This window comes from Rhinolophus ferrumequinum, chromosome 16 (assembly GCF_004115265.2).
Source record: "Rhinolophus ferrumequinum isolate MPI-CBG mRhiFer1 chromosome 16, mRhiFer1_v1.p, whole genome shotgun sequence".
Taxonomy (NCBI): Eukaryota; Metazoa; Chordata; class Mammalia; order Chiroptera; family Rhinolophidae; genus Rhinolophus; species Rhinolophus ferrumequinum.
Window position 1 is genome coordinate 37946849 of NC_046299.1, and position 72089 is coordinate 38018937.

Consider the following 72089-nt stretch of genomic DNA (forward strand, 5'->3'; position numbering starts at 1 on the left):
TACCTTTGTTCTTAGAGGTAAACCTCACAAGATCTGTCATAGAAGCTTGAAGTTTTATAGCCCAGATGATTTATCCTCAGAAAACTGGTGCACATGAATTAACTAAGGTGTCAAGTATTTCAATGTAGAGTCCACCACATCTAAAGCTAGTTGATATTAACAATTTAATGCGCAACTTACAATTTACCTCTTAAGGAAAGGAATATCAGCGATCTCTGTGTTCATATTTTCTAAGTGAAAAGGAAAATAAGAATTGGGGATTTGATTTCTAACACTCTTCCACATCTTGTCACCTCGGTTAAAAAATTTAAAGGATTTCCTGTATAAGGTTTCTATAATTTTATTTATTTTGTTTCATAAATAGATTTGTTAGTCAATTACCATATAGTAATGATTCTAATTATCATGGGTATTCTGAGAATATAAATCTCATTATTTGATCATCACAGCAAATCTCCATACCTTTCCATTAAGAAGAGTGTGTCAGTTCAGCTCCATATAGTTATATTTGGATATTATTAAATATTAAAACTCATATAAAAGTTTAATTTTAAAATAGAATTGCAAATTAACTCAGGCAGAAAAGTTAATATCTGCTAACTTCCCTCTGATCACTTCTCAAGTTCATTAATGGATGAGGGCATTGAATAGATGTATGTTTGCATAATAGCATTGTGCTCTTTTTATCTCTCACTGGCTATGTTAAAATGGGTCTGTTAAACCAAAATCTCTTCAGATGTGGAGTTTCTTTGTAGAACTTGGTATCTAACTAATCAGAAGGTTTGACAGTCTGTTACATTGGCACTCCCAATAAATCATATCTCTTAGCATTCATGACCTGTGTATCCCCTCCCCTTTAAGCCGAGCTGGGCCTGTGACTTGTTTGAACTTGTAGGGTACAGAGAAAGCAACAATGTTCAGGTTCTGGGCATAAAAGAAGACTTGGAAGCTTCTACCTTTTCACTTGGATACCCTATTGGAGATACAATTTATAGAGGGACTCCAGGGGGAAGGGAGGCCCTGAGATTGTAATGGAAAGAGGAAGAAGTTTAGCATCCAAGAGACCAGCAGAACTCAGTCTCTAATCAATCTCTCAGCTGAATGCAGCTTCATAAAACAAACAAACAAAAAAACCCCACAAACCACTGGTAAGGAGAGGTGAAGAAATAAAGTACAAACAAAATGGTTGTTAGTTGAAAATCAATGCTGTTTTAAGGGTGGGAGGAAGAATTGTGACTCAACAATAAATAATTAGAACAAACAGAAATGGCAAAAGCTGAAAATCCCCCACTCCCACCCCTCTCCCTATCCCCATCCATGTGGTGTATGGAATTACACCTTTGAGGTTTATTGTGGGCAACTAGAGAGTCTGGTGCTCACCTACTTAGGGTATAAAGTGATAGGACAATGTAATTGGACAAAACAGGATCAGGATTCTCACTGAATAAAGTGTGAGCATTAACTAAGAAATGAGTTTCTCCTAATAAAATCCCCTTTAACAGGCTCCCTCTACGTTTCATGAAGTAGCTACTATGTTGGCTTGGGAAGGGCATACATTATTGGCAGACAGGATATTATAAATGTTTAGTTCTTAAAATCTTTGTGAGAGTCAGTGTCTCTCTTTTTCTCCCCCTGTCCCACCTCCCATTTCTCTCTCTCTGAGTTAATCTTGAAAGGGACATCCTTAAAGACGCTCATAAAATTCTGCCTCCCAGTAGTATTTATTTTAATTGCTTTACCTCAGGTCCATACAGGGACAGTGATTATGTATGTGTGTGTGTGTGTGTGTGTGTGTGTGTGTGTGTGTGTGTAAAATTAGACACAATTTTCAAATATTATAATGACTTCACAAAATGCTTCTTGGCTACATATTGAATATAGCATATTACATGTTTTTTGTCCAAATTAATTCAGGCTAATTTCACTATTTTAATTCAAAATGAGTAAATTTTGCTGAGAATATTGAAGGCTCTTGCTATATTAATTGTAAAAAAACATTATTTATGCATACATCAAAAACACTTTGGTTCTCAATAAAAAGTATAAAAGTAACTTTTTATAAGACTAATGAATAAGATTAATGTTGTGCATGTGATGAGAGCTCATTATTTTAAAAATAACACAGCAAATACTTTAGTTTTTTAACGTATCAAATGAGAAATAAAACAATAATTCAGGGTTTTCCAAAGTTCAGTATATTAAAACCACCTGGGATAACTCTTGAAAATGCAGAGCACTAGGCTGTATGTACCTCTGGTGTCTGATAAGTAACATGTATCATTATAGAATCTTATCTGAACACGTTTCAAAGATTTTGCTAGTAACTTAGTAAGTTAATTAGTAAGGATAATTAAAATATCATATGAGTAAATATTATTTACTGTCTGATTAGAATTCTCATGGTACTAGCTCAGTAAGAATTCTGGTTGCTATAAAACGTTGTCAGACCTTTACTCGTGAGTATATTTGCAACCCCTATACTTTTGGCTTCAGGGCCTTGTTTTCATTGTACCATGAAAGTTCACTTGAGTTCATTTTAGTTTCAAATGCTATTTTCCTATTTAGAAAAATACAAATAACTGTCACATTATATTTATTTAACAAATTTCCATTGTTGTGGGTTCCTGTTTATTCCTACAGTGTGTAGAGATACATAGTTTCAGCAACAGAATTTTTAAGTTACACATTTCAACTATATCATCTCCCTACTATTAAAGTAGATATAGACAAAAATGTTTACAAATTCTTAAACAGTGAAATCTCATTAGTGATGTACTACCTATAAATCTGTGATGTCTTGAAAAGTTATACTATAAACTCAAAGCCACAATATTAAAATAATTTGGGTATTTTTTTTTTTTTTGCTTTACATGGGACTATTTAGTAATATAAGAGAATGTGTTAAGTTTATATCCCTTAATAAGTACTTATTAAATAATTAATGTTGGTGCAAAACTGTTACTATTAGTGTTTGTATTGTTATGAAATTATTTTATCATAGATATTGAAGACGTTTAAAGCAGCAATTTTCTGGAAGGAAATAGCACCCTCAATTTAGGCAGTTGTCATAGAATTCACTAAAAGCCTATTTAGGGAAACCAGATAAAGAGCAGGCCTAGTTCTAGCAATAGTGAAAGCATTTACAATAATTTGAGAAATTGACTAGGGGCAGTTATCAGAATCCAAAGAGGGCACCTCTATGGAAATGGCCTCCTACGAGAAGCAGAGGCTTGGTAGAGAAATAGCAAATCAGCAGGGAGAGACGAAGGAATAAATACCCCAACCTTACTCTCTGACAAGAGTCCATAATCAAAAATTGCTTCTCCCTATGCTAACCCAAGACAGAAGGCAATGGGGCCCACTCTGCAGTCCAAAGTTAGCATCCCAGGGAATAGAGAATTATAAAGAAGGGTGGAGGTTAGATCTGGAGAAACAAATGAAAGGATCCAGCATACTTGGGTACCTTAAAGATTTTGGAGAATCACAGTCCTAATAAATTGCATGTTCATATAACAAATGAAATATTATGCCATTAAGATGTTCATATGGTATATTGGATGTACATTGCAGGGTTGATTGCACTGGAAATTTTAACATTCATCTCTCTAAAAGCTGGGTATTTGTCCCATAGCTGCTTGGATACCTTCTCACTAAAGAAGTCTACTAAACCTTACTAGTATTTTTAAGCAGTTTCTCTCATTTTTCAAGGCTACTTTATATTGATTTTATATCGTGAAGGAATTAATAACTCTATATAATTAGTAGTTAAATGAAAATTTACCAAGGGGCAGCATTATTACTTTTTTGAATCAAATATGAAAGAATGACATTTAAAAAATCACATCTGTATAAACTTTCCGTAGGTATTCATTTACTCATGATACTAATGAAGCATGGATTTTATATAAAACTAAAAAAAAACCACAAAATAATGAGTGTGGTTGGCATACTCTGCCAATTTATTTTACAAAATAATAAATTTTCCTATAGCTATGGTACAGCAGTGCATAGGTTATATTTTGTGATCTATATTTGAGCAATATAAATATTGGTCCTGATCATAGTGACAACTGAACTTAAATCAAGTATGTCATAACTAATTTTATAAATAGTTTTAGAAGAGAAAGGTAATAAAAAATAGGAATTTCAAATTTTATGTAGGTGGATTAAAAAATGTATACAATTGACGGGAGTCTCAGCATTAGTCAGTAGACTCAGGTAAAACTACCTCAGATTATAATGGGTTGATAAACCATCTTATAGTCAAGTGAATACTGGAATAAGAGTAAAAAATGAAACTCAAATTTTATTTCTCTGTCGAGTCAAGTGATCTCATCAGGTAATATAGTATCTTCCTTTTTTTAATTTTTTTGTCTCCTTAAAAAATGGATTTTGTGATAATATTTCTTCAGCTTTAAAAGTTTAAAATATTAACATTATTATCCCAAATTAAATTCATGTTTCAATGTTGAAAAATAAACATATGCATTTGAAAAAATCCCAAATAGCATGTGTCCTCCTCAATCAATTATGGAAGAAATCATAAATTTAAATAGATTTTAGTGAAACTTGAATTCAGCTTACGGACTGCGAGGTGTACTTTCTTTCCTTTTGGTCCTGTTTTCTATTCCTTGGATTCTTTATGGTCTGCCTGTGCACTGGTTTTTTAAAAAATATTACATATTCACTGTTAACAACCCTTCCAGCTCACTGCAGTGACAATATTTTCTCCTTAAAACCCATGGTTCTCTCTGACCAGAAACATCAACATCACCTGGGAATGTGTTAGAAATGTAATTCTCAACCAACAACAATTGAATTAGAAATTCTGGAAACAGCATTCATGCTAGGTTTTTTTTGTTTGTTTGTTTTTGTTTTTCTTCATTATTTTTACTCTTTTAGGTATAATTCTTTCCCCTCTTGTCCACTTAACAAATTACCCTTTTTTTTTTTAATAATTTGGTTCAGATACAATCCATTTATACTTGTAGCTTCTTTGTCTGGAGGAGAATTTTTGTCCTAATGATCTTTTTATCCCCAGCGCCAAGCACATTTTCCCAAGCACAGGACAATTCATCAATAATCAGTAGGACTAAAACTTATTATGCTATTGCATTACCTGCAAAGACACAAAAATGTGGAAGAATGTAATACATTTAGGTAACTATATAATGTTTTAATCCCCAAAAGCTCATGGTCAATTAGGAAGGTAAACAGGAGGTAGGTCATAAAAAAATGGTAAGCCATGTTAAAGAGTTTGGACTTGGCATGAAAGCTCTAAGTAACTTTGAGGTAGAGCAGTGTGTTGATTGGTTATGTTAGGATCACATCACAGTGGTACTGAGGTTGGGAAGAAATAATGGCACTTCAGCCCTATGATGGTATGTGTATGTAAATACAGAGGAAAGGAATTTCCTAGGCAAATAAAAGAGTCCCTGGTCAAGGGTATGCTCTAATACTTCAATTTAGGAGAGGAAAATTTACCAAAGGAAGGCAGAAATGGTGAGAGATAATATATTTTTGAGAACATTGAGAAAGTCCAGGAAAACCAACATCAGCTGACAAGTCTAAAGAATTAGAGAAGACAAAAATATCAAGATCTCCAATATCAACAGAAACTACAGATCTACAGTAAGGAAGAAGCTGGGACATGACAGTGGTTTGTGAGTAAACTGAGGAAGTTCTAGATGATTTTATATTTATTATAGTCACCTCAGTTACAATATATGTGAATGGCCTGGCTGGCTTACTACAGGCACAGTAAATATATAAAAACTGGGTAAATATTTGAACACAGGCTCTGAATTACAAAAAAAAAAAAAAAAAAAAAAGGCATGCATGGAGAAGAGTAATACTTCAAAAGTCGACACATTCATGATGAACTATAAATGACAGAAACACATGGAAAACATTCTATGCTATGTTTAAAAAAAAAACTCAGAAGATAACACAATGTACATTCCTTTCAATATGACATATCAGAACAAAAAGGCCAAAATAGCAATTGCCTATTTAATTGCCTCGTTTATGAGAGAATGTTAAAATGCAAGCAGTTCTGTAACATTGGTTACATGTTTAATAAAGCATTTAAAGAGATTTGATGATGAAATGTTAACTCAGTTAAATGTGACAACAGAACTAATAGAGAATAATACCAACATATTTATTTTTCATTTTTATTTAGCAATAGAATGGAAAAAAAAACACCTTTTTTGACACTATATATATCACCAATCAGACCAGTGAGCCAATGTGTAATAGATGATGATGTTTTACATTTCATAGTGTCTTTCAAATGATTTTTCCATGGCAGCATCATTACCTTCAATTTATCGATTAAAGGGATCAGAGTGAACACAAAGATTTTGTGACTGGGTCTGAATAGCGACTGCCTCAGTGTTTGTGAAGCATAAATTCCTTGCAAGTGTATAGCTTACCTTCAAGCTTACTAAGGTTCATTTTCTTGCTCCTGGTAGGTTTCCCATTATTTACATACTGGAAGGGGCCATGAAACTCTCCTGGATCCCTCAGCATCTACATTGGAGTGACTATTGTAAATAAAGGAGAGTTTTTTCTTCTCTCTGTACTTTTACTAATCAGTATGAACACCTGTTATTGCTCATATTACTTTGAAATGACCTTTAATTTTAACTTTCTGGTCTTAGAAGTTGGATATAAATCTAGAAAAATAAAAATTTGGAATGATGATGACGGTAATAATTTATAATGAGCTAGAAGCTTTAAAAATGATTACCTTATTTGGATATTACAGCCACTTTAATGTGTAAGTATGATTTAGGGTTAATATAAGGAGACTCCATCTCAAAAAGATTAAGTAACTCGTCTAAGATCAAACAATAAGTGGCAGAGCCAATATTTGAACTAAAGTCAAGTGCTAAAAATCCTCTCTCACTATATCAAAAATTGACTACATAATGTAATGATTCACTTTACCAAATTTATTTGTCAAATCTTTCACTCAGTGTAATAACTTATGACTTCATTTATTATAGTGTCCATGTCTTATCCACTTGATCTCCTAGTGTTTGGTTTGAATAATCACTTTTTCTTTTCTTGGATATGCTTCATGCTATGAGGAATACCTCACTTTATTTAAACTTGATTTCCAAAAACGAAGGAGGAGGAGGAGGAGAAGGAAGAGGATGGGGAGAAGAAGAAGAGTTTCTCAGAGAAAAGAATTGAGCAAAGAAAAGTGAAATGAGGCACTGAGCAGATGTGAAGGAACGTTTCTTGTAAAGCTTTGAGGGGTTAAGTAGAGATTAATGAATTATGGAAAATCAGTCTTCATATATCTAAGGCACCTATTTAAATTTCCAGGGAGCATAAAGGGTATATGTTAATGGCTATCATCACAGTATTATTATGATGTTGTTATGGCATCTCCATGGAATTATCATGATGCACTCTCATTAACCCTTTAAAAATGTATACGTTCTAGTATGTTCCTTAGTATCATTACCTTTGTGTCTATAAAATACTATACTTTGGCCAATCCTCTGGCTTGGATTTTCTGTACCCTGTCTTACTCTCTCTTCCTGAAACATTTGGGTTATAATTTTTTCCTACTACAATTTTTTTCCTATTTTTTGATTTCCCTACTTAAATTTTTTTTTCCTTTCTCTCTTTCCTTTCTTTCTCTCCTCTATCTATGTATCTATCTATCTATCTATCTATCTATCTATCTATCTATCTATCTATCTATCTATCTATCTATCTATCTATCTATCTATCATCTATCTGCATCATCTATCTATCTTGCTCTCTCCCACTCTCTCATTGTTATGAACACAGAGAGGTTATTACAGCTCAGAATGTGGTCATTTTTGATAAATAGAATCATAGCAGAATGTATAGACAGCATATTCAGTTCAAGAATAAAATAATGTCTTTGCTCAATTGTGTTGAGTTTTGTGTCATAGTATGTGATTAATTTTGGATTTAAATAATACTAAAAGTCAGAGAGAACTTTTTATCAAGAGGAAGTAGGGTTTTAAGTGGTTGAGAACACTTGCCCTTCTGAATGTCATGATTAAGAGAAACAAGAGAGGGTTTCCCTGTGCAGTCTGAGAACCAGAGAGACGAGTGATATTTCAGCACCTTAGTCTCATCAGTGTGTCTATCACACATATTTAATTTTCCTTAAGGCCTTTCTACTGATGGGAAATCAAAACAACTCTAGTGACATTGGATGATGAAAACTGAATTTTCATTTTTCCTTCAAATGTTTCAACATTTGTTCTACAATATAAACTTGAAAAGAAGTACAATAAACAAATCATCGTGATTTCCCTCAATGGATTGTAACAGAGTCCTAAGTGATTTATGTTCTCATAGCATTTCCCTCAAGGAAGGGAAACAACTTTTGAAAAGTATCACACATTCTTTTTAATCTCTAAGTGGAATCTTTAAGTATTTTATTATTATTATTATTTTTAAATTTGAACTGAAGAGATAGAAGTTTGAGATAGAAAATATTGTACCATTATACTTACTGGTGGTTTATTGAATACACACACACACACACACACACACACACACACACTTGCTGGTTTGTCCAATTGAGAATTAAATATCTTAAATTTGATCACCTTATCCATATCTTTTATATAATTCAATTTCATTATATCCAATATCCCACAAGACACAAACATGCTTTGGCCATAGGTGACAAGTCTGAGGATATATCTTTGAATAGGCACAACACATGGAGAGACTTATAGCTAATCTTTCATGTCCTTAAAATTTAGTAAGTCTAAGCATTTATAGAGGATGCCCTAGAGATCTACTTATGCAAAGCTCATACGAAGCAATTTTTCTTTATAGAAGATAAAATACGTTAGGTAGATCAAATGCTAATGAGTCCACGTAATAAAGAAGCAACAATTTAAAATATAATAGCACAGGTTACACTGATTGTCTTACTACTAAGGAACTTGTACAGAGAGGCCCAAGGAGAAGAAATTATAACCTGAGATGATCTGTATAATTCAAATCTCTGAAATACTTGAAGCATATAGTAGTACATTTTATAACTTAGACATCAGAGTGGAACCTGAAAGATTTTTCTCATTTTAGGGAGGGGGTTTCTGGAGTCCACTGACAAGAAAGGACAAGGAGTCATGGGGAAAAAGGACAGTATTGAGCGAGAGGCCAGTCTAACCTAACACAGTGTCCCTGCCATGTCACATGGGTACCCGCAGAGGGAACATCAGGAACAGAAGAACACAATAGCAGTCTGAGAGTCAGACTCCTACATCATACGCGTGGATGGAGGAGTGGTAGAACATGTCACAGATTAAGAGTAATAGATAATGACCTCACTGATGTACACATGGAACTGAGGAGACCACAAGCAGTGTCAGAGGCAGGAAGAAGAGAATGAGAATAGACTCACAGTGGTCCTAAACTATAGTGGCCATTCAAGAATTTTACTGTGAAGAGGAGCATAGAAAGTGGGCAGTAGATGGACTGGCATTCAAGCTACTTTTTTTTTTTTTTAAATGGGAATTTTTATTTATTTATTTATTTTTAAGATGGGAAAATTTTTAACAAATTATGTTAATGGGGAGATTAGTAAAGAGAGGAAACACAATGAGGAAGGAGAGAGGCCGAAGAGTTGCAAACTAGCACACAAATTCAGGATTATCTTTGGGATTAGGCATGATTCATTGGTCATAACAGGAAAGAAGACTGAGCATAAGACTCAGATATGAGAGGACTCTCTGAAACAAAGTGGGAAGATTCTCATTCATTCCAGGAAGAAAGTGCTAGGCACTGTACCAAGATTTAGGCATACAGTAGTGAAAAAGTTTGATAAAACTAGCATTGACTGAGAAAAAGATTTCACAGAATATCATGCTGTTTAATCGAAACACTAGTTGTGAATCTTTTACTAGGAGCTCACATTGTTAAAAAATGAGGCAAATAAGAAAAAGTTTTTAAAAGTTGTAGATAATTCATAGGTAAAGAAGGAGTTTATCGTATTAAATTTTGCCTATATTTTTGTATTATTCAGATTCACTAGTAATCATACCTTAAAAGAGAAACACATTACAGAAAACTTTTTTGTAGGTGTGTAAATGCAAATATCAGGACCCTTTCAGGCAACCAGGCTAACTAAACACGTGGTGGGGACCAGGAGAATAAGTGGCCAACTTATGACTAAGAGATGCAATAAATATTAAATTAAAAAAATATACATATATAGTCACGGAATGTGACGTACAGCATAAGGAAGGTAGTTAATGGTATTGTAACAGCTATATAAGATGTCAGATTGGTGGTAGCTTGGGGAATGGGGTTATCAGTTTGGGAGGGGTGTAAATGTCTAGCTATTATGTTGCTTTGTACACCTAAAACTAATTAAAAAAAAAAAAAGATAAAGTGTGTCCTGTAAAAAAAAAAAAAAAAGAAAAGGAAGTAGCACTACATGCAACTAGACATGTATGTTTGAAAGGACATTGTGTCTGATACTCTGATCCATACTTCCTTCATCAACAACATTAACCTCAGGCTCCTGAGTTCTTGAACTTATTTTAAAATGTTTATTCATATTTCTTTCAAAAACTGGATTTTTTTTAAAAAAAATAGGAGAAAAATTGGAACATTCTAGTTTTTTTTATTCCTTATATTAAGAATACTTTCCAGAATATTCAACTATAGTAAGTAGTGTTTTAAAAGTTAACTGAAGAATAAACTCAAATCTAAAAGCTCAAAAAAATAGTACTTTTCAGAGCACAAAGCAGAAATACTTTTTTTTTTTTTAGCAATACTTTTGTTAGATTTTTTTTTTGTTCTTTTATACCATCTTCTCTCCTGCCATCACAGTGTCACAATAAAGTCAACTAATCAGTCAGGAGAACACCTTTGTCTTCCTGTCTCATGTTGGCATAAAGGTGTGCTTCAGATTGGAATCTCTCCAAGAAATGGTCTGAACGGTTCCATTTTTCCCCACCACCTGGCATACTGTGTTTTCCCCAAAATAAGATCTAGATGGACAATCAGCTCTGATGTGTCTTTTGGAGCAAAAATTAATATAAGACATGGTCTTATTTTACTATAAGACAGTAATACAATACAATATAATATAATATAATATAATATAATATAATACCAGGCCTTATATTAATTTTTGCTCCAAAAGACACATTAGAGCTGATTGTCAGGCTAGGTCTTATTTTCGGGGAGACATGGTAATTGATTGAAATGAGAGCCACTTTCAATCCCCTCTCCTTTGTAAAGTACAGAAAGCATAGATTTATTCATAGATCACTGACTGTATGACAAAGTTTCTTTTGTGCCACCTCAAGTTTGAGCCTTTAAAAAACCTCTTTAAAACTTCATTTCCATGGGTTTCCTTTCTATAATCATTTGGCTTCTGCTGTAGTAGTACTAATAGTGGTCGAAACAGGTCCCCTTCTAATTTTATCTGATTTTGATCCAAATAAAATAGTGTAAGGTTTGCAACTCATTGATTCCATGTTTTGGGTTCCCTTCATATGCAGATGCCTTCACTGAACAACTTTACAACAGTCTGTGGTACAAGAACCTTGACCAAGGGGAAGAGTTAGATATTCATTAAAGTATATGGAAGGACCATCACACCTTGACTTTGCTGTACAAATTCACTAGGCAATCATTAAGGATTTACTCTTAAGTTTAATTGTATGCCTTATATATAGTTCCTTACACTAGCCTATGTGCCTTGCAAGGTAACAAATTGCATTCTAATATTTAGTCACAGTATCACATGGAAAAGGAGCACAGTACTTAATTGTCTTTCATTTTTGTCTTATTTGAATACTCAAGTAGTTTGAAAACTCCACATCTCGCATCAGAGTCATTTAGAAGAACACATGGCAAGACATGGAGCATAGCACCAGGGCAGCAAGCAGGAATTTCTTCTTAGTGGAAGTACTCAGAGAAGAACAGACAGCAGTCCTGGGTTGTATTATGGCTCCTCATGTTACAGTTCAACAGTTAGTGAGAGACTGAGTTGGTTGGGATGTGGAGTCAACTTGATTCTAGAAACTCATGTTCCAAATAAGAACTAGGGTTTATTTTTAACAATCTCATGGGAATAACTACTAAGGGATGATTGTAAGGGATTATTCTCTATTACAAAAGTCACTCAGAAAATATTAAGGTATAGTTTCCAACTAGGAATTTATAGTTCCTTAACAATGCTGCCATTCCAGATGAAATTTACCAATCGGGGGTCATTTTAAAATAGCCTATGTCAGCTGGAAACAAAAGATGGTATTCCACTTTTATCAGATTTCCAGGAAAACAGAGTTATAAAGTTACTAAAAGGTTAAATTTATCAATAAAAAAATAGAAAGGAACTATTAACATTTCTCCCAGAGTAAGAGGACTGATGTGTTTTAAGTTATGAATATCTCATTCAAACCTTACAAAAGCTTTTCAGGGTAGTTGTTAACATTCACATTTTGTAGATCAAGAAACTGACATAGAGAAAATTAAATTAACTAGGAAATTAACTTGGTCTTCTGGACCCCAAAACTGTAGTATACCCATAATACTATATTTGAATAATTTTGCAATTTGGTTCAATAGATTTTTAGCATATGGCCTACCAAGAATTTCATTTCTAGGGTCTTTATTACAGTGCTGAAGTAGGTTCAGAAATATTTATACAATCTTCAGCTTGTGAAAAATAAGGTCACAATAATATTAATCATATTAATGATGCTAGGCAATCAACTTGACACTGTGAGAATGCTTTGTCATCACCATGCCCACACTGTCTGACTTAATAACCTTCCCAAGGTTGTATTCTTGGTTCCTGGCTATATATTCCTACTCACTGTAAAAAGTCATTTATGTCTGTCATCTTGTAATTAGTTGTTTCAGAAAGACCGCTAGCCATGGTTTTAGCAAGAGACTCACTGGTGACATGTACAAAGTCATGACATGAGCAAAAAACTCCCTTCTACTGTCCCCTGCTAAAACATATTGAACTCATCCATGAAGCATGCTGCAACTTAATTGTCCTTCAAAGGGTCAGTCGTGTAGAAAGAGAGCTGGAGAATTGCTATTGCTGCCAGGTGTGACTGCTATTGCAAAGAAGTATCAAACAAGAGGAAGGAGTCTCTCATCACAGTTTAATAGAGGGCTATGCTGGTCTGGAAGTAGCTTTTTAAGAGATTGAAAGAGAAAATAATAAAAATGTCTCTCTCCATGCCATGAACCTTAGACTCCATAAAGGTATGGCTCACAGCATTATAGGCCTGGGGTCCTCATACTACATGTGTTTACTGCAGATACTCAAGCACAACAGAAACAACCTCAGTTGGACCATATAATGCAGTGGAACGGGCCTGACAGCCCAATTATGTAGACCCTGGTGCTGAGTTCTGACTATTCTTACTTGGGAGTCAAAGGTGGTTTTAATATCCTTTCCTGGATACTAATTCAGTGGATCCCATTATGTATCCAGAGATCCAGAGCCTCCTTTTTTCTTTTCTTTTCTTTTCTTTTTTTTTTTTAAATAGAGTGTGTTACTTGATTCAACACAGTATTATTCAGGGTCCCATATCAGTAGATCATTGAAGGCTTTGGATAGGGAATTTCTACAATTTCTACATCGTGCTATTCAGTGAGCATTAACATAGGGTACAAAAGTCTTTACATCTTGTGATAGCTTCTCTAAGTCCATCGACTTGACTCTTCGTCATTTCTCCTTATCTTTGATGTTCTAATCTTTCTTGATCCATTGAGCAAACTGCCAAAGTAATAAGCATTCCCATTGAATCAGACTATATTCCTACCTTAGGCTATTCTTCTGCCCACATAAAGTAGATGAACTAGTGACCATTGGGAGGATTTTTTCACAACCTTCTATTCTTTAGGACCATTCCTGTATTTGACTGTAGTGAGGCAGTCATCCTTTATTAGCTTGACCCCATACTAAGTCTATTAAGCAAGCTTTACTTTTTCCTCCCCATTAGTTAGTCATAAGGTAACCCGTACGGACATAGGTCTGAGCTGAGAAAGAAGCCACAATGTGACAGTAGTAGCCAACAAGGAGGTTACCTACTCATGTAGCTTATTTGTATCCTCTGAGTCTGCTTGTGCCTGATCTTGAATGCATCACTTCTACCTTATGATAGGGTTCTGCTGGCCCACCCCTACTTTTGGCTTATTGGTTCTGGCAGAAACTGAATTATGAAGGAGCAGTTCTGATTACATGGCCAGACTCTGTCAAATGACATTTTGATGTCAGACTCTTTGTGTCTACCAGATTTAGAGCATATCAGGGCTATTTTTGTGTACAAATATGTGCTCCAAATGTCAAAAACTGAGTCCATTAGCCTAGAGTTCTAAGTAGTGCATTTCGTATTGGGGGTGCCATGAACTTCATAAAAGGTATTTTCCAACAGCATATAGACCTCTAATGTCTGTTGAGCTATATTGTTCAACTGCCAGGGCTTCTTGAATGGCCACCTGGACTTCAGAGTGCATTCATATTTTGAATCCCACTCAAATCTGATAGATTTTTTTATGTGTGCTCAGTCTGCTCAGGCTGCTCTAAGAACATTCCACAGACTGGGTGGCTAAAACAACAAACGTTCATTTCTCATAGTTCTAGAGGCTAGGAAGTACAAGATCAAGATGCTAACCAATTCAGTTCCCGGTGAGAGCACACTTCCTGGCTTGCAGATGGCCACCACCTCATGTCTCTTCTTGTTTCCATAAGGGCACTAATCCCATCATGAGTCCTACTCTCAAGACTTCCTCTAAACCTAATGATCCCTCAAAACCCCCATATCCAAATACCATCACGTTGCGCATTAGGGCTTCAACATATGAATTTGGAGGGGAGGGAAGACACACAATCCATAGGAATGTCACTTGGAAACGTGGCACATCATCATTTGCCAGTTGAAATATCCTGTTGTCTCTAGAACCAGCAGACAACTAGTAGGTATCGTACTTTTTTCTTAGCGATATAACATATAAGATGCAATGATTTGTCCTTTATTTTAGAGAGTATGTCCTAGCATCCCTCAGAAACTTGGATTTCCGCCTCTTAAAAAAAAAAAAAAGTACTGAAATAGTAAGGATTTGAATCTTTTTTTTGTCTGTTTTTAATCTCCATATTCTTGAGTGCAGGTGTCTTACCAAGACCTCTAATGTACTTGCCAATTTTTAGTCATCTACTTCAACTAACAAGATGTCATTGACAGAATGACTAATGTGATGTTTGATGGATTGCATAGATTTTTCCGGGTCCCTCCAGACTACATTGTGACAGAAGGCAGGAGAGTAACGTAGCCCAGGATCAATAGCATACATGTGCCCTGTTTTCTGTCCCACGATATTGTGAAATGCATCTGGTTCCCCTTCTTCAGAAGGATGGGAATTGAACATTTGTCAGATTCAATGATAAATTACTATCTAATTGAGGCCATGATTTAATCCCAACTTTATGTTTCATCTCTTTTTGGTTCAACACTCTCAAGTACCTATTTCCATGCATAATTATCCTACCTTCTACCATATTAACCACACTATGTAGCTCTTGTATAATACAGTCCCTATGGCTTTCCAACTTCACCTTAAATTTGTGGTTATCTTCATCTTTTCACTGTTGTTCACTAATTACCTCAACAATGTCATCCGATTGCTTAGTTCTTACCATTTATATTTCTCAAGTTGGACATTACACCTGCCAATACTTTCCCTGCCTCAACTATCTTCCCTTAGTTTGATATAAGTCAGTTTTAACAACTGCGCAACTGTAGCATTGCAAGCGCTATCTTTGTTTCCCCTTACCAGCTATGATGTCCTCATTATCAGACTGCTGGTGGGGGATTCATGCCCAGTGTTTCACATCAGACGGTACTTCCTTAGGGCACTCCTAGTACCAGTAGTTTTATGTTGTATTCGTTAGGAAACAGACTCTAAGATGGAAATGTTTGTGTTGGATCAACACTTGTGGAAAGGAAGTATAATTGGGCACAGGGAGAGACTCAACGGGGTTGCAGTGTGAAAAATGGCCTCAATCAATCCCACAGGGAGCCCTGGACTCAGGATGGCCCTTCATAATCTTTCTGCTCTGAGAAAAAGAGTCATTCCTTTATACAACTGAATGGGCTAATAATTGAATGTGGGAGAGGAAGGGAGTGACCTGGGGTAAACAGCTCTTCCTGGCTGGTGACAGTTCCTGAAGAGGAATTTGGATGATCGTTGTTAGTTCCCATATACTCTGAAGCTGGGGGAATAAGTATCTAAAAATGTGTGGCATGACATTCCACAGGCTCCTATACAATGGTTTTAAAGCATTCCATGAAAATGAGAAAATGGTAAGTCTTCACTATTTATAGCATTCTTTTTCATCAAACATGTATATAAATCAGAGACAGAAAGTAACTGAATCACCAGAATTATGAGTCACAAGATTAGTGAGCAATGGATGCTTTCTGCTGAATGGAATACTGCCAGAATCGTTGAGTCATTAGAGCTACTGTCAGACTAGAGCTCTTGAGATATGTTTGTATCTTAAATGACATTTCTATTCTTCTACAGATCTAATTGTGTAGTTGCTGGAATGGTTTCCTGCCCACTTATGTCTCAAAGGATCTGCATTACACATCTCATGTATAATAGTATTTATATGAGTTTCCTGTTTGCAACTAAGGTAACTTGGTTTATACAAGACGTATATACACTGTTTAAGGAGAAATAGGAACACTTTGCAAAAACTAATTTCAGGAATGTTTATTCTTCTTTAATAATTCTCCTTAATTGTATTTTCAGTTGCTTGCAAATGTTATTATGACCAATTTAATGTAATAGATGTATGATGTATAAACTGATCTTAATCCTTATTAAGGAATTCATTTTTTGTGGTTCAATTTCCATGCCAAATTGAATAAATTTTATCATTCATAATTTGTATAACTTGTTGTAAGGAAGTAGAATTAGGTCAATTAAATTTCTATCAAGGCAATATGTTGTTTTAAATTATGTATTTGAACACAAAATCAAAATGGTATTAGTGAACTTGCATTAGTAACATCATAAAGTTTACCATTCTCTATAAAATCCATATTTCAGCATCTTCTAGACATCAATGAACTACAATCTATTCTGAAAGACTATATTATTTTCATTTTCCCCCAGATCTTTGGCACTGAGAAATTTTAGAACACTAATTGGGCTTACTTTGGTAAATCATATATTAAAAGTAATCTTTTTCCAATGAGTAAGTATATGAGAAGTATTATGAAGAATTATATTCCATTTAATTTAAATGCTTTAGCTTATATAATTGACATAATCCTGCACTCCACATTTATAGCTAGGATAAAAAGACTCTATTCAGGGACTTTTTTTTCCAGCAGAATGGATTGCATGTAAATGTAAATTCCATTTTATGAAGTTTAGGAATTTTTTTCCCACATGTATAAAATTGAAAAAGAGATGAAAAGAACTGATGCAACACTGAACAAGAATAATTGCTCAGATCTTTATCAGTTAAAGAGGGGACATAGTTTCATAAAAGAGCACAGTTATAGTAAAATCAGAAATAACTTGGATGTGATAAATAAAAATAAAGAAGGCACAATTATGTCATCATCATATTTATGTGAAAGAAAAGAGTTAACTGACTCTAAATTAATATAGTAAATCAGCTGCTATGTAAATTTTGTGAAGCTCTATTTAGCAACAGTGTCCTGTTCTGCTCATACCTTTCTGCAGTCTGATATTCCTACAAGAACATACTTTTCAGGATTTTTATTATTATTAAAAATGATATTGTATTGGTGCTAGAAATGGAGTGCATTATGTGTAATTACCTAAGGAACAGGTGATATCTTGCTATATGTACTTAGATGAGAGACATCAGAGATAAGGCATAGCAATATTTGGAAATAGTAAAGTTAAAAAAAAAAAATCAAAATAAAATAGTTTACATCTTAATTAAGGATAGGTTCAGCAGGATAGAGTCTAAAATTTTCAAAAGCCTTCTCATTTTTGCAGTTGTAATTGAACACATAACTTTGAAAAGCATATTTTATATTTATAGGTCATATAAATTGTTACTATTTGATTCATTTACCTGTGTAGTGAAATAAAATACATTTATGCCACATTTGTGTGCCAAAGAAAAGAAAGAGGGATCCTAGTGAAACTATTCCATTGTTAGTGTCAACAGTTAGATTTAGATCCTTTGGATTACAATTTCATTTACATAGAATTTAATGTCAGAGTTATGAATGACACACTGCAGGCTTTCAGTTTATGGATACTTACCATTTTTGCATTCCGGTCTAACTTCTTAAAGCAGTAGAAACAGTTTTGTTCAGCAACACTTTTATTTCTAATGTTTATTTTCACAAATAGTCATCTATAACAGCATAGAAACTGCCACAAAGTAAGAGTGAGAACAGCAGCATATCTCTAATGTTTTACTATCCTACTTGTGATATTGTTAGTTAATATGACAGGTAGTAGAGAAAAGTGTATTTTGAAATATTTGACATGTGTAGTCTAGGGATTGGACAAATGAGTTATTCTGTCTTAAAGTGAGAGCAATCAACTTAAAAGAAAAAACAAAATAGTATTTTTTTTTTGTTTGTTTGTTTAAATGCCAAGTAACTAAAAGGCAGCTTCACATTTTCCTTCCTATGGCTAGAAAATTTTCCTGTACAATATTTTAGAATCTAAAATGCATGCCTTCAAAGCATTTATACTGATAAAGACATCAAGTTATTTTTAAAATGTTTAATTTGCAAACATAATGCACAGAAAGTATCTGAATATACTGAATAAAAAAAGTATCCAAAACTCCTGTAAATTTATTCATCGATGATTCAGTTCTACTTTGGGGAGCAATTTATATGGCAGAGATATTAATGTATGCTCTTCCACTTACGAGAAATAAAATTGCAGTCAACAGCGGGTGCTTTATAAGTTCCATCTTCAAGGTAGTGATACAAATGGTACAAGATTTGATCATTGTTTCTGTAACTGAAGTCTTTCCCGTCTACTGAGCTTACTCGTTTTGATATGAAAATACCTCTGTACCTACTATTTGCTAGGAATTCTGGAAAGCCATATAGAGTAACAAAATCCTATTAATAGAGTTTCACTGAAAGTATACATCTTGAATTGGTCACATTTTCTCATTTTATTTTGTAACTTAACACTAACTATAAGGGTGTAAGTAGTTCAAATGCCTTTCTGAGGCACACTGTTATACTATTAAAACATTAAGCCCCTGAATTTCTTCTTTAATATCATGTGTCTTTTCCCTGTCAGGGTCAGATCTCTGAATAAATATGTTGGATTGAGTAGGTTCTTTTACCTCCATTTCCACCAAATCCCACTAGTGACAGCAAGTGACATTTCAAAAGACATAGTCTCTCAAGAAAAAAACAAGAGATAAAAATATTTTGGAGACTGGAAAAGAGATGAATGATGAGTGGTGGTTAACCTAGCAGTCCTGAATCTTATGTTAGCTGTTGATAAAGCTGAATGATTAGGCTATCACATCTCCAAAAGGCTTGGAAATTAGTCATGGTATCTAGGATAAATGGATGAGCAAAATCAGAGCTAAAACAGAATATTTACTTTAAGTCATTTTTAAGAGGCTAACCCCCATATAACTTCCTTACTTTGAGAATCTGGATGACCGTTCCTCTTTCAGTCTGATAGACTATTGGAAATGTATTTTGTAGAAAGCATGAAGCAGAATGAGGGACAGACGCTACCGTAAAGCAGAAGCACTGTAATGAATACAAGGGCAGTAACTGAAATTTACTTTGTGGATAATAAGCCCCCACCTTCTTCTCCCACTTGGTTCCTGGAAAAGTGGCAGCCCGGTAAGAGAATACTGTATTGTGGATTTGGGGTGCAGGTGGAATATCACCATCCAAAAGGAGAAAAGACTTAAATGTACTAAGATAAGATTTTCCCAATGAACAAAAAATTCAGTGAATCCCACAGTTAAAAAATTCATCCATGGACATAGAACCTCCAATCAGCATTTAATTCACCCTCCCTTAATTAAAAGCAGACAAAAAATAAATAAATAAATAAATAAAATAAAGATCACCACAGGCTTGATTAAACCACAGTATCAACATCAAAAAATTTTTAAAAAGAAATAAAAGCAAGTTGAGGAAAGACAAGAAACTTTAAAAGATATATTTCAATAATGTCTTTTGAGAAAAAAATATCCACTAAGTAGGAATGAGCTGCTACTGAAAAAGTCAAGAACCACATAACTTCACTCATATGTGAGATATAAAACTAAAAGCAACAAATAAACAAAACAAAGAAACAAAAACTCATAGACACAGATAAAAGTTTACTGCTTACCAGAGGATAAGAAGGAAATGGGATGGTAGAAGAGGGTAAAGAGGGTCAAATATATAGTGACGGAAGGAGATTTGACTTTGGATAGTGAACACACAATGCAGTATATATAAATGATGTATGACAGAAATATAGACTTGAAACCTATATAATTTTACTATCCAATATCACCCCAATAATTTTAATACAAAAGGAAAAAGAACATTCAAAACACATGGTCTTTAAACTAAAAATTTTTATGTACAAATTGATAATCAAATGAAAACCTCAATAAGACTATTGGTGGGTGACATTGAATAGGGATTGAGGAAAGAACAGAGATGTGGAGGGAATAAGTAACCAAAACTTGAATTAACAACAACAGCAACAAAAATCAAGAACTGGAATCGTTCAGAAGCCATGGAGGAAATGTTGACTGCCCAACTGCAGATACCCTGGCATATCATCTAAATGTCAGAAGGACTACTCTCTTTACTAATGAAATTTTCAGACATCATTGAATCAGTGAAGACAGTGTTTCTGTCAGAGCAACAAATGCTATGTCATCTTGCATTGAATCAGAAGGCTAGTCCTTGCCTATCTCTTACCAACATTAGAGGAAGTGGGTAACAGGAACTCTCCAGCCTAGCCTACCCTGTCAGAAGCCAATTATACCAGCAATGGTGGGCTGCTCTCCCAGTCTGTGGAGAGCCTTCCACAATAGGTTTGATAGGAATATGCCATTTATACTTGTTATTCTGGAGTAATTATTAATAATACCACCTTTTTTCCTTGGGAAAGAAAAAAAAATTGGCGGCCATCTTACCCGTAGACCATTTATTCTCAACTGCCTGTTTAGCCCAAGAGTCTCTGAGTGGGGAAATGTTAGGAGTGACACAACGGTGGTTCAAGGACCTATGCCTAGAAATAAAATCTCCCTTTACACCTTTCTTTTTTCCCTCTTTCGCTCTTGACTTGCTTATTTGGCTCCTAAATATGTGTCGAGGTTTGGGCGAACACAAACAGGGGATTATTATTGACTGGTTGTTGATGGCCTATTATGTTTACCTTGCGTTATACGATATTTATTGAGCCACGTGCCAGCCAGTATAAGGACCAGTTCCTGCAGCATGCTGTCTGTCTAAGCCACCAGCAGCAGGGAGAGATGGAGACAATAAACACATCCCTGCCCTAGAGCTCAGGTGGCGTTTTTATAGAGTGGGTTTGAGGAAGAAAGTTGTAAGTTGTTTTCAAAGAATATACGTTGGCTATAGATGAGGGGGACAGGAAAAGTTGGGGGGTGCAGTTCTAGGATAGATGCATAGTCTGTAAAGAAGAAGTATTTCCCACTTCTGATTTGTGGTAGGCAGCAGTCCAGAAAGTTCATGCATAAGCAGGATGTGGTGGCACCTGGTGGTTGGCTATTCTCTTTAGATAATCCCAGAAAGAGCAACCTGGAAGTTAACTCAAAGTTTCACCATCATTCAGGAATGTACGCAGTCTTTTGTTGGCTTTGGTCCAGGGCTCTAGTAACTGATTAACCTCTCTTGTCTCGTCTTCCCACCCTCCAGCATTTTGTAATTTAATTTAGGACATCTCAGAAATTTTTTCTTGCCATTAAACATTAATGTGGCTGTGGATACCAGGTACAGAAATCAAACTGACAACAGAAAGGAATGCTGATTAACACAAACTAAATTAAAATATGTGGCATAAGCTTTGTGACCAGGTGGTAAGCAAAAAATGGGAGAAAAGTGTTCTAACAGGTTGGAACATGGCTAGCGACATTATGTAGTGGTGAAATGTTTGTTAAAACTCTCACTTGTGTTAAAGAAAACAATCATACCGGACCAGATGAGCAAACAGAAGTCCATTTGATTCTGATATTATTACCAGCAATAGGGGAGAGAGCACAAAGGAAGTGTAGATACTCAGCTCTACTGAAAGGAAAACAGAAGAGTTGTTAAGAGCTGGGGTGAAGAATCATGCGCCATCTGTGATTCCTAATTATGCAAAAGAAAAACCAACTCTTCCATTTACCCGAGTACAGGTAGTATTTTCAAAGTTGGAGCAAGGCATCCACTGAAGTTGGGCTTCTACCCCCAACAAAGACTACAGGCCTAGGGGTTCTGTCTTCTTGGAGGATTCAAAGGTATGGCTCTCATGCCCTAAAGAAAGACATTGTTGGAGGCCTAGCAAGATATAAAAAGATTTATGTCTCAAAGGAGAATTGAAAGAATTTACAAATTACACCTTTGACAAAATGATAGATAAGGGAAATCAGGGGACTAGAGTCAAGGAGAAGGCAGTCTAAAATTTAGAGAAGCTGAGGGGAACTCTGAGGCCTTATCGGTTACCTTTGGCAACATGAAAGACAGAAAAGCTAATGAACTTTAAGGTAGAAATGCTGAAATACATTTCTAGGTAGAATGCTTAATGTATAAGCTTGTTTTTATTCAATCTTTAAAAGTTTATATAAGAACAGGATAGCTCAAGAAAAAAAGTGGCCAGTTTGAAGCAGAATTTAGAGGGAATAAAGAGATCTTGGGATTCATTAGATTAAAAATTAAAACTGTTTCTCATATCCAGTCTTTCAAAATGGTAGAATGTTTCAAATGAGGATATGGACTCAGCTAACAATAGAATCAAGAGTGTGGATGTGACACTTTTTGTTCAGACCTTTGAAAGAATTACAACGGTGCCAAGTAGACATTTCAGTTGTACAAAAGTATTTCTGGGAATATTAGGGGTGTTTTCTATAGCAGACTACAATGCAAAAGTTAGCAGTGATCAAGTCTAGAAAGAGTCTTGAAAAGGACTGTTACTGTAACTTTTGGCACATGGACTAGAACAGGATAAAATGTATTAAAAAGTCCAAGAGTTTTTGAGACAGTTGTTCTAGAAGAAGCATTGCCACTAGATACAAAGACTGAGATGGCTTAAAACTTGTAAAAGCTTCTTGCCTCTCATCTTTTTATGGGCAGAAAGCAGACTGAGAAAGGTATACAAAAGGCGGCATACTTTCTAATGAACTTTTTTAGAAATTAACGAAGAGGGTGATGTAAATAAATTTCTTTCCAGTGGGCAGATTCAAGAGCTCTGGAAAACAATGAACTGAGGAGTAGGGAAGAATCAAAGCTTTAAAAAGGAAATATTTTCCATTCCAGGAGTAGGAGGACTTGACAATGTTTACCCCAAGAGATACCAGAACTTCTATGGACTAATGACTGCTAAGTGCTTTCTATTCATCCCCTTTATGAACATGAGTTTGTTCTATGGTTATACTGTTTCTATTTCATCATTGTCTTTTTAGTTTATACTGTATTAGGAAGTGTTACATCAGACCTGATGTAGATTCCATGATTCTGTACTCTGAGCTTGATCTTTAATTGGATGAGACTTTGGTATCCTGAGTTATGTTATGTATATTTTGAATCTAGGAATAATTGCTATCAGAGAGTGGACTATGGTGGATTGCATAAGTAGCCCTGATTTTTCACCAATAGCTGTATCCATTCGCTTCGTTAGAAAAGCTATTATTTATTGCTCTCTTACTCTGACTTCTTGATGGGTTAGGTAATTTGCTTTGGTCAATAGGATGTTAGCAGACATGATGTAAGCAGAGACTTGAAATAGTACTCTCATAGTTGTGTTTTTGTTCCTGGACCTCTGCCACAACCACACCCAAGCTAGCCAGCAGGAAGAAAGAAGACACATGGAACAAAGATGAGTTACCCAAGTTATGCCATCTGTGGTCAATTTAAACCAGCTGACATCAGCCAACCATATAAGTCAACCTATAATTGACTGTAAATGGGTGCATATGCCAAAAACCCATCCATGCTCGCAGCTAAACCCCACGAATTCATGATCCAAATAAACAATTATTATTCTATGCTACTAATGTTTTGAGTTATTTGTGATGTAACATTATTGTAGCAATAGATAACAGATACAATCATTTACTTAAATGTTGTAATTTTGATCACAAGTACAATTTGTCTAAATAGATTTGAGATTAGATGAGACAGACTGATGGTAGCAGAATGATAAGTGATTACTACAGATTAGTTTACCCACTAAAGCACTCATTATGAGTGGGGTATTAGTTGTACTGTTATCTCTTGAGTGAAGTATAAATGGGTTAATATAGGTTCTACTGTACTTTTATTATTTAATATTTACAATTGTTTATTGAATGAGAGACTGGATTTCCATTTTATAAAGACAGAACTGATGCTCTGAGAGGTTAAGTATCAGGCATAATGCCAAATTGTCATTAGCCAAAAGAACCAGAACACCAAAACATATCTGACTCCAAAGTCTCCATGTTTTTTATCACTACATTATGTCGATTTCTTATTTGAAATATTTAGTTCCTTCGAATTGTCTACAAATGTCAGTTGGTTTGGGAATTTCTGATGTTTTTGTTTGTGGGTTGGTGTGTTTTTGCTTATTTCAAAAAGGATGCATTCCAAATATTTGGCTTATTCAGAAAACAATTTCCTCACAAACTTGAGATTGTTGATCCAGACAATATCTGAATCCAGATATTGTTCATCCAGACAATATCTGAACCTCCTCAGATCATCTTTATATTGAGGTTCCAGATCATATGTGAGTTAATGTTAAAGGGAAAATTGAGGTAAAGGGAAAAGAAGAGTAAATGAAGGAGGTGGGGTTGGAAGGTAAAGAACTGTAGTCAAAGCTAGAAACAAAAACTGCATGAATGTTTTGTTCATATGTCTAACAATTAACAGGCAGTTGGACTCACATATAGTATATAGTAATTTTCCAAACAATATTCTAGTTTTACCATTTACTATTAAGACACACACATACACATTCACATATACACACATATACACTCATGTAAACCACATAGTCCTTATTTAGTAGGGAAGAAGCAAATTCTGTATTTAATTTATGCTGTTTACCACGGAATTGCAATGAAACAAAATGAATTTAGAAAAATTATCTCCCACTGTCGTAAAACACATGAAAGCATTCTTATTGAGAACCTAAATGTGGGTGGCTGTTAATGAAAATTCTGACACTGTATTAAATTTTTATAACACTGTTCACGCCACTAGAAAAGAGGCTTAGCAAAATGCTTCTTTGTTTTCCATGAGCTTAGTACTGAACTTTGGCAGGTTACACAAGAAATGGGGTGGGTTGTTAAGGATTTGTATTAGGTTGGTGCGAAAGTAATTGTGATTTAAAAGGTTAAAAATTGCAAAAAAACGCAATTATCTTTGCACCAGTCTAATACAAATCCAGATTCCTTTTTTGACCTTATTTTATTTCCCACAGCCTCATAAACAAGTAATAACAAATTTTCAGCTTGTTCACCACTCCTACCTGACCCACAGGATAACTCATTACTTGTTGAGGAAATACATCACTAGTAAAAATTTAAATATGGCATTAAATATGACATCAAAATTTATTCCTATATGCTTTGCACAAATGGCTACTTGATTCATGTAGGTAAGTGACTGCATCTAAAATGAATTTGATGGGATATTTCAGAAAATACTGTTGGATAGGCTCATTTTTAAAATATAGATGGAAAGAGAAATAGACTCACACATATACAGAATATACTTTTTATCACTGTAGTCACTATAACTTTACTATGACACAATTTTCACACAGTGTGCACATCTGAAAAGAGCATGTAATCATGCTGTAATCATGTTATAAAATAGGGAATAGTGGACCTGTTGCATATATGTTTAGATATTATTTGAATATTGGCAAATCAGTAAGACTTCCCTAAAGAAAATGCTCATTTCTTGCTTTTATTTTTAATAGACCTGGCAATTATTCAGCTGAACTGCCCTTATTTTCAGTTAATTATAGGGTCAATTCCATAGATTTTTCTGAAACCACTTTAAAGTATAATTAAATAGGCAAACATTTTTGTTGTATTTAATTATGTTTCTTGTGATAGAATTGATATATTGTGAAGTTTGATCTTAATATGACATAAAGATAGGTACTATAAAAAGTTTGAGAAATATACAAAAGTTTCTATATTCACTTTCAGCAAGCTGTCACCCAGATTACTGCTGAAAATATTAATTGGGCAAAAAATAAATATGTGTACAAATAGATGTTCAGCAAAAAGACTGAAATAAATTATAGCAAAGGCAAATTAATTAGAAGTCAGTGTGTTTGTGTCATTCAATTTTTTTATAAATTTTATAGAATTTTACAAAAGGTTTAAAAAACAAGTTATAAGAAAAATCACATTGTGGTCTTAGATTCCATTTCTATCAAAATGGTGGAAACTGATAAAACTATAATTGAAATTCATCCCATGTTAAGAAAAGTTTCTACTACTTGATTCTTGTTAGTAATATTCCTTTCTATGAATTAATTTTATTACTACTCTGAAAAGCAAATGCAACATGAATATTATGTACCTCATAATAATTCACTTGTACCTACTGGAAAATGTCAATTGTTTTGTATCAACAATGTGCAAACATATGCTAAAATACAGTTATAGTGTTAATGAGAAGTGCTTGGTATGATTCTACCCTCAGAACTTTAGTGAAAATGTTTTTCTTTAGATCAATACTTGCTGCATTTCCTGCCATTTTTTTTGCAAAATTTTCATGCACTTATTGTGAGGCTATATGACATAAGGTAAAATGCACCATTTGAAGAGTTGATTATTTTCTCAATGAACTTTATAAATATTGTCATATGACTCATTAACTTCTAGTCACTATGTTGGTTTATATGGTTTATAAAAAGGTAGAAATTCTGCCCTCAAAAAGCTAAAATAAAATAAAATTAATGAGGGAAAATGTTTATACAATGATTCTTCCATATTATGGTTCATTGGAGGAATACACAGATTTGAGAGAGTGAAAAGATAAGACACTTGAGACATTTAAGGACCAGCACAGGATGGGGAGCAGAACAGCAGAAAAAGCACACTTTGGTCGTATTCCGGAGTTGGAAAGCTTATGTCACCTACTTCAAGACTTAGCTTGCTGTTCCCATGGATGATGGTGACGTATTTTCGGAAAGGACTTTCTTTCCCATATAAACCCCAATGGTTTCCAAACAGTTAATAAGGAAATTGTAATTTGAAAAAGCTTAAAATGCTTTTGAACATATATAATGCCCTTGACATTCTGAATTAGATGTATTCTAAATGCTTCTATGAGTAAGGACTGTCTGGTTTCACATATAGAAATGTCAACACACACACACACACACACACACACACACACACACACACACACTCACACGTTAACTTTAACCTAGAGAACATAATAAAAATTAACCTATTCAGTTTTTTTAAGAGTTTTTTCAACTCTTCAAGTGGTGCATTTTACCTTATGTCATAGATTCACAATAAGCGCATGAAGATTTTGCCAAAGAAATAGCAGGAAATGCAGTAAATATTGACTTAAAGAAAAAAAAATCATTTTCATTAGAGATCTAAGGGCAGAATCATACCAAACAATTCTCATTAGCATTATAACAGTATTTCAGTTAAGACTGTTTGCCCCAAACTGTTTTTTTTTTTTTTAAGGACATTTTCTCTCAGAGCTAGAGACAATAGCACACTGGGGTGCTTTGCTCACTAACACTGCACACTTGCTCAGTAGACTCCACTACCAATATTACACACATTTTAGAAGTGGGGCAAATTAATCGTTGAAAGACTTTTTTAAGATTACTCAGTGAGTAAGAACTCAGGTCCTAGCTCATATTTAATTTATTAATTAGTTTCCAGTATACAGAAACCTTTTGAAATCTTACACTTTTTGGAATTTAAAATAATTTTTTTCCCAGTGATTATTAAACAAGAAGTTTTTCAACATACGGGAACATCAACAGACTTAATGTTTACAGATGCTTTCACTGTTGACCTATTTGGGAAATGTTTAGGAAGTTTCTTTAATTTCTTGGAAGAACATCCTGGCCTCATACTGACAACTTCAGAGCACATTATTATACAACAGTAACATTTTAAAAATTTAAGTCAATTGTTTCATAGCAACTAATTTTAAAGAGCAAGCCCTTCACTTTATTGTGTTTTAGGACCAACTACATGTTTAAGGATACAAACTTGCAACAAGTGTAAATAAATCCGAGGATCTAATAATATAGTGAATATAGACAACAATATTTTATTGGGATTATCAAACTTGGTAAGAGGTTAGATCTTAATTATTCCAACTACTAAAAATAAATTATAATTATGTGACATGATAGAGTTGCTAATTATTGCTACAATGGCAATCATATTACAATACAGAAATATATTACATCAACATGTTGTACACCTTAAATTTATACATTGTTATATGTCAAATGCATTTCAATTTAAAAAAAGATCAACCAGATTCCTGAGGATTATAGCTGGTGGTGAAATGTATAATTTTGATAAATAAAATGAAGCACTATAACTTATGTAGACTTATACAATTTTAGTGCAAAAGATGACTAATTATTAATATATAAATATTCATATTACAGACAGGGGAACAGATTCAGAGAAGTGTATTTTTGCACATGAATTGCTGTGTATTACAGAGAATCATGCTGTTTCTATATTTGGTTTAAACAGGCTGAAGAATATATTTGAAAACACTAGTTTCTGATAAGAAAGAGAGGTATATAATCCAATCCAATTTGACAAATAGTATTGCTTAATGAAATGAAAATTAATGATTCAAAGTAAATAAGTGTTACCGTAAGTTTCCATTTGCAGTGTTAATTTTATCCTAGATAGCATAATAAAAACAAACAAAAAAACTAATTCTGTTTATCATTTTATGAAGACCATTTTCCCCTGATGCTGTTAAAAAAAGTTTTTAAAAATAAAAGATAAAATGTATAGTCCTCATATAAACAACTCTGATATCAGGAAAATATCTCATCTTGTATAAATTTTATATCATGTTTCACCTCGAGAGTGGATTCATACAAAAATATAAAGCAATGTCGACTCGAATTGTGTGTTTCCATGGGCTCTCACAATAAAATATTTCACTGTAGTTATGTTGTTTTACTTATTAGCATAATTCAAGTGTGTTCCCAACTTCTTCACCTCAAAGGAAAGTCCTTTATGCTTGAAAGAGGGAACTCCGCTGTGGATATAGCACAGCACATTACACCGTATCTCATGACCTGCCTGCCTTAAGGGAGCTGTTTTCACCCACGCCTCCCCATCAGAAAAAGTTCTCTCCTTCTCAACACTGTGTGGTTGCTCCCACAGTCTGTTCTTTTCAGGATGGGTGAATGGAGCGGAGGTTTCCTGAAGAAGGGGGTTTTCTGCTGGCCTGGACCATCTCATGTCTTTTTACTTTTTTCTTCTCATTTTTTCTCTGAAGTTTGTCCTGGCTCCCTTTCCCCACTTTAGTAAATACTGAGTTTTCTATTTTGCTCAAAATCTACACTTGTTGGTATTATATACCTCTCATTGTATTGAAATTAATTATTGGTATAAGCTTGTCAATTAGAATTTGTTCATAACTTAAGTATACCCATAATGTCCAGTATCTTTATTTAGCTTGACTACTATTCCAGAATATAATCTGGAAGGTGATATTTTTAAATACCTGGTATAGTACTAAAAGATATTAATCTGTCTTCAATTAAATATAGTTTCTTTAAAAAGGGTGACAATACTTCATAGGCCTTCAGTTTTCCAAAAAGGGGAAATTTAGTTCATTATATATAGCAAAGATAGGGCCTAGTAAGTATACAATTAATGTTTGCAATTTCATTTGAATTGATTTAGAATAGTCTTCTCCTTTTTAATTATACTTACATTTTACACTAAAAAGAAATATATATATACATATATATATGTGTGTGTATATATATATATATATATATATATATATATACATATATATATATATATATCAGCTTCACTTACCTTACTGAGTTAATTATGTAAATGCTACAGACATTACAATTATTACGCTCACTCCACCATGTTCTACTAAGTGAGTCTGTCAATGCCTTTCTCATTTTTGTACCCTCTGCCTTGCCTACTAATTATGGAAATCAAGGTTTATATCTTTGGTATATTTTAGTAGCATGAATAAAACTTAAGTTTTTTCTAAAAAGGCTAATGATAATAATATCTGATTATTTGGGCTAACATAATCAAAACAAACGAAAAGAGAAAAGAGAAAATATTTCATAAAATATGCACACAAATGTAATACGTCACTGTCCTATCTTAAATATGATGCTACAAATATTTCTGTATCAAATTTTAAAAACTAGAGGTAAAATGTCAATAATTTTAATGATATTTAGAGTGACAAATTTACTCATTAACTCTATAAGACAACAGTAATGTAGGGAAAAGGAGAGATTTATTAGGGAAATAAAAAAATAAAAAAATAAATGTAAAAAACCCAGAACATAAAGTGTTTTTTGTCAGATACTTCTGTTTGCTTAAAGAAGGAAACTAGATTTCTACCAGTAGAAATCAGCTTAAGATGCAATGATAAATGGCATGCAATTTCCAACAAGCACTTATAATGAGAGTGACCTAGAGAGTCCATGACCTGTTCCCTTAGCAGAAGAGACACCCACAATATCTTTCACAATCTCTGTAGTAATGGCTAGAAAAAGACAATAGGATAGAGGTCATAAGGCAGAATTCTTATCCAACACAAGTTAAATTACAACTTCTCTGAAGTAAGAAACTAAGTCTTATATCATCTTTTATTTTAGTGGAATTCATTCCATCCTTTGCTCTCAGTAAGCATTCAAACAAGTTGATTACTTAATGGATACCGGAGCAACGGAAACTTTATTTCTAAAAATAATAATAATAATGATAATGACAATACAATAATTTTAATGGCTTTATCATTTTAAAGATAATTCACCAATTCACATATATTCTCACATGGAGAGGGCACATGATGTTATAGGCATAGCTAAAATAATCATTAACAGATATGTGCTCGAATACTAATTTTACCAATAATTTGTCCATTGACAGTTCTCTTAAATTGTCTTGGCATAATTGCTTTTGTGTGTGGGGAAATAGAGGTTAAATGAGATAAATTGCACCATCTTTCAAATTTCATCAATCTATCTATATCTTAAGAAAATATTTATATTGAAAATCATACTGTCCATTGCAATGAATTTATTACATACACGTATTATGGACCTACATCCTAAACATGCTGATGGCAGCTGCATTTGTTTTCTGTTGCTACATAACACATTACCATAAACTTAGTGGCATAAAACAATGCACACTTATTATCTCAAAGTTTCCAAGTGAAAATTTTCATAAAATTTTCTAGTCTGCTCATGGTCTCACAGAGCTGAAATCAAGGTGTTTGCTGGGCTGTGTTCTTATCTGGACACTCAACTAGGGAAGGGTCCATTTCTAAGCTCTCTCAAGTTGCTAGCAAAATGCCTTTCCTTGTGGCTTTGGAATTCGATTAACTTCTTCAAAGCCAGCACTACAGAGGGAAAGTCTCCGATTCTTCTAGTCTCTGACTTCAGGAAAGGCTCAGACCCTCTGATGGGCTCACCTGACAATAATATCAGGCCCATCCAAGAAATTTTCCGTTTTGACTAATTCAGTCAATAGATTAAAAGTCAACCATAATTACATGTGCAAAATCCCTTCACCTTTACCCCATAACAACATAATCCCAGGGGGTTATTACCATCATCCTTGGCAGATTTTATTTATTAGATGCAGATCACAGGTCCCATCCATACACTAGGGAAAGAGAATGCACAGAGACATGAATACTGGGGGGCAGGAATCATAGGGGCCTCTTTAGGACATGCCCATCACACCAGCCCTATAATAAGAACTATGCTAAAAAATATGAGTAAGACAATACACTTGGAAAAAAAATGAGTACGACAACATTCGTTTCCAAGAGTTTATAATCTAGTTGGAGACACAAGTAAGCATACATACAGATTCACAGGATGAACCATGATAGAGGGAATATGAATAAGTAGTTCCATTCTAACTGGAAACAGAAGTGAGTAGGAAGGTAATGAAGGGTTCTCAGAAAAGGGAACACTTTGAAGTCTTGCTCATAGACGTAATAGGCACGTAGATTTAAGGAGTAAATCAAGAATCTTTAAGATATGTAAGATGGCGTGTCATTGTGTATTGGGAAAACCATACAGTGGTTCCTCCCCCCAGGGGTAGTTTCCATTTCCTCAGTCTCAGTTCCCCACATTCAACTGCCATCAAAAAATATTGAATGGAAAATTCCAGAAATAAACAATTTACAAGTTTTAAATTGGATGCCATTCTGAGAACATGATGAAATTTCATGACATTCCGCTCTGTTCTGCCCGGGACACGAATCACCCTTTTGTCCACCATATCTACGCTGTATACACTAACTGCCCGTTAGTGACTTAGTAGCCATCTTGGTTATCAGATCAACTGGCATGTTATTACAGTGCTTGCATTCAAGTATCTTTTATTTTACAAAAATTATGGAATACGATACTTGAATGGAATGCAGCTGTAAAGTCACCCATGTGACCACCAAAGGATGACAACCTCTGTAACAACACTTTGATGAGTTAAAAAGAAAGAGACAGCTTTTAGTTACAATGTTCTTCCAAAAGTTTTTGGAAAAAACAAAACAAAACAAAACAAAAAAACCCACCTTTAACTATAAAGAATCTCTAACCATTGGCATTATTTGCTCCTGATATGCAACCAATGACATTGTCATGGCCCCATGATCCAGAATCACCCAAAACAGATGATCCTCATTCTGACATATCATCAGGTTGATAGTAGCCTAAGGCTGTGTCACAATGCGTATGTCATTCACCTCATTTTATTTCATTATGCAGGCATCTTATCATCTCACATCATCCCGAGAACGAGGATGAGTGCAGTACAATAAAATATTTTAAAAGAGAGAGCACATTTACATAACTTTTATGACAGTATATGCTCATAATTGTTCTATTTCATTACTAGTTGTTAATCTCTACTGTAGCTAATTATAAATTAAATTTTTTCATAGGTATGTATGCATAGGAAAAAAGCATAGAATACATAGGGTTTGGTATTATCTGAGGTTTGACAAGAAACTGGCAGTCTTGGAACCTATTTCCCATGAAAAAAAGGGGACTACAGTCATTCTTTCACTAGTGTAGTGATTATGCTGGAACCTGTACAATATGTGTGCAATACACAAATCAGGGTGTGTAGTATTTTAAGTACAATGAATTCTGTGATTCCCTTATCTACACCTTTTGTACTGAGACACTCCTTATCGAGGTTGCCAGGACTTTGGGCTTCTGATAACTCAAAACTGAGTCTCTCTAATGAAATTCTTTTTAGCCAAAAGGATTTATTTCTACCAAGCTTATATCCCCTTGCATGTAGCAACTCACATCCAATGACTGGATGATAGGGTACAAAGGTCCTTCTTTCAATTCAGCACATATCATCTGACAGGATAAGCATGACATATTGCTTAAAAGATGCTCCCCAGTAATGTGCTTTGCTACAAATCTCACCAAGATGTGGCATCTATTTTACATCTCACTGAATAAGGGATGGCTTTGACTAAGAATATGGCAGAAGTGATATCCTTGTACTTCCAAAAGCCACACATCAAGAGGTCTTGCAACTTATGCTTTCACCCCCTTGGAACAGCATACCAAGACTACCACGTTATAAAGAAGCCTGGTATGAAAGATCTTGTGGAGAGAGAGCAAGGGACCTAGCGGCCCCAGCTTTTCCAATCTACCTATCAGCTGAAAGTAGTCGCATGAATGTGCTCAGACAAAAGCAGCAGAGGAAGCATTCAAGCGACCCATAAAATCAAGAGAAACATATCATTTTTATTTAAGCAACTATATTTTGGGGTCATTTATTAGACGGTGATAGATAACATAAATGTGTGTAAATAGTACTAAAATATGTGGCATTGGCTTTGGGACAGGGCAGTGGGTGGAGATTAGAAGGGTGATAAGAAAAAAACCTGTTATTGGAGGCTAAAAAAAGCTATCATATGAGGCTGGAGAAAGGGTAATCCATGTTTACATGAGGTTAGAACAAATAGCAAGATAACTGTCTGCAAGTAACTTGACAGTTTGAAAATGTGCCTAAAAAATTACGGATCTGACTAAGATTTCTATAGGAAACTTTGAAATAGCTAGGCTTTGTTTGTTTTGGTTTAATTTATTCAGCTCCGTATTTATAAAAAGAAAATGATTCATTTTGTACAACAACAACAACAACAAAAATAGAAAGAACATATAAAGGAGACAGACTTGCTGGATTGGAAAATAAAATTCTTATCTGCTATTTTTCAGTCACCAAATCATACGTAAACTAAATTGGAAGTTGGAAAATCAGGGACAAAGAGGTCTGGGGAAGAGACATATAGATGGACATAGAATGTGAGAAAATCATTGTTTTCCATGAGTGTTATGGAAAAGGCTCTGACAATCAAGTGGGCAGAATGAATGATTCTGCAAGAATGAATGCAAGTGACATCTGCCAACACCCAGTGCTGGAACAATGGGTTTTTGAATGGAACAGCCACCGTGGCAGGGGTGGAAGCTATGTATAAACCCAACAGCATGGACTTCTACTCACCACAGCTCCTCCAGTTAATACTTAGGCCAGCAACTGTCACCTAGGCTGTGCCTCTAATATGACATTATTATTGTGGGAATCAATTATCCATATGGCAGAAAAAGCAACAAGTCCACCTTGACAAGAACTGAGCTTTTCTGTCTAGGGATTTGCCTTTCCTGATTGCACATCTCAGTGAATATCACTGTCTGAAGAGCCTCAGAGGATTTGCTCCAATAGTCCTAGATTCTACATAATACTGTAACAAACCAGGGTACCCATATTCCCAGAAAAGTATACAGAAAATACGGCTCACAATCATCAAATCCATTTGTCTTATAACATACTGCATGAATCAGAAGCTACTAGCCTGATAGAGTGATGGAACAACTTTTAAATATCCAGTTGGAATAGAAGACTGGATGATACCCTAGAAGGATAAAGTGCCACTCTCCAACACATCATGTACCCTAGAACAATGGCCATCACATGGTGTTCATATTAGCACACAGAATACCTAGCCGAGTCCAGTAATGAAGAGTAGAAGTAGGAGTGGGATATCTTAACCATCACTCCCAGTGTTGTACTTAGTGCAATTGTACTTCTCCTACTCAAGACTCAGTGTCTAGAAGTCCAGAGGAGACATTATTATAACAGGGGAACAACAAATGTCCCATGAAGCTGTAGGCACTTCCATTTAGTTACTTTGCATTGTGCCAAGAGACCAGCAAGAACATAAGGAGGAGATAAGGTTATTGATAAATAGTGGGGACATTTGGCTGTGTACAGAAGAGTAACTTTTGACAGTACCCTCACTAATTTTGAAGATTAAAAGTTAATGGAGATCAGGAATTTCGACTCCTTAGGGGTTATGGGATAAGCCATCAGACAAGAAGCAGAACTAGCTGAGGATGAAGGGCATCTAGAATAAATATCAGTTGCAGCTTCTGGGGCTTTATTTTGACTTACTTGCTTTCCACTTACAAGTTTTTCCAAGATAAAGACCAATCAGAATTATAGCAAAGCTTTTCCCCATTTGGATGAATTTATTAGATAAAGCAAGTTGATCAAAGCTGAACAAGCGGTAGACTAAAGCAGAGGCTGTTCTGTGTTATCCATTTCCCCTGCAGAAGGGAGGCATTCATTGTGGGCAACAGCTGCTGTTCCTCACAGTTTAGCCCCTCTCAAAAATTGCTCTGAGAGGAAAGGAGTTACCTTGTTCCAGGTTACCACATGCTCTCCATGGTAGTCAACATTCAATGATGATCAATGTGATAGCAGAATGCCTCGGTCTTCTTGCCTCAATCCAGGACATCTCAGAAAGCATTCAAGTTCAGAACTTGAGATCACCCAAGACACCTACTGCAAATGAATCACAGTAGTTCAACACTCCTTCCGCTCAGTCCTGGTTTCATTGCTGTTTTATCAACTTTTGGTTAAAGACCCATCCCAATAAATTTCTCCATGCAAATCTCTGTAGCAGATTTGTTTTTAGGGAACCCAAGTGTTCCTGGAGGGTTTTATACTCCACATTATTAAAGTTTTAACTTCAACAGTGAGGACTTCTTTCTTTGCTTGGGAGTGGTGATAATATAATCTGAACTATGGAGCCGTAAAGAAGTGGCCTTGCACAATATATCCTTTGTGGGTGAAGCTTCATCTTTCATGCTTTATTTTCTCTTACTAAACTTTTCCTTTCAGTACCCTTATTCAGTGCATCTGGGAGAAAATATGGCCTATTATACAGTCTCTTTGACTGTTGAAATGGGATAAGTCACCTCATCACTGTCTCTAAATTAGAGATTCACTGTCAGGGGTTACTTCTGTACCAAGGTCACTGGCTGGAGAACACGTTTTGTAGATGCTCTTTGGAACGATGTTCGTGATGTGGATAACTGATGAATAGGGAGCCCCAGAAACAGTGCCTATAAGAGGATGGTCTCACGAGTGCAGCTCAGTAGAGTTGTGAACGTTTCTCTTTGAATGAGCAGATGATAGACTACGGTCAATACAAATACATATATAAGCATATAGATGGTCTGTACAACCTGCCAAGAGAAATGACTGCCCTTTTTTTGATGAATCAGGCAAACTAAAAAATAATAATTAATTGGGCTACAGTAATGCACTTATTTCAATTGTACTTGAGAAATACTAAAAAACGTACAGTGACTAAATAGTCACAGAAATATTTGAAGAAAATTCGAAAATAAGCGCCTGGGTAAAAACAAACAAGCAAACAAACAAAAAACATGCGTTTTAAATGGCAGACTACAAATGTCATCTTTTCCATGAACAAATGCTGTTCCTGTTCACCATTTCTTGAATAGCTTAAACTGAAATGGCAACTTTCTTTGAGCATCTTAATGCAGCCAGTGATTCTGTGATTGATAGACATTGCGTGCTATGTGAAAGGAGTGAGGTGCGTTTTGAAAGTGTGACAGTGATTGAGACGTCTTTAACGTATCCGTCAGCTTGACTAAAATTTTACCTAGGCTTCTTCCTCTCAGCCCAGACCTTCCTTTTCTTAGAGAATTTATTTACTTTAGAAAAATTTGGTCAATTCTTTCTCTGCCACTTGAAATAATTTTTTTTTTTTTAGTTAAAGTTTATTGGAGCGACAATTATTAGTAAAGTTACATAGGTTTCAGGTGTACAATTCTGTAATACATCATCTAGATATCACATTGTGTGTTCATCACCGAGAACCTTATTAAAAGCTTCTTGCCAGTTTTAAAACCTAGGAATGTGTCAAGGACCTGGGAGTTATCCTTTTGAAACTTACTCATCAAGGAAGATAGAGCCCCTATCTTTCAATCTCTACAGAAGAGTAGAAGTCTAACTTTGGTGGTCAACTTGCACTAAGTTGTAAAAGTACCTGCTGTCATGAAGGTAGGAGAAAGGTTATTTTCCTTAAAGTAAGGCCAATGAGCACACACAGATGACCTATGATCTCCCCACTTCTGTGTTAGAAAACCCTTTTGGCACTTGTTTCAGCAAAGTTGAACTCAAACTGAGTCCTTGCCCCACTTCTCTATTGTAAGAGCCTTGAATAAAATCTTCTTTGCTGATTTAAATTTATCTAGTGCATTTTTGTTTTGTTTTGTTTTGTTTTTACTATGACAACAGCATCAGATCATACCTGCAAAAAGTATGTTGAAATACTGCAATATCAATTCTTATATAAATCAGAAAGTTGGTACATGTGTCTTTTACATCAGCTAATGGCTTAACAGTACCTAATTGTACAACGTTTCTTGCCTTTACGACTGATTACTGGCAGCAGATTCGACACATACCTGAAATTAGAGCTTCATTCAAAGAATCAAAAAGGCTCTGCAAGAGACCATGTGTCTCAATAATCACACAGGATCAGTGTTTGAAAATGCGAACAGTGCCAAACACAGTGACTCTCCAAATTGTGGTGAGTATAGATTGTGAACTTCTTGACTAAAATGTCACTAAACATCTAGTGAGATTATTACAGGGTCCCAACTATTTGCCTAGTTTAAATTGCTCTTATCCATGCTTGTGGTATTAATTATCTTTTACAATCAGAGTGTGCAAGTGGTCGAACTGAGATGTTTTACGACACCATGGGCTGGATCATAGAATGGTATATTTCCTTTGTTTTACATCGGTCAGAGAAGTTATTGATAAACTCTAAACATTGTGAATTTTTCTTTATGACTTTGTGTATATTGATGAGTTTAACTGAATTAATTCAGAAAAAAAAAAGCTGAATACTCTTTATATGTGTAGCCATAACTTACTTGATAGTTTTGATATGTCACATGTTCGGAAAGAGATCATAAGGTTGCCCTTAAACTTTAGGAATTCACAGGTCCCTGGAGAGTAAAATCAAGTTGTAGATGCCCTTCCCCTCCATACTACATCCCCACAAAATACAAAGGGATTGAAATTTCTCCTACAACCCCACTTTTAACCCAGGAAAAGACTCTTCATACAAGCCCCTTGTGAATTGGTATGGATTGTGAGATTGAGCAAAATGAGATAACTTTTTAGATTTTAGTAAACCTCAGAATTAGGACTGAGAACCTGGCTCCTGATTCCTAAAATGTGCACTTTCTAATACCTCACCATCAGCAATTAGATAAAATATCAACTTTCTTACTTTAAAGTTCTCACAGGGCCCCGGGATTGATAGGATTTAATTTAAATTGACAGGGTCAGAGCCTTGGAATGAAACTATTTTCAGCATTAGTTTCTCTTGTCCAGAGCCCTAACTGTCCATGGGTTCTCCTCAAATGATGTTTCCTGTATTTTCTTGATCATTTTGGTTTTCTACTCTGATCACCACAGTTCCATTTTCCTGGGTCTATGTGAGATTTGAGTTAGGTGTCCAATAATGCAAAGCAGATGGATACAAGTTAGAACTATTTCAACAATCAGCATTATATATTTAGAAATGTATAGATTTAAAACAAAAAGTAATAAAAAATAATTTGGAGTTTAAGAAGAATCAAGCTGAGGTAGGAGGAGGTGGGAAAGCCTTCTTGGTATTACTTAGATTGCAATATTTGAAAACTATTCTTGCTCTCTTGAAAATATGACTTTTGGAAGTAGCTTTAAATGAATAGCATAGCAGATTTGATTAGCCTCTCCTCTACTCTTCCAAGAGACAAGTTCTGCTTTGATTTTTTAAGAAGCTGTTGCAAAGCACTAGCCTTTTGCTTTCCATGTTTAATTTCAATCCTTCAAATGTTTTATTAATTTGTGATCATTAGATGTGATCAATAAGAGAATGTAACAGCAAAGAAAAAAAAAACACATATTCTTTATTAATGTCTATTTTCTGTTCTCCCTTTTGAAATGAGTCCAATATGCTAAGGAAGACCATGCGTGCACAGCTCCAAGATTTTGATCTGACATTTATGCAATCAATGTTGAATTAATAAAGCAGGTGGGTGAGAACCAGAAGAACAAATGTTCCAACTACCTGAATTTGGTCCTTATACTTTTTGACCTAGGATTATAAGCTATTACATTTGCATTGGATTTCAAAAAAATTTTAATATTAATAATAGAGCTAAAACAACCCAAACACTACAATTATGTATTAGAAATTATATCTTCTGAGGAATTCAAGTTTATCATACAAGGAAAATTTCATTTATTTCAGCAAATAAAAACAATAGCTGCATTTGAAAAAAAAAATGACATCTTTGATTAACAGCATTTGCCTAAAGTATTATGTAGGGTAAAACTAAAGATGCATGTCCACTTGGATATTTTAAATGAAAAAGTAGCACATCGCTTGAATTCATTTCCATTTTAGAGCCTAATATACATAGAATTAAGACCCAGGCAAGATATATAAGCAGGTAGGCCAGTCTTTGATGCTTTTGTGAGTACAGATATTTAATTAGGACTTCTCTAAAATTAACTGTTTATCCAGAGAGGTGCAGGGTCATAGTCTACATTTTGTAACACATAGTCAAGGTAACAAATGAAGAAAACTGAATTAGAACTCTACATTTTGGAGGCTAAACTTGTTTTTTGTTAGGTCAGTGGCCACAAAAACAACGTATTTTAAACACTAAATATTCCAGTTACTATGGCTAATAACAAAACACTCCAAATGTTAGTATCCTAAAACACCAATAATGTAATTTGGTCATGAATCTGTAGTTTGAGAAGTACTCGGCATGCACAGTTTGCCTATGTTCTGCAGAAAGTCAGATGGAGTGGCACAAAAACAGAGGATAAAGTCATCTGAAAGCGTACTTACCACATGTCTGAGAGTTGATGTTGGGATGGTCCAAACAGCTTGGGACTGGAAAAACAGGGGCTTTTTGGACAGCTCCATCTTTATGTGTTCACTCCATGTGGTATCTCCATCATGGGAGATTCAGGGAGCATGACTTCTTACATGTTGGTTGAGGGATCCCAGTGGGCTTGTTCTGAGAGAGAGAAAGAGAGAGAGAAGTCAGGTAGCATTAGTTTTGCTGTACTATGTTGGTCAACACAGTTACACAGGTTTGTCTGAGGGTAAAAAACTTAGCTATCCAGGTTTCAATGAAGGAATGCTAATGTCATATTACAAGAAGGCCATTTAGGATGGGATGCATATTGGTACAGCCGTCTTCGAAAAATACAATCTCTCCATAAATGATTAAGCCCACTTGTTTCAGCTTTAAGAAACTCATGTTTACAACTAGGTTTAACATGGCAATGTCTGGTTTGGAGGGTTTATGGGAATTAAAAGAAAGAAATGATTACTGATCTTTTAGCAAATACAACGTGCTACAATGAATATATTACGTGGATCATCTGATGCTATCTTCCCACTTTATGAAATAGTTACTACCATTTTTGTTTTTCACATTGGAAAACAAAGATTTAATAAGATAGATAATTTTCCACAGGTATATGGTGGATGCACGCATTGAATTCATATTTGACTGCTGAGTAATTACTCTTAACAGCTCTGCTACACCATCGTGGCCCCCATTTCAGAGACACAGATTTCAGAAATAGGTTGATTTACACATGATCACACAGTCTGTGGCTGTTGACCTCAGATGAGTGTCTAAGATTCCAGAATCACTGCCCACACCAGGCTGTTTTTAATAAGTAAAGCAGAAGTAAGAAACTGTGACAGTTCCCTTGCAAGAACTTTTTGGAAGGTGACATAATATTTAAATGGATCAGAGTAGGGCCAGAGTTTACTCTGGATAATAAGCTGGACAGGCTGCCAGATCCTCAGTGATCAATTCTCTTGATGGAAATGCTTACAAAATTGCTCTTATTACAGACATGTAGAAACTGTGCCAATGTGTGCTAATGCATCCCCGTTACCTCCAGGTGGTGCCCTCAGCCTTCAAGAAAGACCTCAGCTGACACCCCACTGCCCCGCCACCCCCCACCCCCAGTGCCCCCAACCAGTAAATAAAAACTCAGTGCGGGCTGTACACAAAATCCTTGGCCACTTTCATCTTTTTGACCTTCTTTCTGTCTCACTTTAGCTCTATGCACCTTTTTGGTCCTATAAAAACTGGATTTCAATAAAACAAAACGAAACCTTTTTTTGCAAATGATTATTTCAAAACTCATGTGCTATAGCAATGGATGTATATAACACATGAGCTTTCAAATAATCATTTGCAATAAAAAGATGTAACCCATTTTTAAAAATAAAACACAAATTCTGAGTGCTAAATTGATTCGCTAAATATTATATAAGGACAGAGAAGGTTTGAACTTGAGACTTTTGAACTAAAAAAAAAAAACTCTCCAAGTTCACTCCTTTTGTGTAAAATGAATATGTCTTGATTTCCCTGGAATAGATCTGATTCATACCTGTTGTCCTGCTGTCATTATTATTAGTGTGCTCTTCATCTCTCAAAAGTGTTTCAATTTGAATGATAAAGTCACCTTCCCTTGGAGCCTCTGATAAACCAGATTCTAGCCTTTAAGTCTCCCCACCCCATTTCCCACAACACTATTAATTTGAAATTTTTCTGCTTGGGTGCAATTCTTTTCTTACTGTAAAGAAATTCAGACATCACTGTGTAGGTGCACATGCATGCATATTTTCCTTCTTTAAGGATTTGTTATTACAGAGGGTGCCAAAAACAAGTATACACATTTCAAGACAGGAAAACTGTATTAAAAATTGTAATACTATACACTGATAACAAAAGACAAATACAAGTCACATTTGACTTCTGCAATTGCAAGCGGTGCTCAAAGTGGTTACCATCAGAATCCACACACCTCTGATCACGGCGGAACTACTGCTTGAGCAATGTTGAACAAAGTGTCCACTTGTATACATTTTTTTTGACACCCCCGTTATTTCCATGATCTTACAATCCAAAAAGGTGGAGACAGACACACCCTGAGCTCCTCCTAGACCCAGTCTAACCCGTAAACAATCTCTATGTGGTCTTGATCTTAATCTTAAAGCACCTGACCCATCTGTTTTAGGTAGAATTTTTATTATTGCAAATCACAAAATTTTGGCTCAGCTTCACTTAAACCAACAAAGAATTTAACTTATTACATAACTGAGATGCTCAAAAGAAGTGGTTTGGAGGGGCATCTTAGAAACTAGAGCTCCAACAAACTCATTAACACTTTCTCTCTCTCTCTCTCTCTCTCTCTCTCTCTCTCTCTCTCTCTCCCTCCCTCCCTCCCTCCCTCCCTCCCTCCCTCCCTCACACACACTTTCTATCTCTAGCTCACTCTACTAGTTGCCTGCTCTTTCTTCCAGATGGCCTTCATTTTTCTAAAGAAGTCTCATTTACTATGGTGACACACAGGTCTCAAGCAACTCCAGGCTTATGTTATACCAGTGAAATTCTCTCTATCAATAATATTACTAGCAAAAGGTCTGGAATGATTCTTATTGAGATGATTTGGGTCATGATCATTTCTGAACTAATCACTCTGGTTAGGAGTACAAAACATTCTAATTTGCTAGGCTTTTCATCATGTGTTCATCCATGGATCTATAAATTGATACTATTTCTAACCCAAAGGCCAGAGAGTGGGAGAATGATGCTTCCCTAAAGGAAATAAGGATGGTGAAGGGGAAATGGGTGCTGGAAAATTGAACGTGGAGCTATGCACTATTTTGCTTCTTTACTCAAGTTAAAAAAAATGTATATCTACATGTGTTAAGTTGGATGGAGTTTGTATAATTAAAAGTGTTATTTTTCCACAAACAAAACAAATTAACATCCATTATAGTCAGTTATATTTTAGAAAATTGATTCGGTATTTCTATGCATCCTCAGATTAATGGCTATGCCTTTTCTGTCCCACTTGTTCTAAATACCTAGCACACGTCTCTCCAACTTTGCACACACTTGGCATTCTTTTTTGGACGTGATTGTGCCATCACTCTCTGCCTCTAAGCATGGAGACTATGGTTAAGAAATACTCCTTCTCTCCTATGTTTTAGGGGATATCTCTAGACCAGGCCTGTTTATATAGAACACTGGTAATAAGAGGTCTTCTCCTCATCCTGGTTTCACACTGTACTCTGTTCTACCCAATTCTTGCACAGGGCATTGCCCATCATAGGTGAATAACAATCAGTATAAGCCTGCTTAATGGTACATATCTACTCTTAGATTTTAGCATGTTCTGTTAATAAAACAAGTTATTGAAAAGAGTATGTGTTATCCTAAGAGCAGTGTTTTATGTGACAGAAAAAAAAATGGCACCTGGAATTCAGATGTATCTTTTCTGCTAAAGAAATTAAGGAAGAACTCAAATCAGCTTGCTTTCTTTATGATACAAAAAAAAAAAAAAAAAAAAAAAAAAAAAAAAAAAAAAAAAAAAAAAAAAAACAATTGAGAGCCTCTATTGTGCCAGACCCACAGTATCTACCGTTAATTGTAAAGAGTCCTTAGTCTCTGGAGCATAGTCTGCTTACTGAGGCAAACGGACAGAGAAAAGTAATTTATTCATGGCAGATGTTGTTAATCAGGGGTAAACATTACAATCACATTGGGGACTTGATCAAAAATACATGCCTAGATGTGCTACCCAAAGATTGAGAAGGTCTGGAGTGAGACCTGAGTAGTACAGATTTATACAGTTCTTCCCAAGTGATTTTTGGAAGGCATGCCTGGTAAAATCTGGATCTTACATTCAAAGGGTTTCCAGCCAGGATGGTTCCAAGATTTCGTGAGCCCTTTCCAACCCCACATCTTTGAGCCAGTAGTGAGGTGTCCTACTCAAACGTGCCCTCTTTGAGTAATGCTTGGAACAGAGGTTAGGATGCATCAGAAAACATTTCATTCCATTTTATTTCCATTGTTTGCAGGTTGGTGGAATCTTGTCAGAGTTTCCACAGGATGTATAGAATATTGGCTTTGTGGGGGATAAAATAGAGGAAACTGCATATAAATAAGAGTGGTACTTAACTCTTCTCTGTGTTGCTATGTTGAGAGTTAATTTCTGGAAGTAATTTTTGTTACAATTTTAAATTTGAATCTAATATATTTCCCAAATGTTACTGTTGTGGTTGTTTATATGTTAGGCAGGAGACTACTGTGAAAAGTCGTTAAAATATCACTAATGTCCAGGGAAGTTACAAACACCCGCAATATGGAAATCAGATCTCCTCCTTCTCCTATTTCTCTTTTATTTTAAAGGAAAAATCTAATTCAGACAAATGAGAATTTATTAATTCATATAACTCAGAACAACCAATATTAAGGGAAACAATGTGCTCTTTCTGTTTCCATAACTCTAACTCCTTAATTCTGTGTGAAGTGGGAGGAGGGGCTAAAATGGCCACAGTCAACTTCAAGTTTGCATTATTATAGTTTAACAATTGCAGAGAAGAAAATCTCTTCTTTTCCTGATTCAGTATACATAAACCTGAACAAGGGGTTCTGATCAGCCCTACTTGTGTCATAAGCCCAGTCTTTGGGAGCGTTCACCATGGTCAATTGGTATGATACTGTGATTAGAAGTTCTACCAGAATTATTCGTAATGTAATAAGGAGAAGCAGTTCCCCTAAAGGAGTGTGTGTGTGTGTGTGTGTGTGTGTGTGTGTGTAAGAGTTCATACTAGAGTTGCTCCAGACAGGAGAAAACAGACACTGAGCCTAGCATATCAACAGATGCCCACTGCACTTACTCTGAGTACTAACTACCCAAACAAAGAATGTGCCTTTGCAGTGGGCTTAGTTCCAGAAGTTAGGATTCCTCAGAAAAACTTTGTTCTCTGGGGCTGTGTATCAGAAAGCCTCCAGAATTCACAGAAAAACATTGGCTTAATTTTATTTTCCAGAGAAGAACTTATGTATAATAAATCAAAATACAGAAACCTAACACTCCATTTAGTAGTGGTAAGAGTATATCCAAGGGGTTTGTTTTTATTAGTTTTCCATTTGTCACTAACATAGCCCCAAATGGTGTTAGTGTTATCACTGTTTGTTTTTGATCTGAAATATATGGTGTAATGTTGTTATCATACTGCCCAGCTGTATCACAATAGTCCATTACCAGAACGGAAAGCCCGTAATGTAAGCTTCCTTCTTTTAATTTTTCTCTTCCTTCTCTTGCTCCATTTTTGACATCTGCCCTTTTCAATATACACAAAAAATTTAATGTTTCTCAAATAGTAAGTAGAACAAAGTGTCTGTCACATTTTTCTACTAAGGAACATGACACATAAGAATGAATTGCACCTTTATACTGTCTTATTTTAAAATCACTGAAATCAGGATGAGTTTCACACTTGATAGCAAAAGAGATTTGCTAGCTTACTTGTTATTTTTTCTCAAAAAAACTTTATGAATATAATGACTCAAATTTTATAATTGGCATCATTTTATTCACAGAGTAATATGGAATTAATTCTCAGTGGATGAAAGGAGCTGAACAAATACATCTTACTTCAGAATAGGATTAGATTGCCTAAATTTAATTCCTGGTTTGGCTTCACATGATGTATTTCCTTTGGGGCAAACTATTTTGACTCTTTGTGCCTCAGTTTTCTCATTTGTCAAATAGTGACACTCTAATTAACCATGTTACAGAATTGTTGTGAGAATTAAATTAGTAATGAATAGTGTTAGTGGCGTGCCTAGAATAGTGTCTGGCGCGTATAAGTATTATATATGTTGTTCTTATTGTAATTATTATCATTCTCATTATTGTAGGCTATGGTTAAAATTCTTTCAACCTGCAAAGAACCCATTTATATGGTAACAAAAGAAATAGATTCTCAATCTCAGACTGGAGCTAGTTGTACTATTTAACCCATCCAGTTGAAAAATATGCGACCCAGAAGGGACTGATCAAGCACCGTACAAAACAGCATATATTTAGTTTTTAATTTAAAAAGAATAAAAATCAAAAGTAACTAAGAACCTGCTATTAGGAAAAGTGACACTAGCTAACTGAAGATGTTGTGCTACCTTCAGTCGTAAGAAGCTTAATCAGGAAATAAATATAAATTAAATTTTTAAGAGGCCTACAAAATGACACCTCTGCTTTTGATTAACCACCACTGTATTGGTACAGAATATTTTTCTCCTGCATATTAGAGTCAGCGGAAATAATTGTGCACCTGGGAATGTGCTCAAACCACAACAGCAGTAGAACTTGATTACTTCACTGAAACTTGATTGGATTTTCCACTGTTGAGCCCTACTTGATACAAAGAGTTGAAATCGTGCAGCTACTAAACAGTAATCTCTCCATAATATGCCATGATACAAATACAAGGGGATTTTTTTTTTTTTTTGAGAGAGAGAGAGAGAGAGAAAGAAGGACAGGGGGAGTCATTTTATGAAATCTAGAAATAAACTTGAGGAAATTATTTAAATATAATACCATTAAAATCACTTTGACTTTATGTAAAACCATTCTCTTAGAAAGTGAACACATTTATGACTAAACACCTTCGAGACATCCATTCATTATGTGGAATAGTTTTACTGCTTTGCTGTTTTCATTGATGATTATTGATATTTTTTTCTGCTCTAATCAATGTAGGGTTGTTATTCCAAAACATTCCTTTGATGATATATGTTTGATGGTTGGTTGGCATAATTATAGTACATAATAACATACTTTTAATTAACAGGGGAAAATTAATGAAGATTTCTGTAAGTCAAGGACTATCAAATACATTGCAATCATATACATATACCGGGGGTGCCAAAAATATGTATATACATTTTAAGAGATGTTATCGATGCTCAAGCAGTAGTTCACCATAATCAAAAGTGTCTGGACACTGATAGTAACCCCTGTGAACACCTCTTGTAATTGTGACTGTAGTCATCTTTTGTTATCAGTGTATATTGAGTATTACAATTAATGTAGGTTTTCCTTTCTTAAAATGTGTGTACATTTTTTTGGTTCCCCGTGTGTGTGTGCGTGTGTGTGTGCGTGTGTGTGTTTCTACATAGAAATACCCACAGAAAAATTGAAAGTGTTTTTGTATGTCCTAATACCTAGCAATTTTGTATAGTATAAACTTAGCATCAACAAAGGGAAGCATCTACCATATGTAGGGATGGTACTGGGCTGAAACACAGCCCAGACAGCCTTTAAAATAGAGCAAAGCAGGGAGAATCAAATCTTGTTAAGACAGGATTCCACAAACAGGTTAGCTTATCTAATTTTGCCTTATTTGGACATGAGACTCCACAGTGACTGTCATCTACACGACAGTACTTGAAATAATCTTTATTTGGGGTTTGAAGAATATGTGAAAATAATTTATGGAAAGCATGGTAACAATAATACATCATAAAAAACATGACCTATTTTATACTGACCTATCAAGGGTATGTGGTAAATTTTGGCATCAGTCTTCAGTTCCTCCTTACCAAATTGTCATGATAATCCTTAATCTGTATGACTGGGGAAATGGTTCTGATCTGAACTGGATTCATCATTTTCCTCTTGAGCCCTCTGCATTGTTGTACTCAATACTACCTTATCTTACAGAGCTAATTCCTTTTGTCTAGGTTCTGATTAGAAGTCAAATGTAACTTTTGCATTGCAGAATTTGGCTGGGTATTTGCGGACATTGATAATTTGTCATATTTTAGAAGATAACTGTAAAGGTTCCAGTACAGAGCCTCTTAAAATTGAATCCCAAGAAAGCATTCCCTTCTGTTCAATAGAAATTTCAAAATACTGGGAGCTTGCTTCCTTACTGATCTCAAGAATGTCTGCATGAGGCTTTTGCTCTTTGTCCTTGAGCCATCTCTCTGTTTAGTGGAATCTGAGTCTTATTTACTCTGATCAGCATTCTCCAAACACAGGAGCCATGAAAGTCCTGTTTAAAACTTTATTTTGGTGAGAAAAGTCACATTTTGTTTGAAGAAAATACTAGAAGTGTCTGCTGATAAATATTATCACTCAATGCATTCGTCAACATGGCAGAAGATACATGAATCATAGTCTATAAAATAAAGGGAATACTATTATCATTGGATCAATTTCCCTCAAATCTTGACTTTCAAGGTCATTGTAGAACATCAGTTAAGATAATCAAATAAGGAATTTATAATTTTTATAATTTTATCTACATCAAGAAGTTTAGCGGAAAATTAACAAGTTTGGTGACTTCAGCTTCTTAACTTGACCAATACAAATCAGAAACTAGAAAAGTTACTTAACTTGCAGGTAGTATTAGGGGGTCAGCAGACCATCTGAAATCGTATCAACACATGTAAAACTGCGATTGTGTTTGCATGTGAGGTAGAACTTAGGGTATCCATAACTTTATAACTATTTTTAAAAAGGTCTGTTACCAAGGAATGTTTCAGAACCATTCTGATAGTTCCATGTAGTCAATATAGTAGAGAAAGATGAACATAGCAAATGTCGCTCTGAAAATATAGTCTGTAAGTTGAGTAATGAAGCCAAGAAAATAAATTATGCACATGATAAAGAAATTCATATGCTTATATGTGAACAAGTAAAATATCCAGCATCTGCTAAATATGCCATTCACTTTTAAAATCCCAATTTATCAAACACTGAATTTTTACCAGGTCAATTAAAAATGAACTTTTAGGTCCAATAGCAGAAAATTAATTTTTGTACTTTCTTGGTTCCCCTAAATCCCTTTAAGTTCTGGTAACAATATTTAGGTTTGGAGAAGTTAACCATTCTAGGCTTCGATTTCCACTTCTATAAAACTGAGAGAATAATGAATACGTACATAATATACTTAGGAGGATTATATGAACACATTCATGTGAAGCTGTGCTTATGATAGTACTTAGAACTTGCTAAAAATCACTATAAATGTTAGCTGTTATTATGAATGAACAGATTATGCTTTCCTCTGAACCTCTTCAGAAAATAGAAAAATTATTTCTGTAATATAATTTATATTGCATTGTGGTATCTGACTGGGTCTCTGTAAACCTTAATAATTTGTCACATTTCAGAACATAGATAGCATTTTAGACTTTGTAATCTAATCCAGAATCCCAATAACAACTTAAAGAGAGTCTCTGACAACACCAGGAAATACCCTATGAAGAGGACAGAAAGGCAAGCTTCATTCTTCAAGAAATATTTGCAAACAACATATCCAATATAGGACTAATATCTAGAATACTAAAAAAGAAAAGAAATGAAACTCTCAACAGTAAAAAAGAAAAAAAAAGAAGAAAGCTATTTCAATTAGAAAATGAGCAAAAGACATGAACATAGCTTCTACTTAGAAGAATATACAGATGGTAAATAGCACATTAAATGATGTTTAGCATCATTAGCCATCAGAGAAACGAAAATTAAAACCACAAGAGGATATCACTGCACACTTATCAGAATGACTAATATAAAAAATTATCACAACACCAAATTCTGGTAAGGATGCAGAGAAACTGAATCACTTATATATTGCGAGTGGGAATATAAAATGGTACAGTCACCCAGGAAAAGAGTTAGGTCGTTTCTTATAAAGCAAAACTTGCAACTACCATATGACCCAGCAACTGCTCTCTTGGGCATTTATTTCGGAGAAATAAACAATGTGTGTTCTCATAAAAACCCGTACACAAATGTCTATAGCAGTTTTATTCATAATAGCCTAAAACATTAAAACAGCACAGATGTTCTTCAAATAATGAATGGTTAAATAATATGTGGCACACTCATACCATGAAATACTTCTCAGCAATAAAAGGAAGAAACTACTAATACACTTAACAACGTGGGTAAAACTTCAGAGAATTAGGATGAATGAAAAACAAAAAGTTAATTCCAAAAGGTTACATCATATATGATTGTAGTTATACAACAATTTTAAAATGACCCTGTTAGGGGTTGAATTGTGTCCCCTCAAAATTCATATGTTGAAGCCCGAACGCCTAGTTCCTCAAAATGTGACTGTATTTGGAGATAGGACAGTTAAAGAGGTAATTAAGTTAAAATGAAGCCATTAGGGCAGGTCCCAATCAAATCTATTGGCATCCTTGTAAGAGGAAATTCAGACACACAAAGAGACACCAGGCATGCATGCACTCAGGGGAAAAAAAAAAAAAAGATCATGTGAGAACAGAACCAGCCAAGAGCCTCAGAAAAAATTAGACCTGCCAATTCCTTGATCTGAGACATCTAACCTCCATGTGCTTCACCACCTCCTTCTAGTGATGGGATTATACCCTATTTTGGCTGTCTGGTGGTGGATACACTAACTAATGTATACATATAATAAAAGTTTATAGCGGTAAACACACACAGACACAAAAATGATTACAAGTGAAACTGGGGAAATCGAAAAAGGATCAGTAGATTGTACCAAGGTCAATATTTTGGTTGTGATATTATTCTACAGTTTAACAAAACATTACGAGAAAACTAAGCAAAGGATCCACAGGATTTCTGTATTATTTCTTATAAATGCATATGAATTTACAATCATGCCAATAAAAGTGTGCACTAAAAGTGGGAATTTTTAAATAGGGACCCCACATCTTCCTTGCTAAAATTATTTATAATTACTTTATAATTTGTGTTATTATTGGAATTTTTTTTAACCATTGACTTTGACATCTAATTATTCAAAAACAGACAAAGACAAAATGGTCTTTATTTGAGGAAAATAAAAATAATTCACCATCATTGCAGAACTATCAATGCTGTTTATTCTATCTACAGAATATGGGAGAAAAAGCAACTTTCATTATTTTAGTGTGAATCTCAGCCAACAAATTCTAACATGTATGTGAGCTGTAACTTGCCTGGTAACATTGATTTATTCTTTTCTTGTTTGTTTAAAATAATTGTGAATTATATTTAGAGATATACATTCCACTTCCCTGGTAGGAATTTAATCTGAGTCACTAATTCTCACAAGTTTTTTGGGGGTGGAAGGTGGGGTATTTGAGAACTCTATGTGTCATAGTGTCTGCAGGAGAGTAGTATTAGCTGGTCTTTGTTATCTGAACTATTTGAATGTGTGTTTTACCATTTTGCACTCAGTGTTTCATCAAAACAACTTACCGGTAAATTGTCCCTTTTTACCTACAGCCAGGTCTCTGAAGTTTCTAGTTTCTCTTAGTAAATGCCTTTCCACTCTCAAGGGTACATAAAATATTTGGTTTCTTCCTTCCCTCTTATATCACTCTGGGTCTAAATGAAACTTATACAGCTTTTTAAGACTGTTTTTCCTCAGGGCTATTCACAGGTAAAAGAGATACCTTTCTACTATATCTTCACTGGAATGAGTGCAAGTCTCAAATGTACCTGCAGAAACACTTCACATAATATCTGTATGAGTTTTCTATTGCTTTGTAAAAATTAAATGACCTCAAAACTTAGTGGATCAATGCTATAAACATACATCCCATTTGATCAGGAATTCAAGCTTAGCCATTTTTCTATCTCAGGGTCTCTCACAAGACTGAAAGCAAGATGTCCTCCAAGGCTGAAGTTATCTTAAGCCATCTCACATGGCGTGTTGGCAGACCTCGGGTCCTCACTTGTTATTGGCCAGAGACCCATTCCTTTTCTTCTGGGTTCCTCCCTAGGACCACTCATAACATGGTAGCTTGCTTCCTTCAAAGTGAGAGCTCCAAGAAAGGGGAAGGAGATAGCTGGCAAGATGGAAATGTTAGTCTCATCAATTATGTCCTAGTAATATTGCCATATTTTATTTAATAGAAGGAAGTTATAGGTCCAGCCCACACTCAAGAAGATAGGACTGCTCAAGGGCCTGACCCCCAGCGTTACAGATCTTTGGCGGTTGTCTCCAAGACTGCCTCCCACCCTAACCTACTGCTCTGCAGTCTGTGCAAAGGGGAAACCTGCACTCCTGCTGCTTCTTCAGGAAAGACATAGATTCCTCTGCTCTGGAATAATAAGAACATCAATGTGCTGCTGCCCTTCAGCTTCCTCTGCCTCCTCAAAAACATAAACAAATTGTCCCAAGGAGAAGGAGAAATCAGGGTATGGAGATACAATTCTGTGTTTCCTTCCAAGTTTATGATTTCCTTTATTCCTGAGAGTTTTTATTTAACATGGAAGTGAGGTAGCTTGCCTCTTCACCTATTTTCCCCAAATCTGTTTATAACCTGAATCTTTTAAGGCTTGGATTTTTGAAACCCATATTCTGCTGTGTCCTTGTTTCTTTGAGAAAATGAGAATAGAACATTCTAGAACCTGCTTAAAATAGGCAAATATCATGGAGTAATGTCAAGAGTGAACAGGAAAACAAGCATACCCAATGCATCAATTTTTCATCTCATCATATTATGCTTTAAAATAATAGTATGAGTTTCCAAAAGAGGATTGTTAAGACTTAAAGAATCTAAATAATTTATTTCAATAGAATAAATCAAGGAGAAAACTTACTAAAATATGATAAAGTCTTTTCACAGAAAATCCTACATAAACTGTATTTAATAATGACTTATTAGACCATTCTTCTTCAAAGCAGAAAGGAGGCTTAGTCACTCTCCTCACTGTCACTCAGGATTGTTTAAAAGGTTCTAGCTAATGAAATAGCAATCAAATATAAATAATGGGGACAGAAAAATTAAATGTATCTTTACTTTCAGGTGATATGACTGTATTTGGAAAACTGAAGACACTATTAGAATACCCAAGAATTTGGTAAAAAGACAATGACAATATTTGGAAATAGCATAGATGTACACACTTAAAGACCATTTTATTATATAGTTATGTATGATTTAAGATAACTATACTTCCCTAGAGGCCATTCCAAAGTTGATAGCTTGAATATATTTGCATATAAATATACTCGTGGTTCATTATATTGTGAAACCCTTTAGTGCAGCAACAGAATTCATTGTAAAGTAAAACAGAAACCAACAAACAAAAATGACTTTTTTGTTTGTTTTTTTTTGTATACAAATAACTGTATTCAGACCTTTGATAAATTCCTGAACACTCCTAACTCTGTTTTCCTTGTGATTCATATTTGTTTTCTTCTTCTCTTATTCTGTTTCTGACCTGTCTACATTTATCCACCTTTTAAATACAGGAATTTTCTAAGTTTCTTGCCTTGTCTTTTTGTATTTCTGTATTCATCATTGCTGCCATGAAAATCACTTGCAATCTTACTCAGTCTCATACACTCCCAACTTCAGAGCTTCCTTTCATGTTAATAATATTCACATCCTCAACGAGACCTCTCCTGAGAATTCCAACTTTACCCAGATTTGTCCTCAATGTTCGGTGTAATATGAAACTCAAAGTATACATGTGTAATACTGAACACACATCTTCATTCCTCTGGGAACAATTAAAACAAAACTTAACTCAATTTATTGTCATGACTTCACTATTTCAGATAAAATCATCATCCTTCTCCCAGTCACACAAGTTTGCATGATTGAAATCATTCTTTAACTTATCTCTATTTCTTTGTCTTATTTCTTCTGCCTCTTTGATATTGCCATAATTACTCCCTATCTTGCTATTCCCACTGTCATTTTCATATTTCAGATCCTCTTTAACTCTCACATAGACTATTAAGTGTTTTCTTGACAGGGTTTCTATCACCAGTCATGGCCTCCAACCCATTCCGAACCTCCTTGTCAGACTTGTCTGCCAATGCAGACACATAACTCCATCAAATATATTAAAAATAAAACAAATAAATAACAACATTCCATCGAATGCTTCTCTCCGGTACATTAGGGTCTGAGAATCCTAATCTGGCAATTCACATGGTTTTTAATATATCCCCATTCATGTAATTTCTTCCAACTCCTATTCTAATAGTCTAAGTTCTAGTAAAACTGAATGACTTCCTTGTCTCCCTACATAACCTATCCTTCCCCATCACTGAGAAATGATTTATAAGTCCCTTCAATCTGCAGTTCCCTTCATCATCACATGCTATAATTTACCCATTCATTACTACAGCTTAAATACCATCTTTTTAGTGAAATTTTCTATCTAGAAGGAACCTCATCTTTCTCTGAACCCGACTGGCATTGTAACTGTAGGATTTTCATAGCATTTGTCTCATATATTTTATATTAGAGTTATTTAAATATATTCTATTTCTACCCTATTTGAACCACAACTTCTAGGAGCCAGGAACTATGACAGCACATTTTAACCTCTTAGCTTCAACAAAGTACTATTCATGGTTACTGTTAAATGGATGGTTTCGATAAAATTAACATATTTTAACTAATTTTGGCTAAATTACTAGAAAATTGACTTTGACAGGTATTTCTTAAGCCTTAAGAACTTTGGAAATAAAGGAAACATTATTTTCCTACTTATTTAATAGTTTTCAGCTGAAAGGTTTATTACTATTCTTAGTTTGGATAATTCCATTAGAACTCAGATATACTTTGAAAGCTTTAAAAGTGAGAATTCCCCCCACCCCCACCCCACGTCCTTTCTTAGACTTTATTCTCAAGGTAGTTTTAGCATCTAATGTTTTTAGAGCCAACATAATAGGGAGACAGAATCACTAAAGAAATGTTTAATGAATTTTTCTTCTACCTAGTCTTGGTCACATTCTTACATGGGGATCCTTCTCCTTGTCACTCTGAGAGCGAAGAACTAAGGGAGAAGGCTCCACCTTATTCTCAGATGTGGTGAAAGAGAGCCAGGATCTCCAATGAGGAAAGACCATGCAGCAATGATAAATTTAAGGCTGTCAATTGATCCAAGATAAGAAAACCAGATTCTTGATACCGAATTAGTAAAAAACAAACAAACAAACAAAACACTTTTTTAAATTCTGTGAGTTATAATAACTATTAGCATTTTATAAGCTCTCCTCTGGTCAGGGACAAAATGAATCTCATTTAATCTTAGTAATAGCCCGTGTTATAGGTAATACTTTCATCATTTTTCGTTAGTGAAATTTGGTGCTCAAAGAGGTCAAACTGTTCATAAGATTAAGTGCACCAATTAAATGTGTTTTACAATCTTACAACATAGGATCTGTGTAATGACTGTGCTAATAACCACTTGAATGATTTACTCCCTAGTTTCTCTTATGTTTAAAAAAGACATATTAATACCTACTCATACATCTATATGGTAGACAGAATTTAAGGTAGCCCTCATGGTCTCCACCACCTGATTTTCCTGCTCTTATATAATCTTTTTTATTGTGGGAGAGATCTGCGCCTTGCTCCTAGTCCACAGAATATGGCAACAGTGATTGGGTGGCACTATAATGACTACATTACTTCTTATAAGTCTCCATTCCTTATTGGCTTCAGGAAGCCAGCAGCTGTAATTGGGGAGCACCAAATGACGAAAAACAGTGGGTTGACTGTGTAAATTGAGGGCGTCAGTTTTACAACTGCAAGGACTGTAATTCAGGCAACAACCATATAAGCTTGGAAGAGAAACTGTAGTCTCAAATGGAACTGTAGTCCTTGCTGACACCTTGATTGCAGACTTGTGAGATACGGAAGCAGAGAACCCAGTTAAGCCGTGCTCAGACTATAAACCCATAGAAATTGTGACACAATAAAAGTATTTTATTTTAAGCTGTTAAGTTGTGGTAACTGTTATGCAAGAATATATAACTAATACGGATTCCAATGCCTGGAAGAGGGTGCTTTTGTCACATACCTAAAAATGTGAGAGCAGCTTTGGAATCAGGCAGTAGGCAGAGGCTGAAGTAATTTTGAGGAGCATGATAGAGAAAGCCTAAATCGCCTTGAACAAGTGTTAGTGGAAATATGGACTCGGAAAATACTCCTGGTGAGGACTCAAAAGGAAAGGAGGAACATATTTTTTGAAATGGGATGAAGAGAGGTCCTTGTTATATAGTGATGGATAACTTACTAGAATGGTCTCCTGAGGTCATATGGGAAGCAGAACTCATGTATTAAACTTGTTCTACAAATAAGGAGATTTCTAAGCAAAGTGTTGAAAATCCCACCCTAATAGCTTCTTGCTTATAATAAAATGTTAAAGGAGATTAACTGAAGGAAGAACTATTAAACAAAAAGAAACCAGGTGTGATGGTTAGAAACTTCTCAGTCTCTCAACATGGCAAAAGCTATTAAAATTAAGAAATAGCTTTTGAAAATATGGCATAGAGCAAAAGTGTATGCTTATGAAATCTTTTGCTAAAACCATAGAAAGATCAACAGGTCACTATTTTAAGTCACACAGAGGCTCTTTCAAGAGATTGAGCATATGCCTAAAACCGTAACATCTCTAGGAATCTTAAGGGTATTGCCCCTCAGTGTTCTCAAAGGGAGCTAAAGATAAAGAGGGATTATCATGAAATAAAAACATGTGGATGTGGCCTTTGTACAATTGCGAAGTTCTTGAGAAAACGATTTCAGCTGAGACATTGCTATATTGGACTGAAAATTACACAGGGTATAAAAGGGTGGGACTCTGTTGAACCCTCAAAATAGTATTGGTGCAAAACAGGGTAATAAAACTATTCAGCTGCAAACACATACAAACCTGGTTTTACAGTTGTTCCATTGTGGACTTTGAGAAAGACAGGAGCAGCTATTCAGAATATTTAACAAAGGTTTAAGAAAATGAAGTGTAATTTTTTCCACTGAAAAAATTCACTCAAAAAATGGTTGATAGGAACTGTGTTATTTACCTTCTTATTTGCAAAGATCTTCATATCTTTCCGATATGTTCAAGAGTGTTCTCAATACCTTCTGAGAGAGATGCTGCCATGGCCTCCCCTGATAATGCAACAGAGAGTATAGGAAGTGAAGAAAATGATAACCAGAAGACTTTTGTGACTGACAGTTATTACAAAGACTTTTCAAAAAGGCTGGTTTTGTAAAATGTTTACTAACAGTATGTTTTTCTGTAGAAGCCTCCTCAGGGCACAAGATCAGTAACAGTGAGCACAACAGTGCAATTGACAGATGTAGACAGAAAAAAAGAACAAGGCTGGACTTATCAGACTCCCCAACTTCAATTTATACTACAAAGTGACAATCATCAAAACAGCATGGTATTGGCAGAAAAACAGACACACAGACCAATAGAATAGAATTCAGAACTTAGAAAGAAACCCACACATATATGGGCGTGTGATTTTGAATGCCAAAAACATACAATGGAGAAAAGAGAGCTTCTTCAATAAGTTGTGCTAGGAAAACTGTAAAGCCACATGAAAAAGAATAAAACTAGACTGCTATTTCTCACCATATACCAAAAAGAACTCAAAATGGATCAAAGACCTAAACATAGATCTGAAACAATGAGTTGCATAGAAGAAAGAAAGGTTCTAAATTTATGAACCTTGGGTTCAAAGAGGATTTTAGGGATTTGACCTCAAATGCAAGGGAAGTAAAAAAAATAAATGCAAAAGTAAATAAAAAAAATAAAAGTAAAAGAAATAAATGAATGGACTATGCCAAACTAAACAGCTCCTGCACAGCACCAAAAAAAAAAAAAAAAAGCTAGCAAAACAAAGAGGCAACCAACTGAATGGGAGAAGATATTTGCAAACACCTCCAATAAGTGTCTGATATTCAAAATTTACAAAGAACTCATACAACTCAACAAGAAAAAGACAAACAATACAACTGAAAAATCGGCAAAAGACCGAACAGGCACTTCTCTCAAGAATGCAGTCAACAGATATATGAAAAAAATGCTGAACTTCATCAGCTATTAGGGAAATGCAAATCAAAACCACAATGAGATACCACCTCACACCTGTTAGAATGGCTATTGTCAACAAGACAATCAATAGCAAGTGTTGGAGAGGCGGTGGAGAAAAATGAATCCTCATACTCATACACTGCGGATGGGAATGAAAATTGCTACAGCCACTAAGGAAAACAGTATGGAGGATCCTCAAAACCTTAAGAATAGAGTTATCTAGCAATCCCTCTTCTGGTTATCTACCCCAAAACTTTGAAAACATTTATCTGTAAAGATATATGTAACCCTATGTTAATTGCAGCATTATTCACAGTGGCTAAGACATAGAAACAACCAAAGTGTCCTTTGATAGATGGTTAGATAAAGAAGATGTGGTACATATACACAATGGAATATTATTCGACCATAAGAAACAATGAAATACTGCCATTTGCGACAACATACATGGACCTTGGGATTATCATACTAAGTTAAATAAGTCTGACGGAAAAAGTCAAGAACCATATAACTTGACTCATATGTTAGATATAAAACTGAAAGCAAAAACAACAACAACAACAACAAAACTCATAGACACAGACAACAGTTTAGTGTTTAATAGAGGGTAAGAGGGGAGGGGGTGGTAGAAGGTAAAGGGGGTCAAATATATGGTGATGGAAGAACTGATTTTCTGTGGTGAACACACATTACAATAAATAGATGATTTATTATAGAAATGTACACTTGAGTCCTATATAGTTTTACTAATCAATGTCACCCCAATAAATTTGATAAATAAATAAAAATCTAGAAATCTTTCTGGGGTATGATGAGACCAACTACAACAGCTATTACTGAAACTTTGTTTTCTGGGTTAGGGTCAGTGCCTCTTACTATAAACAGCAGTGTTTTTGAGGTAGTTGTGTAGTTGATTAGATTTTTATTGGTTTGATGAATTACTAAATAATTTATTATTTAATGAGTTCTATGTACTAGTATAATTACTAATTAAATAATCCTTATATAAAAATCATCAATGGTTTCTTATCACATTCAAGAAAAATGCATAGGATTTTTCAAAATACGGTTAACAGCCTATATGGTTGTTTTCTTGCTGTGTTCCGAATTCACTTTTTGTTGTGTTTTATTTTTTGTTATTTGTTTGTTTTTTGGTTTCTCTAAATGGTTGTATTCTCACCTCAGGATTTTATGCAATACAATTTTCTCTGGCTGATTTATCCCCCATCCTGAAATACACACACACACACACACACACATATTCATAAGATATTTTAAAAGCAATTACTAGCCATAATTTAGGAAACTTCTTTTAACTCTCAACATAAATTTGGTAAACCTGTTAAAATTTCTCAGAACAAATATTTCTTTCCCTTCATTGCACTTATTATATTTCACCATTGTTTACTTGCAAGATTTTTTCTTTTCTGTCATTCCTATTAAGCTGTAAAGAAATTTAAATTAAAAGTCATTATAGATGTCTCCTCTTTAAAAATGTCCACCTTTTCTTCAGCCTGTCAGTTCCTTATGTTCAAGTTTCTCTATTTAATATTGGTAATTATACACACACACACATACACACACACACACACACACATATAATGAAAAATATTATTTAAAACTTTTTTAAAGACTTGAATATTTAATTCTCAGGCTTTTAATTCACTTTATTTCTCAAAGTATGCACTCTCATGCATAAACAAATAATACATTAAAACAAGTGACTTTTCAATCATTTTACACTCTACTCTTAGCAGGGTTTCAAAAGTCTGTGAAATACAGTCCCTAAAGCCAGAGAAAAGATCCTAGAGTCTTTTCACCTCTGGATGAATGGATTTGATTCAAGTAGGCAGCGATTCTAAGAGTTATTGTCTGAGGTCTGGTAGCCACTTAAAACGCTCTGACTTGATGACTTTATTCATCCTCCAACAGGGAGTAGATGCAGACAGTAAAAAGAAAGGAGCCAGATTTTAAAGGATCGCTAAGAGATCATGAGCGTGGTGGTCTTTGGGTTTGGCAACAGCATTCCGGGGAATTAGATGAGAGCTAGAAGTCGGGCTACCAGAATTCTTGTTCTCTATGAGAAGCTGCGCAGCTCTGGGGCTTATTTCATATTTTATACAAAATAGGCATTTCTAATAGATGACATCTAAAGCCCACGCTAGCAATGCTGTTCAACGATGGAGACATTAAGTGTCTGCCTTTGTTACTTAGACGTGGCTTCCCATATACGGCTGATCTCCAGAATCTTACGGAATTTCCGCTGAATTATTAGCTACCGGTAAAAATGGGCCTGTGGCAGGGCCCTGGAATCTGAATTTTTTTAAAATCCTCTTTAAAAACGAACATAGATTAAACATAACCTCAGTGTACTTGGCAGAGACCCAAAACACCTGGTCTGTCCCGTGCCTCAGAGATACTTGTTTTTTTTCCTTCAATTTCAATTCTAAAATTAATACATAAAATTATAGAAAACTTGGAGGATACAATAAGGAAAAAATCCCAAATCATTTACAACATCAAAGTTTAATAAAACTACTATTCATATTTTTATTGACTTTAAAATTTCTACTAATATATGCCCTATTACATAAAGAACATAGTATCTATATAGTATTATGAAAATAAAATCATATATTATTGTATGCCATTATTTTAAAATATAATGAACATTTTCTCATGCCATTAAATTTAAAAATAAATAAATAAAATGCAATGATTGTATCTCTCATTATATTGGATTTATGTGATGGCTACTGTTTGCCCCTAATTTTTATAACTGTAGAAATGACTGTGATAAATATTTTTGTTTGTTAATGTTAGTCCACATCTTTTTTATTTTATTTTCCAAAGTAAATAGAATTGCTCTGCATTGTGGACGCTATATGGACCACAAAGCCTGCCCTAAGTTGGACATTGCACTGAGAATTTGAAAGGTAGGAAAGAAATGGGCAAAATTTGGTAGGAAACTATTTAAGTACAACTAATAGATCTTAAATTTCTCCTTTATAAAGAACAACTACAGAACTATGGCTCCTCAGCAAGGCTATATTGCATAAATTAAAAATATCATGTCTGGATAACTGCATATAACCTCACGTTTCCCTGCTCCTTTTCCTTTACTGGCTTTTTGTGGCACCTACAGGCATGTTAAAAAAAATTTGTCAAAAGCCGTATCAAGGATGGCTAATATTTGGCAAATACTAGTTCGAAGTATATCTGATTGCTTTTCTGAGACATTACTTCAATAACTCCAGTAATATATTTGAAAAATCTGGGTACAGAACTGAAAACAACATATATATATATGCTGAAAATATTTTTTTAAGACCAGATGTTTACTTTGACTGGGAACAATGCGAAATATCTTTTCATGGCTTTCTTTTTTCTTATTTCTTTTTAATATTGTTTGTATGTGCTTTAGTCTCTCAGTGGATTATTTTCTAAAGACCTTTCCAAGCAGTTTCAGTGCTTCTCCTAGATGGGATTTACAACTGAATTGGTGACTATTCACAATGAGAAAAAGTATTCCAGTCTACCTCTAGCACTAACATCCTAGAGTATACTAAAAAGTTAAAGAAGTCACTCTGGAAGAATTTATTTTAATGGTTAATTCTTAATGAGAACTTCTAGGCAGTGAAGTAGGCTTGCCTGGAAAATAGAGCCAGCAGAGTAAGAAGAGAGCAATAACTAAAATGGGAATAAACATTTAATTAGCACCAGTCTCTTGTGAAAGACAGGCTAGCAGACTAAAGATGGTCTCACTGTATTTCCTGGGGAGGGATTCAGGCTCCTACTGGGCTTGAGCCTTTGTCTACACCCCAATGTTTGGCTGATAAGCAGAGAAGGAGGGGCATCCATTTGTAGCCCTTTGAATTATATATGTGAGCTTGGCTCAAGTGATGGAATGCTGAAAACACCAGCTTTTTGATGACGAGAGAAGATTTTAAAACTAGAGGGCTTCATCAGTCTTCCACTAGGACTTGTCAAGTAACACAGGTTATAATTAAATCGTTCTCACTGAGTCAGCATGTTGCTCCAAAATTTGTGGTTCTCTCATTGTTCCTTCCTCCACAATCTACTTAACAGAGAAGGGCCTCAATATGCGTTGTGAAAAGAATATCTTGGGATTGTAACTAATTTCTTGGCCCTACTAATTGTACCTACATTATGCCAACAAATAAATACAATTTGCAATCATTTTTTCTTTAATTTTATACTTAAAAATGTACAGGAAACCTACTAATTTCTCAGTTAAGAGAAGTGTAGAGAATCTGTGTGGCTTGTCTAAGGCCAAACAACTCATTTGCAGCAGAGCTGCCGCTAGAATTCGTCTCCTTACCCCAAGTCCATTTCATTTCATTAAACAGTACTGCCATATGCCTAGAGTATTTGATGAAAACAGAATGTCAGCTGCTGCAGCAGTTCACAAGATCTGGAACAACCATATTGCTTTCCAATGACGGTTGGCCAGTGTGAATTCAAACCAGTGATCCTGTGCTATAACGTCATAGAACCCTTGTATCACAATACCCAAGCTTATCAAAAATAAGTGGCTTTTCTATTAGTAACAGTTTACATCTCATAAATACATCATTAAGACACTTTCTATTTCACTCTGAATGTATATGGCAAAGTACTTTTTATTACTTATTGTCTCTTTTAAAGCATTTTTAATCTAAAACATCTCACACTCGTCTCACTCATGTTAATATCTTTCTTCACCAAGCACAGACCCAGGACTTCTGCTCTTGAGCCTTCTCATTTATGTGATTTTGGTTCCTAGGACTGTATGTGCTCTCACTGAAGACTAAGGCAGAGATTTTTGTTTGTTTTGTTTTTAATTTTCCAAGATGTCAAATCCTTTGGAGCACCATTCTTATCCTCCTGAATCCACATCTATTTTTTTTCATCAATTGCTCTAATTTTACAGAAAGCCATCGTTTCCTCTTTTGCAAAGTAATGAAAAAAGATCAGTTATGTGATAGAAGTTTAGAGCTTAAACTCAGAGCAAGAGTTTAGCATTTTCTCAATTTCCCATTACAATTAATCCAATTTCTCAATCTAGTTCAAAATTCTTAGTGTATTTGCATATTTTAAAATATATTCCCAAGGATACTTTATAACCTATGGCTTTAAAGAATTTAAATTCTGTTTTTATTAATGCAAGTTGTATTAGTTATATTTTTTGCAAGTTAGTCTCTTATCACAAGGCCCCAAATCTGTCTCTCTTAGTAGATTAAGTACTTAGAAAAATACATTAAGTATATAAGTATTAAGTATATCAGGGATCATGAAGTTACCATTTAACTTAGCAAAATGGCAATACATTCTTTTTTTATTTTTATTTTTGTTTTTATAAAAGAAAATGCCTAAATATACTCCTTACTAATACAACGCAGAACCAGCTCAACATGGTCCTATCCTGTTTAACAAGCTATTGTTCAGAAAAATTAAACCAAATCTGCATGTCATACAGCGAAAGCATGCTCAGAGGAGAGAATTTTGATCTCCAGCTGCACCCAAGAACAAAGTCTCTCCTCATTCCACCCAAAGCATCAGGACATAACTGGAACTTGAACACCAAAACACTTTCAGAACCAAAGGTCCATTTGCCAGGATGGTCAGTGTTGCTACACCTCATCATAAGTGGCCAAACTCCAAGGTTATCCAGTTAAACTTGCCCCACCCTTGCTTTCTAATACCTGTTCTACCTGTACCCTTAACAACTCACCTGAACCATGGATCAGGGAATTTGGGCTTTTGAGCATCAGTTTCCTGTTCTCCTGGGTGGCACCACTCATAATAAAATAGCCCATCTTTTCCACTGCAATTTTAATGTTTAATGTTTGGCTTTGCTGGTGCCAGGTGGACAAACTCTTTCTGTTTGGTAACAGGAACGAATAGCTCTCACAGCATAACTTGAACATTGAGAAAAATAATTATTGTTATGCTCTCTAATGTAACAGTTTTCAAGCAATAACCATGAAAATTTGAATAATTATATCCAAATAATATATATTAGTATAACCAAGCATACTGAACCACTGTTCAGTCATAGTAAAGCACTTCCAGTTTCCTAATTTGCCACGATCTCCCTCCTCTTCAAGCCCTATTACAGCTTGAATCCCTCGCACAGATCACCTCATCCCCCTCCATTCATTCCAGCTGCTCTCACTCATACTTTAGGACTCAGCATCAAGCAGCTCTTCTAGGAAGGTGTAGGAATCCCCCATTAGATACCTGGAATGGTTTTACCAGAAGAGGTGTCAGGCCACTATTATGAAACAACATTTAAAATGAGAGAAAACTAAATAAATGGAAGCAAATATACTGTTTAAAGATTGAAACATTTTTTTTTTTTACTTCCAAATTTGATCTATTTATTAAATCTCCAAGCAAAATCTGCAGGTTTTTTTTTTTGTTTTTTGTTTTTTTGTTGTTGTTGTTATTGTTGTTAAATCAGAGAAACTGAAAAGCTAATTCTTGGATTTATATAAAATATAGAAAGAATAGTCAATATAATTTTTTTTCAATATAATTTTGAAGAAGAAAAAATATTGTAGCAAATAAACTATGCAGTATAAAGTTTTATTATAAACCCTTGGTAATAAAAGTGCTATGGTAATTGCACCAGGATATGAACACAGACCAATGAAATAGAGTCCAGAAATAATCTCAATTACGAGGTCTACCAATTAAGTTCACGAACTCATCCTAGAAAAAGTGCTACATACCTCATTGCTGAATGTCACTACAGTCACCTTTGAAGTACTCGCCTTGGGAAACTATGCACCGACACCAGTGCCTCATCCACCTTTCAAAGCAATTTTGGAACTCTTTTTCTGGAATGGCTGTCAGAGCAGTCATCGTATTACCCTTGATGTCCTGAATGCCATCAAAATGTCTTCCTTTCAATATTTCCTTTATTCTCAGGTAAAGAAAGAAGTCACTGGGGCCAGATCAGGTGAGTAGGGAGGGAGTTTCAATACAGTTATTTGTTTACTGGCTAAAAACTCCCTCACAGACAGTGCCGTGTGCGCTGGTGGATTGTCGTGATGCAAGAGCCATGAATTGTTAGCAAAAAGTTCAGGTCGTCTAACTTTTTCATGCAGCCTTTTCAGCACTTCCAAACAGTAAACTTGGTGAACTGTTTGTCCAGTTGGCACAAATTCATAATGAATAATCCCTCTTATATCAAAAAAAATGTTTGCACATTGTTGCAAGAAGTTTGCAATGGTAATGGTCAGACCTCATATATGATTATTTAATTTATTTTTATGGCGTCACTGCAGTGCAGTCAGAAAAGAACAATCTAATTAATATGGAGAAAATATTAATATTGGCCCCTTCTCATGTCATAAAGAAAAATCAACTCAATGCGGTTTCAGATAAATATTTTTTGTAAATCTAGCAAAAAATAGCAAAACTAGTAAAAAATGTAAATCTAGCAAAACTAGCACGGCAAAAAAAGCTTTCATGACCTTGGGATAGGCAAGTATTTCCCAAACAGTATATAAGACATTAACAATAAATAAAATCACTGATAAAATGCATTACATTAAAATTAGGAAAAGTTAATCAAAAGACATGATTTGGGGAATGATAAGGCAATCTACAGAGTTAGAAAGATATTTGTAATACTGACTAAAACTCACAAAGGACTTGCATTAAGAATACAGTAGTCTCCCTTTATCCATGCAGGATATGTTCCCACACCCCGAGAGGATGCCTGAAACTGAGGATAGTACCAAACCTAATCAACTCCTTGAACTCTGTTTGAAGTGTGGTAGCAGCTTCTTCATCGACAGAGGCAGCCTCTCCAGTAATTTTTTACAGTTTTCAGTCTAAACCTATTCCTGGATCTGTGCCCATCCCTTCTTTGCAGTGTTAAATAGCTTGGTGTTACTCATTTCAGGGGGATCCCTTACTGAAATCTTCATATAGACTCAATGCTTTCTGACACAACATGTTACTGTTAATTGTAACATGTTTTCTATTTATGTCTTCCACCCACAAATTTAATGTATTTTACATCTTAACTAAGCACTTATCATACATCGTAGCCATAATTTTTGCAGTTTGAGGTGTGATGGCAAAACTAGCACAAAATTCTTTTTTCTTCTTTATCATTTCATAGAAGAATTGTTCTTTCTGTAGATCTTAGCAATAACAGCATACACTTTTTTTTTTCTTTCCTTATTAAGTTGAGAACTTTCACATTTTCACTTAAAGGAAACACTTTGTGGCTTCTCTCTGCCATATCTAAATTTCCAACATCACTACTTTTGCTCTTTGGGGCCATTATAAGTAAAATAAGGGTTAGTAGAACACAAGTACTGATACCACAACAGTGGACCTGATAATCAAGACAGCTACTAAGGAACTAAAGGACAGACAGCACATACAGAGTGGATGTGCTAGACAAAGGGATGATTCACATCCTGGGCGGGGCAGAGCAGAATGGCACAAAATTTCATTATACTGCTTAGAATTATGTATTTCCGGAATTTTCCACTTACTATTATAAGACAGTGGTTGGCAGTGGGTAACTGAAGATGCACGGTTAAGGGGGGACTACTGCATGAAAAAGACTTCTACAGAACAATAAGGGAAAGACAGGAGTGCTCATAGACAATGCGCAAGAAAAAAGAATCAGCACTTCACAGAAAAGACTATCGAAATTACCAATAAATGTATGAAAAAGTGTTCAACTGTATTAAAATCATGGAAGCACAAATTAACGTTTCAATGCTACATCTGTACACATCCATCAGAATAAGTAAAGTTAGAGATGCTGACACCACTAAGTTGTTGCAAGAATGTGTAACAAGTCGAACTTTCATATGCAGATAATGGAGGTGTAAAAAGTATATCACCTTAGGAAAATTATTTGTGGCTCCCTAGTAAAGCTAAAAACATGGCTTAGCATTTCTGCTACTACAGAATTGCAGATGTCAAAATTATTGGCATAAAGTTTTTCACAATTTTCATTATCATTTTTTTAATATGTTAAGGATCTGCAGTGTAGTGATGCCCCGTCTTTATTCTTTATAGCTTCTTCCTTCTCTCTTCTCTCCCTCTTCCTCTCCCTCTCCCTCCCTGTTCATTGCACAGATGTAAGTAGCTTCTGCTTTCCAAGTATTCCCTTTTCCTTTGTTCCTAAGTAACTCAGAATCACGAAACTCTTGGGGCCTTAACCTACAAACAATAAGCCTAATCCTTAGAAATCAGAGAATTACATTCAGAATTGAATATATTTTGTATCCTTTTTATATTTGACTAAAATAATAAATTTTCCTAGTAAAATTTATGTATGGAAAAATATTAGCTGAAGGCAGCACTACCCATCAATACGTTGTGATTTAGATTTTTAGATACATTTGGGAAGGAGAATCTATAGGAAGAGGCAGAAAAAATAGATCATGAAAGTTTTAATGGGGAGAGTGTCATTTTTTTGTGGGAGGGAGGGGCAGAGTGAAGGACTCCAACATGAAAAAAAAAAAGAAAGAACCCGGTATTTGATAAATGAAGAAGAGAACTTGACAAGAAAAAGGGAAGTACTGTATTTTCCAATTATTCCTATCCCGAATTGACCATTCCTTATCTCTAGACATATATAGGAAAAAAAAAAAAAGTAAGTATTCTTCAAGTTTTACCTGGCTTTGTTTGTAGCCTGATTACGCAGAAGGGATAACAAGAAATTAAGTAGAAGTATATCACGAATAATTATTAAGTCAACAAAATAAAGTGTTGGAATATAGACTATCATAGACAAGTCTACATCTATAAAAGTGATAATTTAAATTTTTTTATTACAATACTTGTTTTGTTAATATAATATTAAGAAAGGAGTTTTGATTTTCTTTTCTTCCATTTTATTCCTTATTTCCTCATACCTTAGAAATATTCAGGAATACGGAATCAAGAAGCTTCTTGTCATAGCAAAGTAATTGCTCTTCATCAATATTTATAATAATAGTTTTCAGCATCCATTCCTGGCACCTCCAATATATTTCTATTCATTCATGACTCATTCAATCAGGTCAAGTACATGACTTTGAAACCCACTGGAATAAAGCCATAGCAAAAATTCAAAATTTCTGGGATGCAATAATTTCCCCCAGAAATGGAAACAGGTACACAGAGGTTATGTTACAAGCGAAGGAGGTGTGCATTGGTGGGGAGAGAAGAGAATTAAAACATGAACTCAGAGTAATAATCACAGTGTGCTAACATGACACCTAATATCCCACAGGGAAAAAACATTAAATGCTTTCATAACATTACAGTGCACGTGATTAACAGCTTTGAATGTAAGTGTTCTCCTCTATCAAGTTAAGCAATTTAAATCCAGAGTAATTTCAGAAGATCTCAGTGGGAAGCTTTGGCAAAGTCCCAAGAGTGCTTTATACCACAATGCATGGCAAAAGACTTCAGAGAAAAATTTAATATTCTCAAGGTTGGAACTAAAGAATTTTAATGTTTAAAAATTTAAAAGCAAAATAATGTGTGAATAAACATTCTAGGTAAATAACCTCTTCTAAAACTGTCAATTCTATTAGCATTATATATTGCATCTGTTAGAAAAATCAACACTGGATTCATTTTTATAATAGTATAGATGAGATTTATTTACTCATTATAAAAGCATTTATTCTTTAGCTAATATGGGCAAGTTTTTTTGTCTGAAGGGGTGAATATAAAAAAAATCATGAAGAACATTTTGTGCTGTCAGGAGCTCATAGTCTATTATATTGCTTTACAATTTTGTAATCATTAGGGCCATTCACGAATATTCCAGACAAATAGTAGGATAGAACTTTTGAGCTGCCTTGCAGTTAGGCATAGGCATGTGCCTTGCTTTCCAACGAAATATAAGCTGCAGTGTCTTGTGTTACTTCTATGTGATGATTGTTCCCTTACTCTACACATGGCAAGAGATAAAGTTCCAACTGTCGATACTTCATCAGCCTGGATCCCTGATTAAAAACAATGTCAAGCAGAGCCCTCTCCTATCCAAGATGACTATAAAATCTGAACAAAAAATAAATTAACATTTGCTGCTTTAAGCTTTGGATTTTACTGTTGTTGTTACAGCATAATTGAATACATCTTCTTTTTCCTTTTGTGATACTCGTTATTTGCATCTCAAGGATCGTCTTCTCTCTACTAGATGGTTCTATCTGTGAACTTATCTGTACTCTGGATTCCTAACTATCCAGGACCATACCCCTATCCATACAAAGTGGGGAAAAAGAAAGAATAGGCTACTCCTGATAAAGAGGGATTGGGGCTACATGGATAGTTGCTCACCTGGGGACAATTTGCAACTAGAGGGGAGACTGAATATGGAAATGAGACATGACATGAATAGATGTAAAACAGAGTCCAAGTCAGCAAAGAAAATAGGGAACAAAAGTATTAAAATGATGGGAGAGATTCAAGACTCCAAGTGGATGAGGAGTGAGAGGAAGTGGGTCCACAGGAAATGAGGAGGAGTCTTCTGCAAAATTTATACAATAGTATTATTACTAGCAAATGCCAGATAACACTTACTGAGCATTTACTAGGTGCCAGGTATTTTGCTAAGAACTTTTCATATTTAACCTCATTTGACAACCTTACAGGGGAGGTACCATTATTTCTGTCACTTTTAAAATGAGTGAACTATAGGTCATAAAATTTCAATAATTTTCCTAAAACCAGAGAATTATTAAGAGAAGCTAAAATTCAAATCCTTTCAAGGCAAGTCCAGAGTCAGTACTTGTAACTGCTGGTGTATATTTTTCTACATTAAAATGTCAAGGGGAAAGATTCAATGAATTTTCTTTTACTAGCAATTGTGGAGAGATTTCCTTCTCTTTGCATTTTTTAAAATTTGAGATTTCAGGAAGAGTCTCATTCCCTTTTCATATTTATCTTTCTAATTTATTTCCTACCAGCTACTTATATCAATTCTAACTCTACTAGTTCTTGTGTAAGATAAAGCACTCAACTCATACTTGCTCAGCCTGAACCACAGAATCCTTATTCTAATAGAGTCAGATAGGGGCCATCATATTCCGGGGGCTTTCATAATTCAGACAACTAGAAAGAAAAGAAAAAGAATTGCTTAAAAGGCAGAACTGATAGAGAGATCCAAGATGGTCAAGTAGATAAACACTGTGTCTGGTCCTTCTGTGAACATATTAAAATTACAACTAAATTATAGAACAATCAACCTGGAGAACCATCTGAAGTCTAGCTGAACAGAAGTCCTATTCTGTTAAAGAAGAAGCCACGTCGAGACTGGTAGGATGGGTGGAAATGCAGAATGAGCTTCAAACCTCCATGAGGTGGTTGAGAATCAGGAGGGATATTTGGGCCCTGGAGGTTCCCCCAGGATGAGTAAAGGACTCCAGCTCCACAGCAGGCTCCCCAGCCTGGAGTACTGGCGCCAGGAAGAGGAGCCTCCACAACATCTGGTTATGAAAAACAGTGGGTATTCTGACCATACGGGTAGGACAGAAGGCTGTGGGAAACCAACATACTCTTAAACAACCCCTGCACAGACTAAATAGCTCACAGGCACTCAACCTGGGCTCTGGTGGACGGATGATACCTCAGAGGGTGTTGGAGGCATACAGGGGGGCAGACTGAGGTATGTGGCTTTGGTGCAAGGGCTCAAGGACAATCACCATTTTCCTTGTGAGGGATTGTCCTCCCATGCAGCTGGCCGGCAGGCACCATCTTTCCCGTATTGAGCCCTCCCCCACAGGGCAAAATCTGAATCTGTGTTGGTTTGATGAGTTCTGCTGGGATCCCAACCCACCCAACTCCACTAATGCCAGCAGCACTTTCTCAGTAATCAGCCAACCCTGTCTGCATTGCACTCTTTCTTGGAAAACTATTGGAGTCTGGCAGACCCCGGTTGGGAGGCAACTGGCCTCAGTGTGTTCTGAGACTTTTGATGAGTGGTTCCAGGCTCAGCAGTGGAACCAAACTAGAATTTACATTAACGTGGTGACCACAAATCTTCCCACTCTAGTGACTCCCTTCCTAGTGACCCTGCCTAACTCAACTTGCACACTACATGAGTTTCTATCAGCGGCTGAAACTCAATGGAGCCAGCAGGTAGTAGCAGACCTCTGGGTGTCCTGGTTTTTTGTAGAGATACCCCAGGCCCAGTACTGGTGGCAGACATCCTCGGTTCACAGTGTGGTCCCTCCCACGCACCTCCATGTTTCACACAGGCAGTGAACAACTATGGATCACTTCGTAGCTGCTACCAGGTAGTCCCCAGCAAGTAACAGACAGTGGATGACCTGGGCCTACACTGGTGCCCCTCCCAAGTGGCCTCAGAAACAACATATTTGAAAGTTGGCTTCAGACCACAGCAGGGCACCACCCAATTAGCCCAACAAGTGGCATACACAAAGGGCAGTCTCAACAGGCACTAGAGCCCACTGGGACAAATCCCACTCTTGGGGGAAGCCCCCCACACAGCAGCCAATAAGCTGTGGCCAAACACCACAGACAAATAGAGTGAGAGTCAATCCCACCCACTGATGTGCCAACAGCAATCAAGGCTCAA